Raw genomic sequence first — 69,903 nt, forward strand, 5'->3', positions numbered from 1 at the left:
GAATCAAGGAAGGCACAAGAGGAGATTAAGGCGCAGATGGAGGCGCAGATGGAGGAAATGCGGCGGAGGATGGAGGAGGAAAACCGGATTAGGATGGAGCAGATGTTCCAATACATGCAGAACTTTGCTTCGAGCATGGGACAGTCTTTGCCTCCGCCACCGCCGATGATGTTCCCTCCGCCTCAGCCACCAGCGACTACTCCTGTGAGTCACTTGACACATTGTGCTTAAGATTCAATAGTTTAAATTTGACAACTTTAGATGTTACCTCAGAATGTCCTATCCTATGTGCAGAATCAATCGGCGGCTTCGAATAATGAAGATCAAGATTTGTCGCAGTGGTCTCCTTGGCCTCCACGGAAGTAGACTTGGTTGTGAACAATGTGGAAACTAAATTGTGAGAAGAACTTGGATTTATGGATTATTTCGTGCTTATGTTAAACTATGCCTGTGGTGTTTATGAATTATGCCTGTGGTTGTGAATTATCCATGTGGTTGTTTATTACAAATGCCTGTGATATGTGTATTGTGAATTGAGAGGGGTCCGTTATACGTGGCAAAATGTCGAAAAAGGGGGGGTTCTGGTCACTTTGCCGAGTGTTACACTCGGCAAAGAGGGGCCTTTGCCGAGTGCCTTGACCATAGCACTCGGCAAAGGGGCATTTCCCAGGTGTAGGAAAGGTCCTTTGCCGAGTGCTATGGTCAAGGCACTCGACAAAGGGGGCCGGTTTGCCGACTGCCCGGGTGCCGGCACACGGCAAACAGAGCCGGCTTTGCCGAGTGCCCGGGAGCCGGCACTCGGCAAAGGGACCGTGTTTGCCGAGTGCCAGGCGCGTGGCACTCGGCAAACTCCCTGTCTTTGCCGAGTGTTGGCACTCGGCAAAGATCAGGTGTTTGCCGAGTGCCTCCCGTTTGGCACTCGGCAAACGTGCCGTCACCCGACGCCGTCAGTCCGCAATTCGCGAGTACATCTGTTCGCCGAGTGTTTTTCGGCCGTCGGCAACATGTTTGCCGAGTGTCCGAGTTTTGACACTCGGCAAACTAGGCTTTGCCGACACAACATTTGCCGTGTGCTCTTTGCCGAGTGTTACACTCGGCAAAGGCTTTGCCGAGTGTTTTCAGGCCTTTGCCGAGTGCCCCAGGCACTCGGCAAAAGTTCTGTCTCCCGTAGTGATAGTTTTACTTTATTATTATTATCGAGAGGAGGTTTATGATCTTACAGTCTCATAATTAAAGAAGATTGCCTGAAATGTAAACAAGGTTGATTTGATTATTATATCTCACACATGCATGACACATAAGATTACATCATGGATAGCTAGGAAAACTAGCTAGCGTGCTAGAGTACCCAGTTTATGATCCATATGCATGCATGTTTGGTTCTATAATAATGGAATTGTGTTCATAGACCTTTGATAATCCAATGTATACATGCAGCCTGTACCAATGAATTCAGAATTTATACATCACCTGTGATTGTCTAACAATAAAAAACATGTTGTTATCTAGTCACCTGGAGCTTTGCAATAAAATCAATCGAACTGACTTGTTAAACAACCTGTCTAAAAAATTGCATGGCTATATGTTATTCTACACACAACTGTGGTACCTTAATGAAGTTATGAAAGCCTGCGCTATGCACTGCACTATATATAGTAGCTGAATAGAGTAACAAACTAATGATGTACAGTTTAGGAACCAATCCTTATGTCCTATATGCATTTTGCAGAGATCATTAGAAACACAATTGAAAAAAAATGCAGGACAAGACAATATTAGTAGCATGAGGTAATTAAACTAAGCCTGAAGCAAGGCTCACATTGAACAGAAGAAATTAATGACAAAAATCGAACAAGAAATGCAACAATCACTACCGGAAACACAACGTTCGCCGAGTGCCACTCGTCGGAGGCTCAAAAACACTCGGCGACGTTTGCCGAGTGTAACACTCGGCAAATGGCACATGGTAAATTTTGACTCGGCAAAGTTAAGTTTGCCGAGTGTTTTCTGTCGTACGCTCGGCGAAGCTTTCGCCGAGTGAAAAAAAAACACTCGGCAGACATATTTTTCAAAAAAAATAAAAAAAATACAAAAATGCCAGCCGGCACCACTGCCGGCCACCACCACCGGCCTCCACCACCGCCGCCTCGCCACAGTCGCCGCCCACCAGCCTCCACCACCGCCACAACTGCCACCCGCCACCACGCCGCCTCGCCACGGCCGCCGCCCGCCACGCCGCCACATCCGCTGGGGAGGGGCGGGCCACCCGGAGCTTCCGGCGGCCGACCTTGTCAACGAGGACGATGGAGACGACGGTGGCGGGGGAGAGCCGGATCTGGCTCGTCCGCCCGGATCTAGCCCGTCCGCCGCCCGGATCTAGCCCCTGCTGCCCGCCGGACACCGCATCCCCTTCTCCCCTCCTCCTCCCCTCCTCCGCCGCCCGGATTTGGCTCGTCCGCCGGGGGAGAGCCGGATCTGGGGGGAGAAGGGGAGAAGGGGAGGCGGCGTCCAGCAGGAGGGAGGCGGCGTCCGGCGGGAGGGGAGGAGGAGGGGGGCGGCGCAGGAGGGGGGCGGCGGCGTGAGGGGAGGAGGAGGGGGCCGGCGTGAGGAGGAGGGGGGCGGCGGCGTGAGGGGAGGAGGAGGGGGGCGGCGTGAGGGAAGGGGCGGGGCGGCGGCGTGAAGAGCTGAGGGGAGGCGCGGGCCCGGGGGGGCGGGGGGTGTTTTGAGGGGGGGCGGTCTGGTTTGCCGAGTGTCCTATGTGGACACTCGGTAAAGGGTATCTTCACCGAGTGTCCAACGTAGGACACTCGGCAAACGTTTTTTGAAAAAAAAATTTAAAAATATCCAACAGTTTCAAAAAAATACCAAATTTTCACACGAACCAATATATGTTCTCTATTGACTATACAAAAAGTTTTGTAGTCAAACCAAACTCGACCGTCACTTCGACTCTAAATCTTATCGAATCCTCTCAAAGTTCTTATTCTTGTTCTGAGATGCTTCGGTTTGTAATCATTGTACATGATGAAATGTGCAAAACCTTCTCAATTTTTTTCCACAGCCTCCACGTATTATATCATCACATCATGACAAATCTCATGATTTTCAGACTTTGCTTGTTTTTTACAATTTAAAAATACTACTGCCACACGTTCATGGTCGTGTTTCTTGAACAAGATGTTCGAAATTTCTTTTAATTTCATGGGTCAGGTCTCAAATTGGGCCAAATAACATGAATATCATTTTTCTACTCATTTTGTTCCATAATTTGAATCACTTGCAGTTCAAATTTGACTTATACCAAAAATTTTCTTGAAATGCAATTAATTAAATAAATATAGCAAAAAAATCCAAAAATGTACCAAATTTTAACATGGAGTACCACATTTTGTATGTGGGGAGTAGAAAAAATTTCATGGTGAAAAGAGGAAATTTTTTTTTTTTTTGCCGAGTGTCAAAAAAAACACTCGGCAAACCCCCCTCTTTGCCGAGTGTTTTTTTTGACACTCGGCAAAGAGGGGGGTTGGCCGAGTGTTTTTTATTTGACACTCGGCAAAGCACCGATTGGCCGAGTGTTTTTTATTTGCCGAGTGTTTTTGGCTTGGCACTCGGCGAAGAGCTTGTTTGCCGAGTGCTCGAAAAAAAACACTTGGCAAAAAATATACACACGGCAATTTTTAGCTTTCCCGTAGTGAATTCATATATAGCCGAAGAATTGCTGGAGCAGAGTATCAAATAATGCAAAATAGGAAAATACAGTTCACAGATCACAATCTAAAAGCAGCATCATGCACTTTATACCACTCTAGGTTTCGATACTCATTGGAGTGTTGTGATATAGCATACTCTCGGTTCATATGATCAAGACTGTCATGACATGACAGAACCTAATTAATAGGTTGCTAAATTTCAGAATGTATTCTGCAGTACACTATTTTTTCCCATTTTGTGGTAAACCAGAAAACAAAATGTGTGGGCACTGATTTGAGACAATGAACAAAAACAGAGTTGAATCCGATGAAGAGAAGCATGGCAAAAAAAAGGATCAAGTTGGTGTCGGTGTTTTAGACCGGCAACCCGCCTAGCGGGAAATCAGAGATGACTGTGATGTTGTGCTCTTGGAAGTAATGGCGCAGCTTCCGGGAGGTGAGCAGAATAGCATATAGGAGTTTTTGTATCGGTGGATACCGAGTTTTGGAGTCCGAGAGTACTTCGCTGACGAAGTAGACAGGTCGTTGGACCTTGTAAGCGTGGCCCGGTTCAGACCGTTCGACTACTATTGCCGTGCTGACGACGTGAGTAGTAGCGGAGATGTATAGGAGCAAGTCTTCGTTCGGCGAGGGAGCGGTGAGTACAGGAGGCTTTGACAAAAAGTCTTTGAGTTGTGTAAACGCCCTCTCTGCCTCTTCCGTCCATTTGAACTTGTCCTGGCGTTTGAGAAGCCTGAAGAAGGGTAGTCCCCGTTCTCCAAGTCTCGAGATGAACCGATTGAGAGCAGCCATGCAGCCGATGAGTTTCTGCACATCCTTAATGCTGGCTGGTGCCTGCATGTTTGTGATGGCAGATATCTTCTCAGGGTTGGCCTCAATGCCACGATGGCTAGTGATGAACCCGAGTAGTTTGCCGGAGGGTACTCCGAAGACGCACTTAGTAGGATTGAGTTTCCATCAAAAAGCGCGGAGACTGGAGAAAGTTTCCTCCAAGTCAGCAATGAGTTCCTCTCGGTTTCTTGTTTTGACGATGACGTCGTCGACATAAGCTTCGACATTGCGATGAAGTTGTTTTTCAAAGCACATCTGTATGGCCCTTTGATAAGTCGCTCCTGCGTTCTTTAGTCCGAAGGACATTGTTTTGTAGCAAAAAGCTCCAAAGGGCGTGATGAACGTTGTTTTGGCTTGATCTTCCTCTTTGAGGCTTATCTGATGATAGCCGGAGTAGCAATCGAGGAAGCATAGCAAGGCGCATCCGGCGGTCGAGTCAACCACTTGATCAATCCTGGGTAGCCCAAAAGGATCTTTCGGGCAGTGTTTGTTGAGGTCGGTGTAGTCGACACACATTCTCCATTCATTGTTTTTCTTACGAACAAGCACTGGATTGGCGAGCCAGTCAGGATGGAAGACTTCCTTGATGAATCCTGCCGCGAGTAGCTTGGCTAACTCTTTTTTGATTGCTTCTCGCCTGTCCTGAGCGAACCGGCGTAGTTGTTGCCGTTTTGGAGTAACTTTGGGATCAACGTTGAGAGAATGCTCGATCAGTTCCTTGGGCACACCTGACATGTCAGCCGGCTTCCAAGCGAAGATATCATGGTTAGCCCAAAGGAAACTGACGAGCGCGAATTCCTATTTAGGATCCAGCCCTGTTCCAATCAGGGCTGTCTTGGAAGGATCACCGGTCTGGAGGTCGATCGATTTGAAGTCTTGCTCATTGGCGGGTTTCACCTTTGTGGAGCCCGACTTGTTTTTCGGGATCTCTAGTTCGGTGGGATGGAGTTTCTTTGAAGCTGTGAAAACTTGCTGCATGGGACTAGGAGATTGAGTAGTCACAGCAATTTCCACGGCTTCGGTGTCGCACTCGTAGGATCTCCGGAGATCTCCTCGTAGCGTGATCTCTCCTTTGGGACCTGGCATTTTGAGTACCAGGTAGACGTAATGTGGTATGGCCATAAACTTGGCTAGTGCTGGCCGTCCGAGTATGGCGTGATAAGATGTCTCGAAGTCGGCGACCTCGAATCTGATGTACTCGGTGCGGTAATGTTCCTTAGTTCCGAAGGTGACTGGAAGGACAACTTGTCCCAGTGGTATGGTCGCGTTTCCGGGCACAATGCTGTAGAAAGGTGAATCCGTTGGAGTAAGCATTTCAGTGATGTCGAGGCACATTTTCCTTAATGTTTTGGCGAAGATAACGTTGAGGCCGCTCCCGCCGTCGATGAGTACTTTGGTTAACTTCGAACCTGCCACGACTGGATCCAGCCACGACTGGATCCAGGACTAGTGGAAAACGGCCTGGTTCTAAAAATTTTGTCCATGGATCTTTTCTGCTGAAAGAAATTGGAACTTCCGACCACTTTAGCGGTGTGGGGTCCGTCGGCTCGATGGACATGATCTCCCTGAGTACGAGTTTGTTAGCTCGCTTGGATGCAGTGCCGGGAATGCCGCCAAAAATGACGTTGACGGTTTTTGAGGCTGGTTGGAAATCGCCGTCCTCATCTTCGTCGTTGCGGACTTTGTTTTTACCCTTGTCTCTATTTTTGGCGTACTCTTCAGGAGTTGGTGGTGCGGGCAAGTCTTGCATGACTCGGCGCATGCTGTAACAGTCCAGTGCGGAGTGCTTGCTAGTCAGGTGCCATGGGCATTGCTTTTTGAGTAGCTCCGTGAAGGTTGGTCCGTCGTCGTTTCTGCGATGTCCCTTTTTCCCGGAGCTGGTCATGGCAGCAATAGTGTTGTCGGGCTTCCTTTTGCGATTATGGTTACCTGGATAGGAATTCCGAGTATTGTTATGCCGAGTTTTATCTGTGTCATTGTTGTGGATGTTGTCGCGTCCACGGTTACGGTGGGAACCGAACCGTTCTCGTTCTTTGTCTTCTTCATCGGCCCACTGTTGCACCATAAGTTTGAGTTCTTTGACATCGGCTGGTCGTCGGCGACCGAAGTCTTGGTATGTTCGTCGATCATAGAGTTCATTTTGGAAGCACTCAATGACGTCTGCTTTGGAGATGTCCACTATGGTAGCCTTCTTTTCGAAGAACCGCCGCAGATAGTCGCGCAGGGTCTCGCCCTCTTTCTGCTTAATTTGTCTTAAACCGATCTTGTTGCCTGGTCTAGCCATGGAGCCGGCGAAGTTGTTGGTAAAAGCCTTTGTCAAGTCTGCCCAAGAGTCAATGGACTTGGGTTTGAGTGACTCGAGCCAAGTCAGTGGTGCGGGTTCCATGCATATGGGGAAATGAATGACTTTGGTGTCGTTGTTACCCCCGGCTGCTTGGACGGCTAGCGAGTAACAGCGTAGCCATTGAACTGGGTCTTGCTTGCCGTCGTACTTGGTAATGCCGGTTGGTTTGAACTTTTCGGGTAATTTTGTTTTCATTACCCGGTTTGTGAAAGCAGGAAAGTGGTTGTAGCTGTCGACTTCTCGTTCGCGCCGATTGTTGAGGATTTCTCGTAGATCGCTGAAGTTGGACATCTCGCGGATCTTCCGGGTAGGACGAATACTTTTAACCAAGTTGGTGCAGCTGCCTTCACCCACATCCTTCTGTTGAGTAGGAGCTTTATGCTTGCTTGGACCTTGGCTGTGTTGCCGGGGTTGGTTGACTGCATCATCGTTTCGCGGGGCGATATTTTTATCTGCAGCTCCCCTGCTTCCGTCTTGATGCGATGTAACGTGAGGAACGGACGGGATTGGTGATTCTTTGTCAAACAGCTTGTAAGCTTGCTCCGCGAGTTGTGCGATTAGTCTGTTGCCACGCTGCACGAGTTGAGTTGTGGCTGCATTATCCTTATCTTGAGGCATCAGTGTCGTCAAAAGGTTGATTGAAGCGATAGCCGCGAGTGGAGTATTGTGCTCCTGAGCCTGGACCGCGTTGAAAGCCCGTTCAAGATTTGTAGTAGGAATATTTGTAGCCATCGACTGTCGTCGCTCAGCTCGAGTGGCATTGCGCGCCCTTCGTTGGTTGCGCTGTTCGGGAGTTTCATTCTCGGCTGTACACTCATCTTCAGAGATGTTGTCGACTTGTGCTAGTCGCCTGGGGGTTCTATTCTGGCTAGTACCCGGGTTGTTATTTTGAGTAATAACAAGTATCTCCCTGTCCGGATAGTAGCTTCCGGAACTTGATGTAGCAATCTCTGTATAGCTTTCTTCGTGGTTGGATGTAAGTGGAACGCCTTCTTGATACGGCAGGTTGTCTATATGGGCGACGAGGCGCGAGTCGTAGTCATGGTCGAGAAAAGATGGTCACAATCCCGGCCAGTGGACGAATCTGCCTTGTGGTGTCGAAGTTATTACCAACCCTTGGGCTGGACCAGATAATGGTATCTCTGGTGAGTAGGATGAGTCGGAGTCAACGTCCTCGTCCTGCCCGAGTTCAACTCGGGTTCGAGCAAGAAAACCTTGGTAGACTTTTGTCGCGTTGCGAAGTCCGTGCGGGAACCGCTTTGAAGTCGAGACTGATTTGGATGCTGACTGGGGCCGCCGAATCCGAAGCGAGTCTGACCCTAAGCCCAGGGGTCGGCTGAGCCCGACCCTTTGAGGGAGTAGCTCCGCCTCGCCCGACCCTGAGTGGAAATCCGCCTCGCCCGACCCCGAGTCCTGGGATCGGGAGCGCCGGACCCTTCGGAGGAGTAGTTCCGCCTCGCCCGACCCCGAGTCCTGGGGTCGGGAGAGCCTGACCCCTGAGCGAGACTCCGCCTCGCCCGACCCCGGGGCCTGGGGTCGGGAGAGCCTGACCCCTGAGCGGGACTCCGCCTCGCCCGTTCCCGAGGCCTGGGGTCGGCGGAGCCCGACCCTTTGGAAGGGTAGCTCCGCCTCGCCCGACCCCGAGTGAGGCTCCGCCTCGCCCGAATCTGAGTCCTGGGGTCGGCGGAGCCCGACCCTTGAGCGAGACATTGGAGTAGTCCGAGGCGAAGTCGAATCCGACGCGTAGTCGAACTCGAGCTTGTTGACTTCGAAATCTTGATTTTTTCTAGTCAATTCTTCTGGTTTCTTCTCCTGAGTGTCGACGATCTGGCGCCGGAACAAACCCGAGCCTTCGGCGATGCAGAGCTAGGATCCAAAAACGAAGGTGGCGCCGGCTTCGATGAAGAAGACGGGCCTGATGATGACTTTCGCCATTGAGTTCGCGCTGAGAAACTCGACGAGTACCCCTACCTGGCACGCCACCTGTCGGTGTTTTAGACCGGCAACCCGCCTAGGGGTACCCTAGGTGGTCTTTTATGCGGTAAGGGTCGTCGAGAATCAAGGAATCAATGGTGACGCAAGGAACACGATTTAGACAGGTTCAGGCTGCTAGATCATGTAATACCCTACGTCCTATGTGTTGGTTTGTATTGATGTATGTTCTGGTCCTGAGGATTCTGTTTGAGGGGGGTCCCTGCCCGGCCTTATATACCCGGGAGGGCAGGGTTACAAGTCTGAGTCCTAGTCGGGTATTATTACAGAGTTCTACTCGGTATCGGCCCGAGTAGTTTTCCATAAACATACAAGACTAGACCAAGAAGGATACGCCTATCCTTGTTCTGATCATGTCCGAGTACGTCCCTTAGTGGGCCGTCCAAGGCCTACTCGTGGGTCTGGGGAGTATGCCCGACAGTGGGGTAGAGGATACAGGTGACAGCTGCAACATATCAAGGTTGTATTGGCTATTCTCAATGGGGTTTTATAACCTGTCATGTAGGCAATTTTGATAGCATGACATACTATTTAGGAAGATAGTTTCATGGGATGAAACCATATATACATTGTTTCCAGCATATCTTGTGTCTTAATCATGGAAACAACAAATTATGAAACAATGCCTTGTGTGACGTATTTCATCCATGAGCTAAATACTCTCTTTCTTATGTGGCATTTTTGAAAACATAAATATAAATATGCAACCTTACATTGAGAATGGAGAGAGGAGTTCCATCCCCATAACATCCAGCAGCCACAGTTACCAAATTTTCAGATGTAGTTTGGTGTCAAAACGTCCGGAGTTTCAGCAGGAATGCATTGTTGGATCATGGCATGTCCTTGGTTGCTAGCAGTACGATCCATGGTCCTGCAAGATGGCAATTGTTAGCTGCCGTGTTCTTTGTTGATAGCACGCTGTGAATGAAACTTTGACGTAATCATGTCCGTCTAACTAATGGAATCTTTCGCAAAAAAAAATAATGGAAGTAGAAATACTGAGAAGAAAATGTGTTATGGCAACTCTATTAGTGCATATGAAAATATGAATTAGAATTCCAAATTAATGGCGTGTACAGTGTTTGTATGCTTAATTAGCGACCAGACTTGTCTTAAATTATCACTCAACAATCCGTCATTGTATTTTGGACAACCGTAGGTAAAAACTTACACACACGTGGCCACGTTGCACACCGTCTAACTAATGGATTGAATGGATTGTTTGTAGATATACAGGAAGGGATGCGAGCGGGCCTAGACCAGCGGTGGCAATCCTACGGATGGATATACGGGTGGGTGAGGGAGAATAAATAGACCCTAGCGAAATGCGGCAAATCTATATAACTTTCGGAAGCCGCTACCGTAAGATCTAGGATACCGACTAGAGGGAGTGTGAATCTAGAGGGAGGATGTATAGACGGTTTCAACTAAAATCACACCACTAAAGAAATTTAATTAGTAACACAAGAGGAAAACTATTTCTAACTATTCAATAACTAGGTGAGGGTTTGCAACCTAGGGTGGCAAGGTTCAATTTAATCTCTAGAAATGTACTTGCTCAAGATAAATTGCAATAATGAAACTGAGCAAAGAGAAGACCGAACACAAGAGACGAATTTTTTCCCTAGTGTCGATGACTTGCCGGTCACCCCTAATCTATGTTGAGGTGGATTCAATGCTTCAACCGCTCCTCTATCAAGACATCGCTTGAAGTTTGAGTCGGCTTGAATCAAAAAACCTCTCCAAACCTCAATTCCACTAATGTTGCTCTTCACCACTCAGGCGAGGTGAGCACAAACCCCTCACAAGAATAGACGAGACTCCTTCACAATCTTCCTTGAAGGGCTCAACAGCTCCACAGCCTCCAAGCCATCTAGGAGGCGACAACCTCCAAGAGTAACAAGCCAATGACACTTGCTTGAAGACTCCCTAGTGCCACAAAGCTCAAACTCTTGATGCAATGCACTAGGATGCTCTCAATCTCACAAGAAAGTAATCTCTAAGCAAAGTGAGTGAGTGAGAGGTGGAGGAAGGCTCAAGAATGTCAACAAGGCTTTCCAAAGTGCTAAGAGAGCTCACCATGCCCAGGGGTGAAGTATATATAGTCCTTCTTCCAAAAGCTAGCCATTGGGTTCAAAACTCGTGAAAATAGGGGACTGACGGACCGTCCGCCTCACAGGGGCCGGACCGTTCGCCGTTCACATCCAACGACTATTTCAGCATTTAATGCGTGTCAGACTATACCGTTACAGAGGTGGCGGACCTTCCGCCCTTATAGGGCCAGACCATCCACGGTATACTTTTCAGCACAGTCAGTTCGAACTTCTAAACTACGGACAGTCCGCTCAAACACATGCGGACAGTCCGCCTTTAAGCAAAAACCCTTAAGCCCGAAAACATGCCTCTGTCTAAGTTAGGCTGACCGTTCGCCTCTAAGTCGCGGACCGTCCGCCTTTATGCAGTCAGCACTCTTCTACAACATCTTTTTCACTTTCTCAAACTATGTTAGTCCATATGCATGCAATGCAATTGTTTGAGCAAAGTTGCACTATTGAACCGTCAGGCAAATGAAATTGACCCCTCTTGATAGTATAGCTATCTAGCCTATTAATCCGGTCAATTTACATCCGCTAAGCACCTCTTGACCGGTAAAAATAGAAAACCCTATCATATACCTTTGCCTTGAACTTTCCAAAGTACAAACCATCCAAGCTATCACCATAGCATCCTTTGAAGCTCAATTCAATTCCGGAACTAACCTATACTCATATTCTCAATGGAATTGTTAGTTCACCAAGGTCATCATTAATTACCAAAACACAAGTTAGGAGCCTAGATGCTTTCAGCTAGCTATTGGGCTTCCGGTGTTGGAGATTCGTGCAGGCGGTTATGTCCCTTGGGTACATCTCATAATATATATATTTTGCAAGTTGTGTTGATTTAAATACATTTTTAAATTTTTTAATAAAATATATGTTCCACGGGTCACCACATATTTCAAGAGATGTCATGGAAACTTTAAACTTTAGTGATAAGGAAGTCGTTGGTCGGTTGTTTTCATCGGAAAATTAATAATCGATCACACTATAGTTGCACTAGCCAAATTAAAAAGTAACTAGTAATTTCATAATATCATATTTAAAACATGTTCACTTTCATTTTATGTAGCAACGACGATATTTTTGTAAAATAAATATCTTATCTAGAATCATCATCAGAAAAAAAAATCTTTATACTATTTTTATATTATCTTGAAAGAAGTATATATCTATTTGGTTTTAATGATATTCTAAAAGTATTCTTTACAAGTTAAAATTTTTAGAGGTGAAAATCGGCATTTTATGCTAACGTAATACTTTAGAAAGAATAAAAAGACTAAATATTCCTATCAGATTTGGACTGTTCTGCTCGCTACACGCCCTGCCCTCGCTGCCGTCCATTGGTGCCGCCTCCACCATGCACCGCCCATGCTTGTTGCGGCGCCCCGTGCATCCCGTCCCGCTATGGTCACCATCGTTCCCATGCTCATTACGAGCGCTCGTCGCTGACGCGTCCACCACTGTAGTCTATCGATGTCATCTCCATCTCCAACGTGCACTGCCATGCTTGCCACAATGGCCCTCCAGCTACCGACTTTAGGGAAGAAAAAGAAAAAAACTAGCATTTTAAAAATATTGATCTTTGCTTTGAAAAATATTAAGTCCGTTCAATTCATGTGTTGAAATAGACTATAAAAAATGTTGAATGTAGTAACTTTTACAAAATATTAATACATGTTTTGAAAAACGTTAAATATGTTATTTTCGAATGTTGTTCTGATTTTTAAAAGGTGTTGGATTTGTTATGTTGAAATATTAATTCAGAGTTCTAATTTTGCCTAATGGACTTTAAAATTATAGAGCTTCCTCCTCTCTCAAAGGTAGCGTTTGGTTGGAGGGATAAGCTAGGATGAAACTATTCCATCCTAGTTGTGGTGATGTTTGGTTAGAGAACACAGTAATGGAACTAGGGCTGGACGCCAAGCCGGCTCAGCTCGGTCTGGCTCGTTAGGCTCAGCTCGTTGACAAAATGAGCAAAAATATCGGCTCGGCTTGGCTCATTAATATGGCTTCAAGCCAGCTCCTTAGGCTCGCAAGGTAGATGTAAATTTAGAATTGACACTTTAGCGTATATGAAACACAACAATTATATAGCAACTTAAAGTTTTTAACATCCAAAATTCACCGCACATGAAGCATCCACAACTCACAAGATACATGGTGAATAGTTTACTTATTACATCAGTTCTAACTTTCTGATTTTGAGGATACAATGACAAAATCACAAAATATGGAGTCTTATCTAGGCCATACGTACAGTAGCAGCACACATATGACTTGCAACTTGCAAAATAGATTCCATATCCCAACTTAGACCTTTAGCCTTCTAAATCGGTTGGTTCGTGAGCAACTCTGCTAGGTCAGGCCAAGTTTGCCTCCTTTAATAGCCCACGGACAAAGTTATGTCCAGTTAACAATGAGTGGTTTTAAGCCGTTTTTTTGGACATAAGTATGGGCCTCTACCAAAATTTAACTGGAAAAGGTTGCAGCAACAATCAGAAAAATGGTTGAAAAACTGACTGCAAAAGAGAGAAGAACAATAAAGAAATGAGAGACTCAACCAAACTTCGGGGGTGTTTGGATCCTTAGGACCTCCTAAAATTTATATCACACCGAATATTCGGAGGCTAATTAGGAGGACTAAATATGAGCTAATTATAAAACTAATTACACAGATGGAGGCTAATTCACGAGATGAATCTATTAAGCCTAATTAATCCATCATTAGCACATGTTTACTGTAGCATCACATTGTCAAATCATGGACTAATTAGGCTTAATAGATTCGTCTCGCCGTTTGGCCTCCATCTGTGCAATTGGTTTTGTAATTAGTCTATATTTAATACTTCTAATTAGTATCTAAACATTCGATGTGACAGAAATTTTAGGAGAGATTAAAGAAACAAACACCCCCGAAACAAAGAAGAAGAAGATGACCATCTCCTTGTTCGTTCGCGTGCTAATGTGGTATTCCTATGCTTGTCTCGATTTCCCTGCACCTGAAACGCGCGCCTCTGCTTGTCTCTGGGAGCTCTGGTTTGTCCGCTCCCAAAGAAGTTTCTGCAGTTGGACACGCACTGGGATGCCGTCAGCAACACGTACTGGGGTGTTTGGGAGATAGGAGCTAAACTTTAGCTCTATCATATCAGATGTTCGGATGCTAATTAGAAGAACTAAATATGAGCTAATTACAAAACTAATAGCAGAACCCCTAGGCTAAATCACGAGACGAATCTATTAAACCTAATTAATCCATCATTAGCGAATGGTACTGTAGCACCACATTGTCAAATCATGGATTAATTAGGATTAATAGATTCATCTCGCGATTTAGCCTAAGAGTTGTGCAATTAATTTTATAATTAATCTATGTTTACTACTCTTAATTAGTGTCCAAACATCCGATACGACTGGAGCTGAAATTTAGCCCCTGACTCCTAAACACGCCTAACCTTTTCGATTCCATCATGCCGGGCAGCGAGGCCTTCAGCCCGGACCATTGGAGGATACGGACTTGAGCTGGTTCGTCATGTCGCGCGGCGCCATATGCGAAGCGAGGCCGGCGTGGTCCGACGACGCGTTCTGGGACAGCGTGCTCCGGTTGACGACGCACGCAGCAGCTGCGTTCTGGGACAGTGGATGCCGCCGTCGCGACGCCGTCCTGCGAGTCCGAGCGCGCGGAGCAGCGACGCCGTTGGTGGCATCGGAGTTTGCCGAGGAGAGGGCGCGGAGCGCGACGCCGTTGGTGACACCGTTAATTTGTTGTCAAATTTTAACCAACAATATTTGTTTAATTAATTAATTATTTTAAAATGGAAAGCATTTGGATTAAGTAAGGAACAAGTCCCGCCCGAAAAAAACTTTGACCAACACTGTTTGTTTAATGAATCAAGCACTCACAAAGGAAAATATAATGAAGAACTACCCGCAGGAGACCGCAAGCCTGACAGGATTCTGTAGAGGAGCTGCTACTGGTATGTAGATGAATGCATTTTCCTTGTGCAACAGTCATGTTTGTTCTTGATACTACACTCGGTAATGATGCAAAACCATACATGCCAACCTCACCATTTGCAGTCGTTAGCAAGGGAAAACTGCTTATTCCTCATCCAGAGACACGTCTAAACTAAGGTTCAACACGAATAAATGGTAAAACAGGCGTTCTTTTACATCATGAACTCTCTGGTTTCAAGGTCGTTACATGAGGAAGTCCCTGGGGTCTGTGACATACCCCGTCAGGGCCGAGGCGGCCGCAGTGTAGGGGGATGCCAGGTAGATCTGCCCCTCCTTGTGCCCCATCCTGCCCGGGAAGTTCCTGTTCGTCGTGGACACACAGACCTGCATCCAGATTATAAGTGGTTGAAATCATTAATTACTTCATCATAACTGTAAATGTCAACAAAATAAAATTCAGAGCATGAGCTTTTGCCTTCACAGACTAAGGACTTTGATGGCTTCAAAAAAGACTAAAGATTTTGATCAATGACAAAAGGTCCTATTGTTTAGTGTTTCCAGACATAATTATTCAGTAGAATTAGACTATGGTAGCAATTCTGTAGCCAAGTAAGCATGAGTGGGGACAGCAGGTAGCCAGTCAATCGTGTGAAATTTGTATGGGCACAAGGGAAACTGTTTAAGATATCGTCCTAATTTGTGTATATAGAACCATAGTAGCCTCAACCCCTATGTAGCACGGATAATATCTTACTGATTTGTGTACATAGAACCATAGTAGCGTCAACAGGTCACCTCAGGTATATAGTAAGTACCAACCCTATTTTACAAAAATGCTTCAAGATCTGCATAAGATTCTTACCATTGGTTCATTCATGCGTGCATATGTATCGCGAGGGCCACCTAAACAAGCACCACAACTAGGACTAGCTGGTGTGTCGCATCCAGCCTCTTCAAATATCTGGGAGCAAGTTTTGCCACCAGATCCTGGTACAGGGAGGCTATATAGGTCCATCCACACCTGCAGATATTTCACATTTTTTTCAGTGAATATGAACAAGTCTATAGGATGTTAAAGTGTTGCTTCAGGATATCTTTACTCTAGATAAGTAAATTTACCTTTTGTGTCGCGGGGACAAGGAATGTGGGAACTTTGACCTTCTTGCCCTGGATGAAGAAAACATTTTGCAGTTAGTCAAGTAGTCATGGGATAAAATGGCTTAAAATATAGCAAGGGGCATACATAAAGTACCAAGTTTCAAAGTACACAATGAATATTAACCTATCATCCAGGATGCATATACAGTTATACACCATGGTTGGGTTCAAGATTCTTACCGAAGCTAAGAACACCTTTGCAGCAGCAAGGAAGTCCTCTGTCTTACCACCAGTGCAAGAACCAATATAGACTCGGTCAATCTTGACATCTTTGCATTCTCTTGCTAGAGCACGATTGTCAGGTGAATGTGGCTGCAGTTCATGAAGATTATCATTTGTTTTTTTATTGGAAAATCAAAAAAAGCAAAGATAAAGATTTGCAATAGACTACATTAACAAACCTTGGCGACTACTGGCTCCAGTTTGGATACATCAAACCGATAGTCACTAAAAAATCTGAGGAAGAAAAAAAGAAGTCGATCAAATAAAAGAAGCAAGAAATCAAAAGCTTATGCACGTGGCATATCAAATAATCACACAGAATACAAGCTCGAAAGTTGCAAAGGAAAAACTGTATAGCTGACTGTTTAGCGCTGCTACTGTTAGGCAGTGGTTTAGCTGAATGTTTGAGATAGGAAATTCAATGGCTTTTAAAGTTAGGCAGTGGTTTAGCTGAATGTTTGGTGCTGCTATCCTCAGCTGGTGTCCCCAGCAAAAATGGTCAGTGCAAAAAGTTACATGCTTCCTTTTAAAGTGGGGTATCCTATCTTTGAAAACAAATGTGAAGGAAAACACTAGGCAACACTCTCAATTTCTTGTCGAACAAGTACCATTCATCCCTTTGTTCAATGCATAACATAATCAAATTTTCAGAACAAGACATCAGAAAGCAACTTGTTGAACAAGTACCATTCATCAATTTATTCTTGAATTACAATGCTTTCTAACAACAAGTCATGTCTCTGTAAGAGAAATATCTTTAAAACTCTAATATGCAAATCAATGCATAACATGAGCTAATGGACAAGAAAAGCAAGGGCAGACTATAATCACCTGGCCTGAGCATCGCTGTAGACAGGTTCATAATCAACTGATGTCTTGCCCTGCAGTATACCAGTATGACAGCTATGATGTGAGAACTAGCATGAAAAATCTTTTGCAAATTGTTCTGAGCACTCACTATCTCAAAGGTTATTGGAATATATGAAAGAGAAAAGCACATTTCCTCAGTTTTATCAATAGCATTTCAGAGGCTACTTCTGTACCTCAAGGTATTTAAATGTAGTCTCATCAGCAGGCACAACACCATTCTTTCCACCAGCTTCAACAACCATGTTGCACAATGTCATTCTCTCTTCCATCTAGCAAGTGCGTGAAAAGAATTAGTTCAATGCTAGATAGTGTGGCAGTTAATTAAGCAAATCTTGAGCAGGTAACGCACATTTAGACTTTCGATGGTTGATCCAACAAACTCCATGGATTTGTAGGTTGCACCAGATACAGAAATCTCACCAATAATCTGTAAGGAGCAATTATAAAGAATAAGAAGTCCCGGATACAATTAGATCCGAAGAGATGAACAAATTTAACATAGCTTGTAGGCTTACTTGCAAAATCAGATCCTTTGCGAGTAAATAAGGTGGCATTTCTCCATCCAGTACAAATCTTATAGTTGGTGGCACCTGAAAATAAGATTAACATATCAAAACACTGTGTTCTTTTTTCTGTAAGTGGCTGCAGCATATTGACTATATATGACAAAGCAATAAGAGGGTGTACAAAACCAAAAAGGAATGCGTAGCTGATATATAAATAGGGCTAACTGGATACTGCACTCGATGTTTCTATTATTGTTATGTTTGGAGGAAATGCAAGTCAGTGCAAATGACAATAACATTTTACTTATTCTCTAAGAAATATATCTTTAGTTTTGATTTGGGTGATCAAAGGCTCACTATCATGAAGATGAATTTATGCAAATATCCTGAAACATCAATGAAATATAGAACCGCATTTCAGTGTGCAACTGCACCTATACCCCACAAATAAATGTCTTTTATTTTGTTCTGCAAGACTTTTGCTCAAATTTATCTGGAAGTAATGAAAACATTTGGCATACCTTGAGAAGAGCCTTTCCAGTGCCCAACACAAAACCTGCATCAGTGTTTCCAATTCCAGTTGCAAATTGACCAAAGGCTCCAGCATTGCATGTATGAGAATCAGTACCAAGGAGAACCTAGATAACAATTGGAGTTAGTCCTTCCTGTATGGTAAAATCACAGATAACCTGAGCTTGGTACAGCCAGTAATGTACCTCGCCTGGTCGGCAGTGGCCTTCTTGAGCAAGTGCAACGTGACAGACGCCTTTGTAGTCTGGATTAGCCTGCAAACAACTTGAAAATGTAACTTCTGCTGGAAGAAAAACTTTAATAGGAAGATAAATTGTATGAGGCAGACAAGCTAAGATATGAATTGAACCAAACGGCAATCAAATGAGCAGCCATACCTTGAAATTGCTGAGGTCCTTAATGTCATAGAAGTACTTGATGTTCTGCTCCATACAGAAGTCCCTGAGGATATCGACATTGCGGTTGGCCCTCTCGTCGTTGGTGAAGATGTAGTGGTCCGGGATGATGACGACCTTCTCGCGGTCCCAGACCTTGGCGTCCTCCCCGAACTCCTTCTTGAAGATGCCGATGGTGCCCGGGCCGCAGACGTCGTGCGTCATGAGCACGTCGACGTCCACCCACACGTTCTCCCCGGGCTCCAGCCCCGCGCGCTCCGAGGCGCGCGCCAGGATCTTCTCCGTCATCGTCATCGCGGTCTTCACCTGAGGTGAGATTCAGACGAGGAGGCGCGTGCGTAAATCAAGCGCGGCATCGGCAGCAGCAACATTCAGAAGAGGCGCGTTAACAGCTGGGGGATTCAGGGGGCGCGTACCGAGCCGGTGGACGCCGGGGCGCGGGGGGCGCGCGCGGGCGAGGCGACGGCGCGCACGCGGCATGGATTGCTCCGGCGGCCCGAGCCCGCGCGGTGCTGCGTCGGCGCCGGCGCCGCCGCGGCGAGCTCCTTCTGCGACAGGGTATTGGAGCCGGTCAGTAACGGGATGCGAGTTGGGGGATAGGGAAGGAGCGGAAGGGGGAGGAGAGGACGTACCTTGTGGGCGAAGGCGGCGGAGGCCTTGGCGGCGGCGGAGACGGAGGAGGACATGGCGTGGCGGCGCGCGGGCGGGGCGAAGCGTCGAACACGCTGCGGGGGGCTCTTCAGGTCAAGGAGGTGGGGATCGGGTTTGGGGGTGGTGCCTGGTGCGGCGCGTGTTTGGGGAGTGTCGTGTACTCGTGTGGTGTGGCCGCCGTGGCGTGTGGGCCCGTGGGGTGACCGGGGTGAGGTAGGCGAGCACACGAAGGCGAGGCGGTGGTAGCTGCGAATGGGGACAAACTTTATAGTGGGCGCCAGAGAGGTGAGGAGTGTGACGTGAAGCCTTGGATCGAGATCGGGCGGCGGTGGATGGGTTTGCAGAAACAGCCCGGCTTTATTGTCGGTACGAGCCAGTAGTAGTATCCATGTTTAAGCTTAGCGTTGAGCCGTTGACTGAGGGAACAACTAAACACATTCACGAAGGATTTTTCCCCATTTAACAGCGTACTCCCTCCATTCCAAATTATAGGTCGTTTTGATTTTTTAGACTCATAGATTTTATTATACACTTAGATATACTCTATATCTAGATACATAATAACATCTATAATCTTAGAAAACCCAACATAACGAGTATTATTTTATAAGAATGGCTTTAAAAATGTATTTAATATTTTATCTTTCTTACAATTTATTGTCAACAGCACCGTAGAAGAACTTTAGATACACATGTATTGATTTTTGTACACTGGCATGTGTATAATTGGATAATTGTTGGTCAAGATTACAAAGTTTGATCATTTTAAATCAGCAAACATTTTACGCTGATGGACATAGTGCATACTTCATACTAGTTAATACTATTTATATTCTTAGAACTAAACTTTGTCAATTACGGTTTGTATACCAATTTGTTTGTGGTTCCAAATTTTGCTAAAAGTGCCTTAAGAAAGAAAACAAGATCTACTCAACTATTCCTAAGAATGTTACTCCATGCTAACTGCCTGGCTCATTTTGGGAGTGAGTGGTTGCTTGGCGCCTTGACCGCTACTCTCTCTAATTGTTTATGTGCCCAAGCAATGAATAAGATCAGAGGACACGTGCTACCAGACACACATGTTGATTTTCTTACTAGGCCTCAGAGAACGAGACAAGCATCAATGAAAATATTTCGAGCTGTGCGATAGTCACTTGCAAACTTGGCCCCTACGTTGCGATACAGCATTTGCAAACTTGGCCCCTACGTTGCTCATGCACTTGTGACTTGTCAGCCCGTGAATACGCTCACCCGGCTCACGTGGTCCATCCAAAAATCTTTGCTTGGCACGCATGCGTAGCTATTTGCCCAGCCCATGCAAGACCGGCCCAAAGAAGTTATAATGACCCAGGGGTGCACGGTTTTGGTAGGCCCGCTTTATTAGAACAGAAGCCCAAGGTGAAGCCATTTTCTGTTTGCTTCTGAGGCCCTTCTTATATACCCAACGCAAGAAAAGTACGATTTATTTTAATTTGTGTAATTTCCATGTTCTAAAAAGATTTCAAAACCGTAATATATATTAGATATGAACTTTGGAATTCCCACCGGCCATTATCTTGTGCTAGCTGGCTCGATCATATTTGTGAGCTCAAGAGACATAGTCCATCGAAATGTATACAAAAAAATATATATATGAAATTGCATCATTCCATCACGACAACCAAATGTATAAAATATCTACATTTTTCAATAAAGTAGAGAAAACCAGCTATCGTGTGTGGACATTTTTTTTAAAAAACTTTGGAAAAGATAAGGCAGTTGGCTAGGGCTTATCTGGTACATGGGTGTGTAAACTAATGGACAAACAGGAACGCGTCATGTGGTCGTGATTTTAAAAACCTTTTTGGCAGTGAGAGGGGGGAACAATAACACGCCAATCGGCATCATTTCCTTTGGAAATAATACTATTACCACGTCACACTGACTAAAGTTGTATCGTATAATAATATAATTTACACCACCTAGATCACCCAAATCCATAATTCGCGTAAAATAAGATACTATAATCTTGTCCTATTGATCACATCAAATCGGTCAAAATTTGTCCCCCCACTATAATATAATTCAGTCAAATTAAGCCTCTATAGCTTAGCATTTTTTTATGATGCGCTAGTATATATAATTTGGCGGCAAGAAATTGGGCCCAGATGCATGTGAATTCTTTGGAAATCGTAATTAACTAAGTGCTTCTACACCCTTCCCGAATATACAGAAGGAATTAATAATACATGATAAATATATATATATATATATTCTTAACTTTGGAAAGTTTTTAAAAAAAGATCATAACATGGTAAGGAAGATGATACAGCATACTGTATGTTGTGGTTGAAAATAAAGTGCTTTGCGTTTTGCCCTGATTGCTGACTGCTGGTGCTGCATTCTTTTTCCTTAGCTGAGAGTAGAGATGTATCCTGGCATGCACAGATGTACTACACTGCAATGAAATTTAACCTGGGATCTAACTACACATTGACTTTGGAGTGGGATTGACTAGTTTACACTGGTCAAAATTTGTTTTTCTAGGAAAGCACCTAACATATCGGTGGAAAGTAACTAGCTAGTTAGTGTGCCGTTTTTTATTTCAAAAAAAGTTAGTGTGCAGTTTTGGTTGAAGGAGTAGAGCTTAATCGGTCTCTCCTTTATTTTTCTGTTAACCAAAAGATTCAACTTTTCTTCGTGGGAATGAACCAAACTACTTAACTATTGTAAAAACACTTTGAAATCGATGTGCTATTGAAATATGGCCATCGAATAGGATAATCTAATCCTTGCCACTTGCGCTAAAGCTAGTTTGGCATGTACTGACTTTTCTTGTGCAAAGTTGATTTCTATATTTATTGGAAGGTGTTATCATCGATCCAAGCTTAACATAACAATAATATAGTCATATCCAACTGCCTCAATGATATATTCTATAGTCATAACCAAATAATTATTTACCCCATTTGGTCAATAATACGTGGATATTGGATAGGGAAATGAAATGATATTTTACCATATGAGTATTGTCATGCAAAGCAATGATGATTTGTGACTAAACATCGATGTTATCTTTTACATAGATAATCTAGAGTGTGAACCTCTTAAGAATTAAAAAAGAGTAAACGATCACAGTGAGCCAAGACGACTCGAGGGTTTATGATAATTAAGTTGGAGAATTATTTAATCCTAACCTCATTGACCACCATGATTTTTCATAATTAAGCATGTGTGATGGCAGCAAAAAGTTACCTAAATTACCATCATTATTTTTTAAAGGATAAACCTAATAGCTACCAAGTCAGATAAGTAGTTCAGTGGTGGGCAAGAGGCTCTTTTCCACCAAAGAAACTTCACATAAATAATTTGTGTAAATTTATTTGGTTAATAAAAGTCGTACTTTTGCTTTCCACATATATGCCCTTTACATACATATCTTATTGTTTCCGTCACTAGCTAGGCTATAAAATAGAGCTTTAACAAAAGAAACCTCGAATATAAAAGGCTATTTTGCGGAAACACACTTTGTCTTTGTTAAATTTAGGTCGCGATGGCAATAGCATTACTTTAAAAGGCTGGAATCGGTAGCGATAGATTTGTGATCCATGTATCTGTTCAGACCAACATGGTTGAAGGATAACATCATGCCCACTTCACTGACTAATACTTTTAATGAATATTCTTCAAAACATGGAACACAAATTCATTATGAATTAGAATATAAATTTATGCGCATCATACCTGAAATCTTTTGTAAAATGTTTATACAAATAAAAGAAGTGAAAAACATGCTAACAAGACTATTGTCTTGTTCATACACACCATGCAGCCTACATGAATGTGAAAGTCTGAAGGATTCAAAACACCACAAAGTCCTCCTGCCATCTGCAATTTATTAAATAATTAAGGGCCTAGCCAGCAAAACACCCAAAACATAAATTAATTCCGCGTCACACCGCATATTTCGAAATTAGCACCACCTCAGATTAAAAATTCGCCCTCTAGACGATACAAAACAAGGAAACAATTAAACAATAAAGCCCACCATTATTTTTCTCCATTAAAGAACCCACTAATTTAACGCCAATCACCAAACCGAACAAACTTAAAAATTTTAAAAATGCCGTCCATTTGCAAAATATTTTTAAATACTTTCTGTCCTTGTTTAAATTAAAACCAATCGATCCCTTTTATTTCCTCGCTGTATTTCCCATCTCCTCGTCTCCTTCCTTACCTCTCCCCCCTTGTCCTTGTGTTCTTGAATTTCTCACCGGAACACGGCCGGCGCGGCGAAGCTCACCGGAAGGCTGCACCGGCTGCGCATCGGCTTCTGGCTTGCAGAGGCTGTGCTCTGAGTTTGGGTTCTGAATTCAGGATTGGGAGTCTGAATTCGAGGTGAGTTCAGGCCTTCAGCTTCGTGATCGCGCTTGTGAGGAGAGGAGAAGCAGTGCGGCAGACTCTGATGGTCACCGCCCGACCAGGCGCGAGGTAGTGTTTAGCGAAGAGCCCACGATGTCGAAAACGGAGGCTTCGCCGGCTGCGGCTGATGATGCGCAGCCGGCGCCGGAGACGACGACGATGCCGGCGAGCTCTCAGCCTGCGCCGGCTGCTCCTACGGCCGCGTCAGCGGCGCCGGCGGCTGTTGCTGGGAGAGGAGAGGGGAAGAGGAAGAGGGGGAGGCCGCGGAAATACGGGCCGGACGGGAGCCTGCTGCGGCCGCTGAATGCGACGCCGATCTCGGCGTCGGTGCCGGACGACGCCGGCGGGGCGCAGTACACGCCGGCTGCTGCCGTCGGGGCCGTCATGAAGCGGGGCAGGGGGCGCCCGGTGGGGTTCGTCAGCCGCGCGACGCCGATATCCGTGGCAGTGACGGCCGCCGCGCCCACGGCGGCGGTGGTCGTGTCAGCGCCGGCGCCGCAGACACTGTTCGGGCCACTCGGTGAGTCCTCCCCTCCTCGCATCACTTGGACGCCTTATTGCTCGTTTAATTTTGAGAATTTTTCCCGTGATTTCGTTCAATTTCGATCTGAGATTGAAATTTGGGGGCAAAATGGAATGGTCATGACTTTTTTTAGTCAAAGAAACTGCACTTTGTCGGAGCATAGTTGGTGAGAGTTCTGCTATTCTAGGTAGGTGAACTGAAACTCTGAAAGAGACATGCAGCCTAGTTTCAGTTCAGGTTGTTCTGCTTGGACTAGCACTAGATGTACTTGGGTAGTACTCCTGTCTCTGAAGACGTGGCCCTGGTTGGGTTATCCATGTCGTGTTGTTTGTGGTTTGCAAGTGGTTTCAGACTTGCAGGCTTTCATTCTTCATGCTGTGACACGTTGGTAACCTACTTATTCAACATCTATTAAATTGATCATCAAGGGATGACTGCTATTATCAAGCCTTAGTTCTTGTACTAACATCTTATTCTAGAAAGAGAGAAATACAAGAGAAACTGGAACTGCCAGGCCTGTTCAGGGATCCTGCCTGATTGATGCGGAATTGCAAATGCAGTTGGAACCTCACTAGCGTATACGCTAATATTAATATGTGATTGATGTGTTGTCATAGATGATGCCATTGGATGGCTTGGAAGCCTATTTATTTACTTGTGGTTGGACAGAAAATATGTCTGATAGCGATGCTAAATAAGTTGATGTCTCTTGGAAGCATATTCTGTTGGAGGAATAACAGATACATTGTTTGGTTGCTTGGGTGGATGGACATGGGTTACGTGTGATATATAGATATCCGCATTCGGGAAGTGATTTTCAATGTTGCCTTTTTGCATGACACTCTTAGGTTTTAATTGTTTGCCATGGGTAGCCAGATAATTTGATAGGATAACTAATACAGTTCACTACAGAGAGGCAGGGAGATTACAGCAACATGGTCAGTTGCACAATGTTGTCGGTTCTGCTACAGTAACTGTTTCTGATTGTTCCTCCTTGTTCTTTCCTTTGGTATTTTCCCACCACAGTTGCAACTATAAAACTTTACGCACTCCTCCAACAATAAATTAGGCAGAATTCTTGTCTGACAGCCCAAAGCCCTTTTGAAAGAGAAAGAACAGAAAGTGTGAAAATATTCAAAGTGAACATTCTCCTGATAATTCTGTCTCCATTTCTGAAACATGATATTCTTTGATTGATGGGCAGGTGAATTGGTAGCTTGTGCTTCTGGTGCGAATTTTACACCTCATATCATTAATGTTGCTGCTGGTGAGGTAAGTATCATGTGTTCCATCTACTTGATAAAATAGAAAGAACTTCCACCTTAATAGCTTGACGAGCTATATATATTTGCTTCTAGATTGGTGCCCTTTGGTCTTGACTTCTTCTTTATGGAGACATTTCGTTTTAATTTTCATCAGTATACTTACCAACCTCGTTTATTTATTTACTAGGATGTCAATATGAAGGTCATATCTTTCTCCCAACAAGGTCCAAGGGCAATTTGCATTCTATCTGCCAATGGTGTGATTGCAAATGTTACACTGCGTCAACAGGACTCCTTAGGCGGTACAGTAACTTATGAGGTCTGTCCATATTGACTTCTGAGGTTTTCTACATTTTAAGAAGTGAAACTAATGGATGGAATTTAATTCTCACTTCCATGTTAGCTATCGTATTTGTTTGTGCTTTTTTTTTTAGTTTGCATTTGTTCGTTGAAGAGAGTTCTTGTAGATTATTTCATTCAAGTAGGGATCTGAGGCCATCAATTGTTCATTCTACATTACTAAAGACCCTCCAAAACTAAATCCATACTCCTCATAGCCTTACATGATCAGTTTATTAATTGTTTGCCTGTGTTGCCATGAAAATGGTTAGAGAAAAACATTGATAGGTATCCAACAGATCAAGTGCTGCTTATAAATTGATGTTTGCAAGTTGAAGTTATTGTGCTACTAATTGTAAGCTAAATGAGCTTGTGAGATAGATAGATGCATTATGCATGACCTGCATAACTGAACAAGCAAACTTATGTGGCTTTCCCTTCTTTAATTTTTTTTATCATAGTCCCTCTGTAGTTAACATGTGCAGAAATGTCTTTGCATATTTTGATTATTTAATTTGTCATCTGTAGTATCACTTGAGAAAGTTTAATAGTGGCTTTGCTAGTAGGAGAAATGCTCATCGCAGAAGAATTGTACAAGGTTCTGGTTTACTCTGCTGTAACTTGTAACCCACAAAATTCAATTGCATATCAAAAAACTAGTTTATTAAGCATCCTCTGAATTTCTAGCAACTGATGTTTGAATAAGTGCATCCAATGTCTAGTGGCCATAGCAGCCCAGTCAAAATGCTACGTGAAGTAAAACTCAAGGTGGTCAAATTGATAATCACACCATGTATTTGTCATTGTAGAATATTCATATGCTTTGACTTTGAGTGGCTAGGGGGCAAAAAAACATGATCAAGGCCTTTAATTTCCACTCTTTGCGATAAAAGGTAGATGCATGACAAGTCGATGGAAGCTAGTAGCATCGAAGAAGCTGCAGAGAAACTATATACATATAAAATCATATATATGCTTTAGTCATGTGTTGTTTCTTGTTAGTGCATATATATAGTCGCAGGAAAAGTTGTGCCTAGCTGGCCCATTGTTTGATAGTGCTTGTATATGTGGTATATGCTATTCAAATAGTGATAATATGCTGGAGTTGGACCATCATGTGACCATCCTCTTTTCTACTAGAAAATCGGTGTTGTTTAGACAAAAACTTGTGAATGCCCGGTCTCTAAAAACAATTACTTTATATTCCGTAATGATTTTTTTTGCTGACACGTCATGCTAATCCAGGGCCGGTTTGAGCTGCTCTCCCTGTCTGGATCTTTCACTCCGACCGATAGCGGCGGCACCAGAAACCGCTCCGGCGGGATGAGCGTCTCTTTGGCGGCCGCCGACGGCCGCGTCATCGGCGGCGGAGTAGCCGGTCTCCTTGTGGCTGCTAGCCCTGTCCAGGTAACGTGAACCCATCGAATTATAAATAGACGTGAAATGAATTATATTCTGGTTAATTACATGATTAACTATACTAGTCAGTAGGCACTAGTCCATGATGACTCGGCGATGGATGATTGTTAATTGCAAGCTGATGATGGGCGTTGTGCCAGCAGGTCGTGGTAGGAAGCTTCCTCCCGAGCTACCAGCTGGACCAGAACGCCAGCAAGAAGCCGGTCATCGAGATCACGGCAGCGCCGCCGCAGCAGCCGCCGCCGGTGACCGTCGGGTTCACGATCTCCAGCGGGGACATGGAGGACTCGTACAGCGGCAGCCAGCACCCGCGGTCGGGGGCGGCGAAAGGGAGCTCGACGACGGCGGTGTTCAAGGTGGAGAACTGGACGGCGCCTGCGCAGCAGCAGCAGCAGCAGGCTTCGCCGGAACAGGCGAGGAAGACGCCGCCGCCGCCCCCGGCGTCGGAGGCCAAAGTCCCCGTGCCCGGTGGGTGAGGCTTACGGATCCTGCTCGCCGATCGATCGGCTTGGCTGCTCAACAAAATCTCCATCACTTTGCAGGCCGGCTGAATAGCTTTGCGTGCCTTCAGGGCTAGCTCGCCCTCTGATGGCAATCAGGCCCTGAATTAAGTTTATAGGGAACATAATTCAGTGATGCAGCAAACCTTAGTGATGATGTTTAAGTACAAAAGTGGATTGGTTTACTTGCACATTGTCAGGCGGGAACACTAGCTCTTAGTAGTCTTAATTAGGTGTTGGCATTTTCCATTTTTATTTACATGACGCTTCAATATATATATATGCATCGTTCCATTGGTGTACCTACTATTTTATTACCTGGCTAGCTCCCTTGTGAGTATCCTAGTAGTAGCAATTTTTGTGTGCTATCATGATCTGCGACAAATACACGTCACGGAAAGCTGAACGAGTTTCCATGGCCTACGTGGCTGGGGAAGCACCGTTGGATCCGGCACGGGGTGCATCCAACGGACCCGAACATAACGGTGCCCCGTGCTTCACCTCTTGTCACACACAAAGTGACGAGGGCAGCCACGACAGCGTACGTTGGCCGGATCAATCGAGATGCACGCATGAGCCGCGCTCACTTGCTGAAAAAATTGAGGAAAAAAGAGGCTGTACATCAGCGGAGTAATAATTTGTTGTGACTTTCAATATGCAATCCAACGGTTTTCTCCCAATCCGCAGCAACACGTAACGGAAAAATTAAAAGAAAAAAAAAGAAAAATCAAAGAGCTAGCCAGAGTCGATCGTTGAGAATTCAAAGGAGTAGGAGATATGGCCCTCGAAAAAAAAAAGAGTAGGAGATATGATTATATGAAACTGGGCCCCTATATGCGGATGGGCCTTTAGCCCAGTGGTAAGACGGACATTGCGGAATCAAGTCCAATACTTTCCTACCGTCCCTTCATTCAGGTCAGGCCGCCTTCACTTTTGTTCCTATGCATGGTCAACGCATCACCTTCACGGCTCCACACATGCAGCAGGCGAGTAGTACGTTGACCTTGGATGTCGATCGATGATAATATTCCGAGAAGTTGCAACGGCACAATAACTTCATAAACCGTGTGTACACACATCTACGAATACGAAGAAGAAAATTCTGAAGACTCGTTGCATGTGCTGCATGGTATATACACGTATGCACGAGGTTTGGCCTTGATTAATTAACAACAAGTCGACGCCCTCTGGACCAATGCAACTCGTGGAAAAAAACTAGAAGTTGCCGATGCCATCATCATCATTAGATGTTAAGAATAGACAGGGCAACAATATTGCAGCCAGTCTAAGGATACAGCGATCTATATATAGATAATGTTCAGAGAAGTTCCCAGCAGCTAGCAGCTAGGGCAGGAAAGTCTCTGAATAATGCATCAATATTATTAATTACTGAAATTTCCAGGGAAAGTTTTTTTCCCTGGAAATTTCTTGTACATCAGAGATGAGAGTCGTTGTTTTTTCTTTTAGCAAAAAGGTAGATGAGTCTCTCTCTAGGTACCATATGCATTGCAGTTTCCGATTGCAAAGATGAGCCTGCCAGCGGAAAGGCGGAACGGAGTGGAAGAATATGCACATATATATACAAACAAAAATAAGAAAGTAGAGGAAGCAACAGGCCAACAGTGATGGTGTGTGCGGGGTGGGGGGTTTAAAGCCGCCCATACTTGCCATGCAGGGTGATTCCTGATCTGGACGGGATGCAAGGGGATGTTGGGATTTATGGATTAAATTTTTAATTCAGGTATATTTGGATACCAATTATAAGGAATAAACGTAAATTAATTATAAAACTAATTGCATAAGCCGTGACTAATTCGTGAGACGAATCTATTAAGTCTAATTAATCTATAATTAGCACATATTTACTGTAGCATCACATGGGCTCATGAACTAATTAGACTTAATAGATTCGCATCGTGAATTAGTTTTCATTTATGCCATTAATTTTATAATTAATATATATTTACTACTTCTAACGAGTAGAATGCGACAGGAACGGTACTATGTATAAACACGCACATACAGACAAAAATAAGAAAGGAGCCAGAGGAAGCTGGCTCTGCATATTCGCTACTAGCTGGATAGCTACATGCCCATGCACGCATGGCATATACCTGCCATGCAGACGTGTAAAAATAAGGCTCTGGAAGACTAGCCGGGGACTTAGATGTGTGGGCCGAAATGACCATTCACCGTGCAGCTTTGCGTCCTCGGTGAAAGTACGGATCGGAGGCTTCCTGGAAAGTACCAGCAGCGGCTAGCTTGAAAACGAAAGCTAGAATATCACTCTTGTCCTGCGTGCTGCATTATTTTTCTACCGTCCCATCGACGTCCGACGACCTGTCGGATTATCATTTATGTATATCAGCACAGCAGGTGCGCGTTTATTTTCCGGCACCCGTGACCAGCTAGGTAGTAATGGTCAGATTTGTTCTTCAGAATAAGATTTAAGGGACTAAATTAGCTAATTTAAAAGTTGAGGCATCAAGTTGACATATGCAAAGTTCAGGACTAAAGCTGCTGGCCGGCTGCGATATAAAGCTGGGTGGACTAGCCGGAGACCATCCAGGAAGATACGATAGCTACGGCCTACGGGAATGCATGGTCAGCCCTCAGCGTACTCACCAGCCAGCGCCTTAACTACCAGGCCGGTAAATTCCCTTGCCACTTCGCGGCAGATCGATGCATACAGAGATGCAGATGCCAAGCCAGATCGAGCCAGCCAGCTAGCTTTTTCTGCTCATGCAAAAATACAAGCCGCCTCCGTGCATGTCCAACCCCATGCATATGGGTGCCTCCCCAGATGAGTTGCAAGGTTCTCACACACATATAGCAAGAAAATGTAAGTTTTTCTTGGATAAAAGAAGCTTCATTAACCTTTAAGATCGTCGCATCGAAGTAAGACAACGCCTTTTAAAATACTCCCGATCTCTGCTAATTAGCAAGATATGCACAGTATACATGCTATCAATTAACGGTCAAAGAGATGGACCAAGCACGCATGCCCTTGGTCAAAAGACTCCTTGGTTACTTATTGCCATTTGCTGCAAGAAATGTAAGTAGAACTTGATACATATACCTTCCGGGGTGATATGTAGCGCGCCTGAAGCTAGTCAAATCTTTATTCTAGGCCCGTGCTGGCAGTAAGTGTAGAATTCTTCGTCCTAGGTAAAGAAAGAGATCGATTATGTTCGTTCCGAGAAGTTCCTAGGGTTCTATGCAAACTATTTTCTCGCTCAACTACTATATACACGCACGATGCAGGTGCCTTTCGTACAATAACATCGACGACGCTGGAGTCAATTACCAAGAAGTTGTAGAGAAGGAGAAGGAACTCAAAGGCTTGAAACTATGAGGAAAGTGAAGCACCTCTTCTGCACTGCATGATATGCAGTTCGCTAGTCCGATCCAGAGACAAGACAGGGATAGGAGGACACTATCACCAAAATAGCTGGCTTGGCATCGACGGCACTCTTTCTTCGATCGCGTTGCCGGAATATTTCCACTCCCAAGGAGGGAAAAAAAAAGCCAATGCAAGTCGCTGCATGCATCTTTCTCGCGTGCAATTGTGGAAAACTTTCGCGCCCGTCTGCTAGATTCGCAGGGAAGAAGCAGGTTCCTGATAGTTTCTGGTGCTGACCCAGACAAGCATATATCTGGGGAGCCATGTCTCACCAGACGGCCATGTCCTGACAAAATCCCCAAACAGATCTTAATTATGTGTGCTCGTCATCACCAAAAAAAATCTAGGCTGTTGTATTATTATTTAGCGGCTAGTACTCGCACTTCTTTAGTGTAGCCAAAGTGTCCGTCGATATATATGTCTAACCTTGACATTGTGCACGCATAACTTATGTGTGAACATCTTACATCTGTATTCTGGTTTTGAAAAAAGAAAAGTGCACACGACTGCTCCCTTGAGCTCTGCTTCATCAAGGTGAAAAGATTTGACGATGCGACCTGTTTCTGTATTCCCAAAAAGAATGCAACTCTCGCTTCTCGAGAAGCCAAACAGTTTCAAATTTGATCAAATTTATAAAACATACTAACATCATGTCTCCAAATAGATTTTCTATAAAAATATATTACATGATTAATCTATTGGTATTTATTTTGTACCATAAATGTTAGTACTATTTTGTATAAATTTAATTAAATTTAAAATTGATTTTCCGAGGAAGTGAGAGTTGCTTTTTTTTTTTAGGGAGTGAGTAAGACGGAGGACTAACGACTGTCGGTTGGTACGCTAGCTATTTAATTACCGTTGTCCGGGCCAGTAGGGTACGGTAGAATGATTGATTAACTGGTTGGCTTCCGATCAATAAGTGGGTTGGATCACACGTTCAAGGATATATATAGATGCATATATATTTTTTTTCCATTTTCAAACAAAAAGATCCCGTTTGGTAGGGCTTCTCAGAGTGCTTCTCCACCGACTTTTGGTAAAGCCCTACCAAAGGGTCAATTTCAAAACGGCTTCACCACCAAAGCCGGGGAGAAGCCGCAAAACGGCTTACACTAGAGAGGAGAAGCCGAAAAAAGTGGCTTCACCGGCTTCTCCTCTCTCTCCAAGCATTAAGTGATCATAAAATTACATATATTGCCATTGAGAAGCCGTTTTACCAAACGTTTTGCAAAATGGCTTCAACTTCACTAAAAAGCCACTCCACCGAAGAAGCCGAAGCCAAAACCGTTTTACGAGAAGCCGAAGTTGTACCAAACGGAGGCAAAATATAGATGCATATATACACGTTACGTTACCCTGCATGCAATAATGCAAGCGGCTGTCATCGACGGCCGGCCGGCCGTGGTATAAAAAGGTAGTAGGTGGACTAACCGGAGACGAAGCAGGCAGCCACAGGACAGGAATGCCGAGCTACTGCTAGCGTACCATCACCACCGGCTCGAGGTAAATTCCTCGCCAATCGGCGCGCGGCTGTTGAACAGGGATCCAGCTCGTCCTAGCTTCTTTCCCTTGCTGATACGATGTCACTGCTACTTGTATCTATATATATGAAGAAAGGTCAGACTACGAAAAATGATAGTTACGTTCTTAATTCCCAGGGCCGGGCAGCTGGGATGACCGGAATTCAAATGCTGATGCTTATTGCTGCATCGACGAGACGATTGTTCAACGCTTAATAATTTCCTTTTTCCGCAAGCTCCATATATAAGCTCTAGTACAAATACAAGAAATTCGGGCTGCGATCAGCTCGTGTAGGAGTACGTAGTGGAAAAGGGGAGGAAATTTAAGCTTTCCAATTAGTACTCTTGTTTGGACTAGCTTAGCTAGCATGCACGAAGTCCAATTAGTAGTCCCGTTAATATTGGACCTGTGACTAAAATGACTTTAGTCCCGGGTCAAAAATGTGCCACCGAAGGCCACCGCGGGGGGAGGGGGGGCGAGTTTTAGTTCCGGTTGCAAATAACAGCCGAGACTAAAGCCCCCCTTAGTCCCAGTTGTAATGGCTCCAAAAAATCCCACCGACGCTCCCCTTTTATCCCGGACGCTCCCCCTCTTGTCCCAGTTAGAATTTCCAACCGGGACAAGGGGGTCTTTTGTCCCGGTTGGTAATTCCAACTGGGACTAGGGAGCCTTTAGTCCCAGTTGGAAACACCAATGGGACAAAATGGCGCTCGTCCCGCAGGCGCCTCTCTCCTCTCCACCCGAAGCAGAGCTGCCACCTTATCCTCTCGACTCTCCTCTCCACCATCCAAAGCTTCCTCTCCTCCTCTCTCCTCTCCATCCGAAGAGAGCTGCCCCTTCCCTTCCCCCTCTACTCGCCCATTACTGGCAGTGAGGAGCGGCAGCGGGGCAAGGGCAGGACGAGCGGTGGCCGGCGGGCGCGGCGCGGGTGGAAGCAGGGTAGCGGCGGGCGGAGCCAAGGCGGGTGGCGGCATGCGGGCGAGTGGCGCGCGAGTGGAGGCGGAGCGGCGGCAGGTGGCAGGCGGCTAGCCGGCCGGCGCGCCCAGCGTGGGGCCCAATTTTTTTTAATTTTTCAACCTTTTTAGTCCCGGGTTTAACAACCGGGACTAAAGGAGATCTTTAGTCCTGGATGATTCACCCGGGACTAAAGAACCTCCTTTCATCTCTAAAATTTTATCCCGGATGGATTTTCGATATCTTTCAGACCTACCAACTGGGACTAATACCCTGTTTTCCACCAGTGACGTACTGGTATCCTAGCTAATCTCCTACTACGTACTCGCTGCGAAAATTTCCATTCCCTCTCCAAGCTGAGAATTTCCACTCGGGAAAGCCAAGGCGGCGTCGTTGCACGAATCTTTCTCAGGCGCGCTCGCATATACATTTCTAGGAAAGCTTTCGCTCGCAAGTTACACAACATTTCCATCGACGCCCATGCATCCATGATCGTCGTGCATGTCTACCGTATACGTCGTGAATTAGACATAAGCGCAACAACGCCCCGCTGCACGACTTTTGTTTACCTTTGCGGCTTTGCCAAATTTCCCCCCAAAAAAAAACTAAACAAAAGGCCTCTTTTTTTTTCCCTTATCGTTACAGCCCCTCTGGATCACGAAACGAAGAATTGTTGGAAGCATGAGATTGTCAAAGAAGAAACAAAGATGGGAGGAAGGAGAAATTACCAACGGGGCTTTCTTTCCTTACACATCTGGATTGATACATAATCCTGGGCCTGATCATACTTCGTGCTCTCTTAACTAAAAAAGAAAATTCAAGGCTTGACAACGTTAACATCTCCTCTCATCATGGTAAAGGAAAAAAAATATAAAGAGGTTACCACTAATAAACTTCTGCTACTCAAAATTCTATATCTGTTGCTTCGTTTCAAGTTCCAATCTGGCCCGATCCACGCACGCTACTCGACCTCCTGAATTATGCTTGAAGGAAAAGTTCAAATTAAAGTATTTCACACGCGCACACGTTTAGCGGAAAAATTCAGCGGGTCCAGATAAATTCGCGCCGGGCCGAATACGGGAAAATTCCCCCAACGGTCGACGGCGACAGTCGTGGAAACGTCGTGGACCGTCGTCGCCCGAAAAGCGCACGCAAATGGATAAACCACGGGCCGGTGGGACCTGTCCGTTTCTGGAAGGCGAAAGTTCGTGGGCCCCGCCTGCCAGCAGCCGCCGGGAGGCTCGCGAAGCTTCTGCAGCTGCTGCTGCTGCCGCGCCCTCCGTGCCCGCGTCGGCTCCGCCACGTGGAGGCGCGTCACTGGTGGAGACCTGGGCAGTTCGCGTCATCGGCTCGCGCGATGCCAGGCCTGAGGCGCGTTGCGACGAGGCGTGTGCCACGCTTTGGTCCTTTTCTTAACGCCAAAGAAATTAATTAACAAGCCGATGGGCGATTATTGTCTATATCCAATTGCTTAGCACGTTCAATTTGGTCATTAGCACGACAAAAGCCGGCTGCAGCGGCTCATCTACGGGCGTAGCTGCAGCGTGAGGGCTTACGTACGTGCATGTCTTTATGTACGTAGGCTGATACGAGATAAAATATTTTGACTCCAGCTCCAGCTAAATACAGTATCTTTTTAAACATAGCACATCCCAAAGCTCATCGTTGACGTAACCAACGCGTTAAAATCAGTCGCAAGGAAATTGATCGTCACAATCTTTGAACCTCTTCGATAAACTAGCAGGCACGCGAAAAATAACGGTGCGCTCAAACGACTAACCAGAAACCGAAAATGTTGGTATCATGCATGCTTAACCGACTGCAATTGAGAATGATGCGACCAAACGGAAGCCTACCCGTACAACTCTAGATAACGATGCACGCGAGATAAGCGTGGCCGACTGGAAAACACGCCGGCGCCAATGGTAAAACTTCTAACGCAGCAGAGGCGGCAGCGGTGGTACGGTGCGGCGCGGTGCGGCGCCGCGCCCATCAACCGCGAACGAACGGAAGCCCAACCAACCAGCGTGGCGGCTGTACGTGACGAAACTTCTGGGACGGTCGCGACGCACGAGGCGCGCCCGTGAGCCTTCCCGAAAACTACTCGCGCGGTGCCGCGGCGTTTCCTCCGCCACGAACCCACCGTCCCCACTTGCTACTGTACTATATAAACACGCCGCCTCCCCCTCGTCCGACGCATTCCGGAACCCACGAACACCTTGCGTTGCGACCCGACACGACTCGAACAACCGATCCTCCTCACGAGGCCTTGCGTGCGAGGCGACCCGATTCGTTTCCCGTGAAGACAGAGAAGCATCGGCGGAGCAAGCCAGGGGAGGGAGATGGACGCCTTCTACTCGTCCTCGTCGGCGGCATACGGCGCGGCGCCCGGCGGCGGATGGGGCTACGACTCGCTCAAGAACTTCCGCCAGATCACCCCCGCCGTCCAGACCCACCTCAAGCTCGTACGTCTCCCGGGGCCATTGCCCTCCCTCCCTCTCCCTCTCTTCCGACCCTCTGATTTTCTTTCCTCCCGGATTTTTTGTCCTTTGTCCGTGGGCTGCGTGCTGGGATGGTGCCACCGGGTGATCCCTAGGGCTTCGCGGGGTGGAATGCGGCAACGGATTCGGGAGTCCGTGTGGTTTTGGGGTGTTGATCTGACGGTTTGGCGGTTGTTTTGGGGAAATTTGGGGGGATTTGGTTCTGATGGGGCTCGATTCTTCGTGGGTGTCTAGTCCGCTTGCTCTTCCGTTCCAGGCTGGCTTGGCGCCCCCTGGTTTGATTTCCGCGCCCGATGGTTTAGACGGTCCAGTCTACGCCTCCCGGTTCGATTTGTCCAGATGGATGAATTTGTCGGAATGTGAATGCGATGAGCGCCGCAGTTAAACGTTTCAGATCGAATTGTTGGACTGGAATGTGTGCGATTCACGCAATCGGCCTTCATTTTCCGTTGTTGGTTTCGTGGGGATCCCTAATGGAACTCATTTGTGAACCTTTTTTTTTAATCGGAACTTGCAGTTTGCGTCTTGTTATTCTTCTTCGCATAAGCTATTGACAATTTGGGATGCGCACTGATTCATGCGTTTACTCGTTGGGTTTATAACTGCAGAATAGCACCGCTTGATCTGTCATTAATTAAGAAAATATATAATTCGATTAGTTGCATTTCGGTTACTTGTTTATGCGCCTTCATGTTTCGTGCGATTGTGTGATGTCAGACAGACTGTTCTAACTTCTAACGGTGGTTAGCTGCTCGAGTATCTTAATTCTGAATTTCTGACGGTGGCTGGTTGGTTGCCTGCAGGTTTACCTCACCCTATGCGTGGCGCTGGCCTCGTCGGCGGTGGGCGCTTACCTGCACGTCGTCTGGAACATTGGCGGGATGCTGACCATGCTCGGCTGCGTTGGCAGCATCGCCTGGCTCTTCTCGGTGCCCGTCTATGAGGAGGTTCGTCTCTCCTTCGTCAGTTGACCTTGATAACCTGATTGCTCCATCCATTTGAAGTTTTTGAGAAATTTGACAACAGAAAATGTCAATCGCGCTGACTTTTGTGATGTTTTGCCCTGTGTGCGCGTGTGTGCAGAGGAAGAGGTATGGACTGCTGATGGCGGCTGCCCTCCTGGAAGGGGCGTCAGTTGGACCTCTGATCAAGCTCGCTGTAGACTTTGACCCAAGGTAATAAGGAACTTACCTAGCAGTTGTCTTGGAAATTGCCTGCGCTGTGGGTTACCACTTAATCAAATACGTACAAGTCCACCTTGTTTGATCATGCATGAGTGGATTAGTAGGAGCTACTAGTTCGGCGTAGCTGTAGTAATAAATGATGTAATGCTTGAGCAATTAGGTGATGGTGATTGGCAATATGTCAGTAGTGAGTAGGACATATTGGATGCCTATGGTTTTCGTGTCTCTTGTCATGTTCTTGCCTTCTTGAGGGCATTTATTCATTTAACTGATGTTGACGTCATAGTAGCAGAATTTTGCATGGCAATTGGACTACCAGTATTTCCTCATGATAATATTTTTTGCTGACAGTTGCAGTTTCGAGTGCGTCATGCATGATGTTATGACTAGTTAATTACTGTTCACAGTTTTTGCTATGAGGGTGCAAAATTTCTGCACCTTGATGCAGAATTGATTTTGCCCTTGATTATGCTTTTTCCCATGTATGTTTCACCCTGAAAGATGCTCAAGAAAAGCAAAGCTACTTCTGAATTACTTGATGGGGGACCTGGCATGGGATTGAATAACATGGTTTGCAAGAGATAAATTTAAGAATTGAACAGTTTTCAGATGATATGTTGGTCCTGACCATTTAGGGGAAGTGCTACTGCATACTTCTGTTTGTTTGACTTCCATTTGGACCATTAGCATTTGTGCATGCTCTCTTTAACTGCCTTAGCTAGCAACATGTAATCTGCTCAGGTGTCTTAGAACTCTGATTTGTGTATGATGGTGTCCTGCGTTGGGCTTGGGCCTTTTTGTTGATTCTGTTAGGTGAAGGGCTGAGCTGCTGCTTTATTTAATTATCTTGGCATGATGAGCTGAATTTTCTTGTGCTGTATTCTGAACTAAATTCATACACCAGAGTACTCTGAGCCATGAATTTGTAGTTAAATTGCTCGAAAACCTCAATCTTAGATCTGTTGTTGATCACCGTCATAAACATACTAATTGTTTTCTGTTAACTGATGTAGCTTACCTGTTGCTTCTGTTGTATTTGACAGCATCCTGGTGACAGCATTTGTTGGGACTGCCATTGCCTTCGCATGCTTCTCTTGCGCTGCCATCGTGGCCAAGCGCAGGGAGTACCTCTACCTTGGTGGGCTGCTCTCTTCTGGCCTCTCCATCCTGCTCTGGCTGCAGTTCGCCGCCTCCATCTTTGGCCACTCCACTAGCAGCTTCATGTTTGAGGTCAGTGAGATTGTATATGAGTGCAGTGTGCTTGTGCTGTACTGCTGTTCGAGTGGTGTCATTAGGCATGTGTGTTTATCAGGCTTGAAGAAAAGTAATTGACCTGTGATGGATTTTATCAACTTGCAGGTCTACTTTGGGTTGCTGATCTTCCTGGGGTACATGGTGTACGACACACAGGAGATCATCGAGAGGGCGCACCGTGGCGACATGGACTACATCAAGCACGCCCTCACCCTCTTCACCGACTTCGTGGCTGTCCTTGTCCGCATCCTCGTCATCATGGTGAGCCTTTGGGGATTGCCTGATTACCTTGATCGTTACTTGTCGGAATTGCTGCAGTCTATGATAACCGATAACTCTGCTGACGATGGATTGCTTCAATTTGGTCGTGCAGCTCAAGAACGCAGCTGACAAGTCGGAGGACAAGAAGAGGAAGAATAGGAGGTCGTGAGCACTAGCTAAGCTGTCCCACCCGCCCTGTGCACATAGAAGCCACCGCTACTTACTACTTGTACTACTACTACTGCTACTGCTACTACAAGTGCGTTGAGGATGGGAACGAAGCTGCCATACAAGTGGGTGCTGTGGTGGAAACGAATTGTTCTTTGGTTTCTCTTAGTTTGTTAGTTCTTTTGTGAATCTCGTGTGGAGTCTGCTGGAGCTTTGCATATACCTTGCGCGCTACAAACAACTCGGATCTGTCTGCCTGTGTTTACTGAATGTTGGTTGGCATTGGTCTGAGCCTGATAACAAGCTGTGAAGAAATCGCAATGAATTGCTGAATTCCCCGATCTGTGCGGCCTAATCCCTTGTTTTATTCAGTACTTTGTACATCCACGTGCATGCACAGAATCAAATTTTGTACCAAATGCATTTAAACTTTGGTGTGTTTCTGGAATTCTGGTGGCTGAAACGACGTGGCACCTGTCATCACGTACAAGAGAGCGCTTGCCGCCGTAACGATGGGGGGAGCAATAGAACGGACGCCGCCGCACTGATGAAGCGTCCTTTCGTCAAAAGAATGGGGCGCGATGTGAAGCGGCCTGGACTCGCCCGCTGCTCTGCTGTCCTCTGCTACTTGTCTATGTTACGGCCACGGGACACGGGTGGTTCATCACACGCTGATGTTGACCGCAAACTTGCTCCCAGGATCGTATTGTCTGTTCTTAATCCTGACTACGCCCGCCGAAACTTTATTACAGTAATCCGGATCGGATCGGCGGTTTCTATACAAAAGGCCCAGGGAGGGAGCCAAGAAAGACCACCGCCTGCTTCTTATTTTTCTCGATGTGGCTCGAGTTGGACCGACACAGGCTCGCATCGCGTCTCGCCCTTTCGGATCGTTTTCCGAGGCATCACGTTTGCAGGCGCTTTGTATTCAAAAGGCCCCGCCAATCCATCCTTCAGCAGTAGCCTCTCTCTTCACCTCGTCGGTGACGGCCGGTCCTCCTCCCACACGGCCACACCGAACCGAAGGCGCCCTCCTTCAGTTTACGCCTCCGCGCGCACACAAGCGGGAAACCAAGAGCGGCGCGTCGCCTCTGCCCGTCCGGTGTCTGCCAGCGCCCCACCACACCACCCACCAACCCGCACCCGCCTCTTTTATTTCCCGACCGTCACGGCCTCCCGTCCTCACCTTGCCACCAGCTCGCCCACCACCACGCGCCCGCGCCACGCCGGCGGCATGGAGCCGAGGAAGTGCGGCGCGCGCGTGCCCCGGGCGGTGGCCGTCCTGGCTGGGCTGCTGGAGCGCGCCGCCGAGCGCGGGGACGCCGAGGGCGCTCCGCCCGCGTCGTTGTCGGCGTTCCGTGGGAAGGCCCTGCCGGCGATCCCCGTGCGCCGGTACGCGGAGCGGATATACCGGTACGCCGGGTGCAGCCCCGCGTGCTTCGTCGTCTCCTACGTCTACCTCGACCGCCTCGCGCAGCAGCGCACGCTGGTGGACGGGGAAGGCGAGGAGGAGGAGGAGGAGATGGCGGCCGCCGCGGTGGTCGGCGTTGTCGACTCGTACAGCGTGCACCGCCTCCTCATCACCGCCGTCTTGGTCGCCGCCAAGTTCATGGACGACATGTGAGTAGCCCATTCAACCATCCGCACCCCTCCGACCAGTTGGTCTCGCTCCACCGACGAGTAGCGCTCTGCTCTCTTCTTCGCCGCTAATCAGCTTCCATTTATCGGCGGTAAACTACTCATATCCCGCTGCTAATTCGCCAAGGCAGAAAAAAATTACCAATCTACATCAGCATCAGCAATTGGGTTGTGCCCTATGGCACTAAGCCAGTAACTAGTACCAACTTGACATGCAGGATAGTTAAGTAACTAATTCCTGCTAGGCACGGGAGGAGTTGACACTCAACATACCTGCACATGCCAGGGCTGACTAATGACTAATTAACCCTGCTGATCAGTGTCAGTAACCTGCATTAACCAGGATAACCATTAATTTCCGGCCACGATAAACAACCGATGCGTGCTGCTCTGCCCGCCCGTGGCAAGTTCGATCGAGCCCTGTCGGCGTGGATGCCGTAGAATGCAGAGAAGCAGAAGCCGTATCCCTTTGCCTTCACCGTAGTACGTGTGTGTGCCGGGAACGGCAAGTCAAATGTGTACTGCCACCGCCGCTGGTGGCTTAGCTGCTGCCGAATCGTACGCACAGAGACCACACAGCAATGAGCAGTGCGAGCCATGGAGTCTGACACAGTGACACGGCGTGGCATTTATCCGCTGCTATCCAATAGCTCCGGTCAGCTGCACGTCTTGGTTGCCAACCGAGCTGGAGCACACAACCAACCTTCAACAAACCAACCAACATGCCCCTCTCTTTGTGCATGCTGATGCTGCTCCAACGAACTCCTGAATTCCAGCCTTGTTTATCTGAACTATGGCCTAGAATCACATGCAGAGGTATGGATGGTGTGCTACCTGCTGCACGCTACAATCGGAAAGAGCCGTATGCAGCAGCAGCCGGTAGGTGAGTGCATTGGTCTGTTGGGACGTCCAGCTCGTCGCTCGCTAGGCTGTTCCTCTCCCACCCCAACTCTGAACCCGATTGCTCAACAACCGGAAAAAAAGAAAAGAAATGCTACACACAGACACTGCACCATTCCAAAACAAAAACACCAGACACTGCACCATTCCAAGCAATGATTAGCTGTTTCATCATGATTGCGACCCCCTGATGAATCTTAAGCTGGACTGTACTGAGCACTTTGCTAAATTTTTTTTTGAAATAACACTTTGCCCTCCCTGCAGGCACTACAACAACGCCTACTTCGCGCGCGTGGGGGGCGTGGAGGTGGCGGAGATGAACGGCCTCGAGCTGGAGCTCCTCTTCGCGCTGCGATTCCGCCTCAACGTCACGCCCGACACCTTCGCCCGATACTGCGCCGCGCTCGAGGCCCACATGCTCGTGCCGCCGCCGCCGCCGCCAGCGGCGGCGGCGGCAGCTCCCGTCGCCGACTCCGGCGAGGACCAGGAGGCCGAGCGCTGCCGACGCGACCACCGGGCCGCGCTGCTGCTGGTTACGAAGACGAAGGATGCTGCGGTCACCGCCGCCGTTCATGGTGGTCAGGTCGGGATCGGGATCAGTAGGGCCGCCGCCGGCTCATCAGTGCCGCCCATCGCCGTCCCTAGAGCGGCAGTGGAGATGGTCGCCCGATGACGGCACGATTCTTTCATTTGTTAATTTGTTGGTTCATATTCTAGGAGCGCAATTCGTTCCCGGTTAATTCTTGGTGAGCCTTTTGCGTTCGCTGCTGATTAAGCGAGGTTCGTATCGTGTTCTACAGTTGTACTCGTGTCCCGCCGGTGTGTGTAGTACTTGTGTGTGCAAAGCGATTGCACGAGATAGTTGGGTGTACAGCATTTCCTTTTTTTTAAGGATTCGGAGTCGAACGAACGATGAATGTGTACCCTCCAGCCCTGGTTAGACAATGCAAAGGCGGTTGACTGAAAATAGCGGTGTTTCTTTTCTAAAAAAAAAGAAAAATCAGTCCATGCATGCCACTTGAGTAGTTCATTAATCTCCACTTACAAAATCGGAAGCCGAAGCTGAAATAAATCCTCCCAATCATAAATAAAAAAGCAATCTACGAAGACATGTGGAGTAACCAAACTGAACGGCTAAGTAATTTGTATCTAGAAAAAAAGGTTGTATGGCATGAAAGAATTATTTCATTTAGGAATGTCTAACTTTTTTTAAACGCAATACGCCATATATTATTATAAAAAATACTCTTGATCTGCAAAAAAAAACCCAGATGAGCTAACCACCTGTCGACACGTGTCCTAGTCACGACTCATCGACTTCTTGTCCTTCTTCGACTCAACCAAACCAGCCCGAAAACACCAGAAGCGATTGCTCCCACTCGCTCCGCTCCGCCGCGTCCCGAAAACCCTCTGCCATGGCGTCGCCGCCGCAGGAGGAGGAGGCTGCGATCGACGGCATTCCGGAAGCTGGCGTCGAGGAGGAGGAGGATCCGGAGGTGGTGGAGCCGTGGGTCCCATCCTCCGACTCGGAGCCGGAGCCGGACGCGGACCGCCCGGCGCTCGAGCCGCTGGACCCTTTCCCCGCCTCATCCAAAACGGAGCTGCTGCCGGCGCAGACGGCGGTGGCGGAGAGGAAGGACGAGGGGGAGGAGGCGAGGCAGCGGTGGCCCGGGTGGCCCGGCGCGAGCGTGTTCCGGCTGGTGGTGCCCGCGGACCAGGTCGGCGGCGTCATCGGGCGCCGCGGTAGCACCATTAAGCGCCTCTGCGACGAGACCCGCGCCCGCGTCCGCGTACTCGACGCGGCGCACGGCGCCGCCAACCGGATTGTAAGGCTCCGGTTCCTTCCCCCGCAGAATGTGGTTCGTTGTCGAGCTGTGTTTTTATGGCTCGTGATTTGTGGGCGATCGGAACTTTTTTTTTGGGGCAATGGGCGATTGGAACTTGGAACTTGCCAATGATGTCGATGTTGTAGCGTACTATCTCGTCTGCTGTGCGAAGCAAGCAAGCGAAGTGTTGTTCGATCGGGCTGTTTCATTTGCTTAATATGGAATTGGATTGCTCTGGTAATCGTGCTTGTTGATTTTAGACACTAGAGATATAAACCATACCTGGTGTGTTCAGTAATCTGTGTAGCACTGGTTTTGGTTGGATGAATTTCAAAGTTATTCCTCAACTTCAGAATTTGACACTTCAATTTTGAGATACACTAAAAAAAGGGTGTTATGCTGCAATGTGCTGCTACGTTTTGTGTCTAATGAATATGATGAGATGGTGATAAGTTTTGAACCTTGGCTCGGTTATGGATATCTAAATGGTAACAATTTGCGCACACATGTTTGCCAGATATGCCACAATCACGTAATTAATCAGGTTACTGTTGCATCTTGGTTTATTTATCAGTCATTATGTGGTTTCACCAACTGTGGATACATTATCTTATATTAATGTTTGGTAGAGTTGTGAGTTGTCTTGATCTAGTTGCTCTAAATAGATATGTTCTGTCAGTAGAAATGTCGGTTCATGCTAGAAATCTTGGTCCAAAATTCTGGTTTCATTCTCATTCTTTGTTTCAAGCATTGGAGTAAAGATCTTAACCGTGCATTAAATGGTAGAAAATTAATGTAACATGTACAGGTGGTATGGTACATATCAGGATTTGAAAATGACGTCAGTAGACCAGTTATTTGTGTCTTCCCGAAAAAAAAAACAGAGTTGCAGTGACACCCCTCTATTTGTTTCCTTCCCTTTCTTTAGGTTTTGGTATCTGCAACAGAAGAAGTTGAAGCAGAATTATCACCTGTGATGAATGCTGCAATTAAGATCTTCAAGCATATAAACGGGATAGAAGAGATCAATTCTGATGGAACTTTATATGCTTCTGCACCGGAAATTTGTTCTGTTAGATTATTAGTTCCAGCTGCACAAGCGGTCCACTTAATTGGCAAGCAAGGAGTCACAATTAAGTCAATCCAAGAAAGTACTGGTGCTACCATAAGGATTATAGATGAAGGTATGCTGTTAATTATCTTCATCAAGATCGTTCAGTTAAAGGTTGTATTCATTAGTGGTAGGCTAGATGGGATATGTGCAGTTCAATAAGTATTAGCTTGCTGTTTTCTTTTTGTCACCTATGGCATGATAATGTTGCTTCACTCTTGGAATATAGACAATGAATGTGACTTGCAGCCCAACATATTTCACTTAGTTCTTTTTTCTAAAATACTTCGCCATTTCCCTTTTCAGCTTCTAATTCAAGACGTCCATGGTGTATTTATTTTTTGGTCTCACTTTCTATAGTACATGCACCCACAATTTACGGTTTTGTTATGCGTTGTTAAGGCCTCATACAATTTGCTGTACTTTTTTTTTCTCAGGGAAAGTAGTGCTAACCTTGTCTTAAAACTTGAACTAGATCTATTCACCTGAATACCTCCTGTTTCAAGAATGAAAATTGGAAAGAGCCTTACTCGTCTCTTAATTGATTTGGTTGTACAAAATACTAAATTCCATTGGTATCTACTTCTGCTAATCAGCAAATCAAAAAATTTCAAGCCCTAGTTTAAGTGCTGGTTTTCTATCCATTTAAGTCCTGTCATAAAGGGCTGAGTTTGAATTCCATGCCCGTGGACATCTTCTATTTTCCATTGCAATCAAGTTTTAGTTAATACAGATTTCCAGAGTCCAGATTTAACATTTCCTGCTCCATCTGTTCTTCTAGATGAGCTATTGAGTTGTGAGACACCAGATGAAAGAATTGTGGAGATACATGGTGCTTCTTTCAAGGTTCACAATGCCCTAAAATCAGTGCTTGGACTTCTCAGGAAGTTCCTAGTTGACCATGGTGTGCTTCATCTATTTGATATGAAGGTAATCTTGGTATATTCTGCCTTCTCTCTTTTGCATAACATTTTAGCATCTTGTAGCAATTGATATTTGTTTTGCGCATTGCAGAACCAAGAAGTAGCTCAGCCACAGGATACTTCTAAGGAAAATCAATTTATTGATGATTATCCTCTTGCAGTAAATCATGATTTCTGGTTATATGATCAGCGAAGTCATGGTAACCCAATAGGCAGTGGACTGTTGTACGGACAAGATCCATTTTTCTGCGATCCTTACTGCTCATCAGATATCAGCCACGCAACTGATTCCTTGATGACACAGGTCTTATGCTAAACCAGTATACTCAGTTTATGCTAAACCTAAATGTTTTGTCTGCTTGATTGCGTGATTGCATTCAAGTTTTAACTGTTATACCCAGTCTTCTTTGCGTTGATTTTTCCATGTTTTTCTGTTGTATGATCAGCTGGATCATGCTAATCCAAAAGGCGGTAGATTCTTATATGGATGCAATCCATCATCTCATGACCTGTACTCTCTGGATCTCAGCCAACCAACTGATCCGTTAATAACACAGGTTTTCTGCTGTACCCTGTAGCTACAGCTGAAATATTTTGTCATCTTGTTTGTCTGTTTCAGTTAGAACTTCAGCTATTATACCCAATTCCTTTTGAATTTAATCTTTTCCATTCATTTTCCTTTTCAGTAAATTTAAGCTGTAGGAATCATCTTTCCAACAGTCGCACTTTTACGTAGACCTTGCTCTTACATACCATTTTGGCTTTCAGATTACACAGACAATGAAGATCCCACTGCCATATGCTGAAGAGATAATTGGCGTGAGAGGAGAGAACATTGAGTTTATTCGTTCTGTTAGTGGAGCGGTTGTGGTTCTTGAAGAAATTGGAGATTATCCAGATGAGGTTCTAGTTATGATCAAAGGCAGTTCTTCACAAGTTCAAACTGCACATCAACTTTTACTGGTTATCTCCATTCCATAGCTCCTCTTGCATTCTAGTCTTGTATGTGGTTGCTGAGTTAAACTAGGATGCTATAAGGATACAGTAGCACTGTTGAAGTCCAGCTTATGTAGCCTGTGTTAAGCTTAGATGCTTAGTAATCATAAGTTTTGAGATTGCAGGTGTTTTTTGCATCTTTCTATTTTTTTAAAATGTAGGTCTTGCATTTAGTTCTATTGGAACGAAACAATGTGCCTAAGGTAGTTGATTTCCTTCTGAAAGCATGGAAGTGATTGGAGAAATCTATCGTGTTCCTGTCTAAAGTCTTATCTAACCACTTGTGGTGATTATTGTAACCAGTTTGCAATTAGGGAAACCTCAGAATTCCTGCCTCCTATATGGTATCTGGCACGCAGCACCTGATAGGTTGCCATGGAACTGGAAAACACTCTACTTAAGCACAATTGAACTGTTTCCAGAGTTCAAAGTGAGGCTTATGACAAAGTGTCTTCTAATATACGAGTATAATACATGTGCCATCAAATTTAAAATTATCTTATACAGATGTATAGTCCAGTCATGTGCCATCAAATTTGTCCGAATGATGTTGTAACGGTGTGCTGATCAATGCACTGCTCACTGTAATTGCTGCAGGAGGTTCTTTCAGGCAACAGAGAACCGCCACCGCCACCACGCAGGAGCTGTTACCGTGACGCTGAAGCTGGCCCACGGCTGCCGAGCTCCCCTCCTCATGCTGGCTCAAGGATGCTGAACTCCCCGCATGCGGGCCCGAGGTGGCTGCACTCCCCACCACATGGCATTGCAACTAGCCGGGAGTACCTGCCATGGCACTACGAAGATGAACCGCCTGGTGATCACCGGAGATACCCTGCTCACCATGATCACAGAGGTTACTACTGGCCCTAGCAAGGCAAAATCACGGCTGTATGTGCTCCTGACGCTAGAAGTAGACATGCTGACCCGACCAAGCTAGCTAGTTAATTTGTATGTTAATATGTTATATAAGTCTGGAGAAGTATAGCCCTTGCATATTATGCACTTGCAAGACTCAATCTCAGCACTATGACAGTATGATTATAACTGGGAGTAAAAAACCTAGCCTCCGTATGGTTTTCATGGTTGCTTCAGATAGACGGGTGCGGCATGCGGCCGGGGCGCCTGGATGGCGACTCGGCGAGGTCGAGTTGTGCGAGCAGAGCACACGGCCTCATCCAGCAGTAGTACTGTAGCTCGGACGGAGTTCCCGCCGCGGGACCGGCGCGAGGCTCAAGTAGCTCGTGTTCCAGGCGTGCTGGGCATGGCCGCCTGGACGGCGGCGCTGAAGCCTTCTACGCAGCTGACCCCAACCCCAAGTCGTCCGGGCCGGAGCGCTCTCGCTTCGGCCCTGGGTCTGCGACGCATCCGATGCCACGCTCTCCGACCTGGGCGCCCGGCCGCCGCGCACGGGGAAAGGGGGAACCGCAACCCCGATAGGGTCTTGATTATCACATCAATGTGCACTTAACCAGACCCCAAACTATCACATCAACCAACTAAAAGTTGAATTGATGACTACCACAGCATCAACGAATTAAAACGATGATTGGCTTTGTTAGCATCTCAAGAGGAGAACACGCACCGGGAAACACCAAACACGATGGGAAGGTGGACTGGGTGCAGCAAGGGCAACCCGTCGCGGCGTTGCGCAAGCGCTGGCGGCCACCAGGCACCGGCGAGGCGGGCCAGAGGCCACGGAGTAGAGGAGAGGCCGCCAGCGCCAGCTGGGAGAGGAGGTGAGGCGGCACCGGATCGGAGGAGACGATCAGACGAGGATCGTCGACGAGGGTGAGAGGATCTGCACGCATCTGCACCGCCGGCAACGACGCGCGTGGATCGGCCTAGGTGGCTGGGTCCCGGTGTGGCGTGGTGGTCTCACGATGGAAGGCCCGGGCCGGACTTCAGGAAGATGACGGCCACGCCAAGGGTGAGAAGCATGCAAGCAGTAGCTTGTAGCTGTTCGATCCATGTCTCGCTCCAACAGTCACACTCGTGCAGACCTTGCTCCCCTGGAATGGAACCTCGATCACCTTCCCCATCCTACCCCTTTTTCTTCGCTCTCAGACTACACTAGATGCTGTAGCAGATCAAGATCAAATTCTGCCGCGCGAGGTGGCCGTTTTCTGCTACCACTGTCAGTTTCTGCAGATGATCGGTGTGGAACTGAAGCAGGAAATGGCTCCACTGGGGCTGCGCTGCTAATGCTAGACGACGCTCACACTTGCCTAGCTAACGTTAGGTTTGTATTCAATTATTCATACAGGTGGCAAAACTTTTGTCATCCAAATTGTTTTAAAACTAGCAACTATGCGCGCGTAGAATATGAGGTGGACTAGCAAATATATTATCATCTCATTTTTGTCGTGGACTGATAAAATCCTTTTTTTTAAAAAAAGGTTTCCCTAGTTTTACTCCAAAGGAATAAAATATCATGATGTTCTGACATAAAAGTTTTTATCTGACATAAATATTTTTTATAGGTGGTTAAAGATGACATCAGGTAGAAAATACCCGCAAACCAGCTGATATGAAACTGAATGGGCACGGATATGGATCTAAGTATGTGCCCGCGGGCACGGGCACGGGCGTGACCCTAAACCCAACGGATATTTTCTCACGGGCGTGAAAGAATGATATCCACACCCGCAAACCTGCCAGTCCCGCTCCAATATCTGACATGTGGCCCCAACCCAATACCATGTATATATACTCAGAGTGTAGGGTTTCATTTCTCCCTTTCAGTCTCCCTCTGCCTGTCGCACACTCGCGTCTCCCAGCCTCCCCCCATCCCCCATCTCCCCCGTCCGACTCCCGAGTGGCCGAGTCCCGATCCAGTGCCGTCGCCGGCCGACCGCTGCCCCTTCCCGCAGCCGGCCATCTCCCCCATTGCCGCAAGCCTGCCAGTGCCGCCCCATCTCCACCTAGTGCCAGCGCCGTCCCTTCCTGCCGCCAGCCACCGCTGAAGGACCGGATACGTCGTCCGCAAGACCGCAACTCCGCCTGTCACCCCATCCACCCCCCTGCTGGTATTGCTCCGTTCTTGTGCATTTGCTTGAAGGCTCACGGGTCATGGCTACAGAAGAGAAACATGGTCAAATATGTAATTTAGCTGCACAAATTTCTACAGAATAGACCAAGAATCACAATACATACCGGGCTAGGAAAAAGGAGTTCAGCTTTACCAGTAGAATTCACGTAGTATGGATCAATTTTTGACTTGGAGAACGAAGCATACTGTCTGTTGTATAAATGCTATGCGGGTACACGGGCATGCGCTATCCGCGGATAGCGGGCACGAGTGCAGAGCAGGCACGGGCGTGGTTTTTTCTCGCGGATATGGATATCTGAACCTTGTATCCGCGTGGATTTTACCCGTTGCCATCTTTAAAGGTGGCTCCCGCAGCAGGGGTTGCATAGTCATTTAGCCTCTTTATTAATTTGTCATAGAATTCCTAAAACGACAAGTTTTTTGATGGAGTTATTAATATCGGCTTAAAATGGCTTCCACTTAGGACCGGACCGCGGACAGCGGACAGGTGCTAGACTAACTAAATTTATCCTAAATCAAACTTGTCGAATTTAACCACGTTTACAGAAAAATATATTAACATCTAAAAAAATTCAAAACATTGTACTATTAGAAACAAGATTTTAGAACTCAAAATTATAGCATAGTATATTTGTTTGAGGTAGGGGAACTATTTGTGCTAATGTACAGTTTGGCTGTTATAGCCCTATTTTAGCTTGGTTATTTAACTGTTTTAGAGTCCTGCTACTAAATCCCTATAGATGGAGATTTAAAACATGGATCAATTTATTATTTCTCCTATCCCGTGACACTAATTTGGTTTTGTTTCGACCGAAACCAATAGGAAAGCCTCAACTTATTTTTTGTATAATTTTTTATTTCAAATTCATTTAATTCGTTCCCATAAGGAGTTGAACCTAAAGCCTGCTGAATACTACTCCCTCCATTTCAAATTGCAGGCCGTTTTAGTTTTTTTAGTTTCAGTGTACGTCTAGGTGCATAATAATATTTATGAATCTAGAAAAGTCAAAACGATCTACAATTTGGAACGGAGGGAGTACTGAGGTGCTGTAACTGTTGTTGATATTTGCACATCTTTTTTATAAATTTAGTCAAAACAAGAGAAGTTTGAGATTTAAATTAAAACGATTTATAGTTAAAATCAATGGAGTTTCGAAGTGCGTCTTCCATGACTGCTCTCATTCTACCGGACACCGGTGCCCTCTTCTCTACCGCACCGACTTGCACAGATTTCAGGAGGCAGAAAAGGGAGAGGATATTCGGGGATTCATGGACACATCTGGGGTTCAGGGCCCAAAGCCCATCCCGTCGGAAACCAGTCCGCCGTCCAGGCCATCGCTTGAGCACCGGGGCGGGCGGACACTGGACCACGACGAGAGGGGAGAGAGCACGAAAGAGGGAGGGCGGCGCCCGCCTGCTATAAATACACAGCCCGGCCGCCCCGCGCCGCGCCGCACCGCCTTTTTCCCGCTCGCTCCGCCTCCCCCTCCCTCTCCCTCCTCCTCCCTCCGTACCTCCCTCGACCATCTCTGGAGGTCTCTGGACTTCCAGAGGAAGCAGCTCAAGCCCCAAGGTGAGAGGCTCTCGTCTCCCCGCACGATCTCCCTGCTCTCTCGCCCCAATTAGACCTGGATATTTTTTTGGGTGGTTTTGCGGGGGGTTTTGCTGGGGTTTTGCGGTGGTTTATGGGAACCGCACCTGCGCCTCTCTGCTCCAAATCTGTGGCTACTAGCGATTCGGTGGGAAACTGGGAAACCCTTTTTTCATGATTTTTTTTGCTATTCGTTTTGTTACTTTTCATTTTGCGGTGGATTTCCGGGAATGTGGGTGGGAATTGGCGGTAGAAGCTTCTAGATGCTCGACCGAGCTTCCTTCTCGAAGCGAGCGGGCTGTAGGAGGTGCGCGGTTCTCTTCTCCCAAATCAGCGGCGTCTGTCGATTCGTTAGGATTTTTGTATGAGAATTTTTTACCTGTTTTGACGGTACGGTTTGAATCTCCTTCAAACGTGGTGCCGTTGTTTTTTCGAGCAGCATCCCAATTTTGGGGGTGTTTATTTATGATTTTCGAGTGCTGTTTTGATCAGATTCCCCGGGGGATATCCGGTGTTGTTGGGTTATCAGTCGTGCTACAGAGATGCAATCGCGCTATTGTTGCGTAGTTGGAACTTGGAAGGGCTTGGTTCCGACAGAAATTCAGTTGCCTACCTGTTCGGGTTTTACCCAAATTTTGTCGGTCCATCTGCTGCTTTGAAATTCCACGCATAAGTTTGTGGTTACTTTTGGATTATGACAGGATGAGATTACAGGGAGGTCTAGTGGTTGTTCTGCTGCAACATTTTTGTTTGTCATTTCCCAGTTTAGGACTTCATGTAAAAGGTCAGGCGTCACTATTTCTATTTGGTGGGGGTGAAGGTGTATTGGCTTGATTTGTAGTGGCTTGTCATTCTTTATGGAATAGAAATAGTCTATAGTTACTCTGCTATTAAAATTTTTGAGTGTATGAACAAGAGTTAAGAGTTAGCAGTATTGCAGTAGCATGTTATCTTGGCTTCAATGTTTGGTACGAGAATAGGGATGACAGCGGTTCAATTTCGGGTCAGATATTCGCAGGTTTCGGGTCTACGAGTTTTGATTTCAATTCCTGGTTTTCGCTCACATTTTTTCGCATTCGGATACCCAAAATACCACGAGTTTAGGGTGGATCTTAAAATCCACCCGCCGAACTCCATCGGATCCCGAAACTCCATCGGATCCCGAAACAATTCGGCCCACTAAACCCCTGGTTATATGACGGCAACAAACACAGACACCACCCAGGCACGGCCGCACCCGGCACCCCCCGGCCCCCGCACGCGGACGCAGCACGCCGCACCCGGCACCCCCAGGCCCCAGTCCCCCACCCCGCGTGGCCCGCCGCCGTGCCGCCGGATCCACTCCATTGCCGGCCGCGCCCCGCCGCCGTGCGCCCAAGGAGCGAGCACCCAAGGAGCGAGCGAGAGAGGATGGCCTCCCTGGCGAAGCACGTCGCGGGCCTCCCGTGCCCGCCACTCTCCGGCGCGTCGCGTTCGCACCGCCGCCCCGCGGCGCCGAGGCGGCCGCCGTCGGCGCTGGTGTGCGGGACGTATGCGCTGACCAAGGAGGAGCGGGAGCGGGAGCGGATGCGCCAGCAGTTCGACGAAGCCTCCGAGCGGTGCGCACCGCGCCCATGGAGGGCGTCGCCTTCTCCCCCGAGGACCTCGACACTGCCGTGGAGTCCACCGACATCGACACCGAGATCGGCTCCCTTGTAATCCCTCGCCCCATCCCCTGCTCTGTTGTCCCTGCCTGCTCATTGGTGTGAAGAAGTAGATAGTAGCAACTGGTCCGGATAAAAAAAGCTGTTCGTTCTTTGAACTTGTCTATAGCGGTATGAAAAATTAAGTCACAAGAGCCTTGCCTGGAGTTGAATTGGATAGCTCTAGCGTGAGGGTATGCCGCGCTGCCACATTTTAGTTTCGAGTCTCCCAGAATGTGACCTGGTGCGAAAATGGAGTGAATGTTAGTCTGTCGCTTGTCTTCAGAGTTCAATTTTCAACTTACTTGGACAGTGCTATATTTCTCACTTCTCCTGTAATGAATGTTAGTCTGTTGCTTGTCTTCAGAGTTCAATTTTCAACTTACTTGGACAGTGCTATTACTTGGTGTCACTTTTTCCCCCTACCGGTAACTGATTGGAGCATACTGGAATAACATAGTACTAATCAGCAATCGCTCTTTCTGTTGTTAGTCAATTTGTTTAGAAAAGAAATTAATTAGTATCGTTCATGTTCAGATTTCGGTTAATCCGTCGGGTTTCGGGTATCCGCGGGTTTCGGTTTCGGGGATGGATTTTCACCCGAAACGGTTTTCGGTTCGGTTTTGGATTTTAGGTTCGGGATTCGGTTTTGGGTGCCCAGGCATTTCACCCCATCCGAACCCGCCCCATTGCCATCCCTACATGAGAATCATACTACGAGAATATACACAGTTTCCTTGCAGTACTTAGATTATATGCGCACTTCCTTTCTTTCAGGCATACATGGCTAGATGCGTTCCCATTATACTTTACTTATATGGTCTAGTAAAGAAGAAAGCTAGTGCATGGTGGATTGTTAAAAATTGATCACAAAGTTATCAGTAGTCCCTATTTTATTTCGCCTAAACGCTTTGTGCATGTTGTGCTTTCTAATTGTTTGCAGTAGAAATGTTCACCATGTAGGCATATCTTTACTAGTGCCAAGAGCTAGCAACATAACAGACACCTCTTTCTTTTCTATGTTTCGGGACAACATTAGAACATAGTGCAGTCGTCTGTAGTGCTTTGATTTTCGAAATCTTTAAACAAGCTATGCATTTGCTAACCCCTATGTTTTCCATTTCCAGGGACCAGAGCTTCATCTTTCATAAACTTGTGACAAGAAAGATGGTAGTTTGTGCTGAACCTCCTCCCAAGTTAAAGATCCCAGAGAGTATCACAGAACTGACAGATGATGATAACCATGAATCCTCAAAGCCCGAGAGAAGGACAAGGATGCACCACATTGAGCGGCACAGATCATGTGTTGTCACCTTATCTGACATGGAACTCAATGATTTGCAACCTCGTCGTCTACTCCAGACTCTTGAGGTCTCCAAGAGCCCAGAAGGAGGATTACAGTGCTCACTCCATGAAGAAAACCCCTACAGATGCTAATGCATCACACGGGCATGCAATTGCAGATGCTGCTTGGGAAGCCCTTAAAAGGTCAATAGTTTACTTCAGAGGCCAGCCAATTGGGACTGTTGCTGCAATAGACAAGTCTCAGGGAGCGGCACTAAATTATGACCAGGTGACCTTTTCTGTTCCAGTTCTAACATTGATACTGTTGTCAAGTCATGCATATTCTGTTTCCTAAATCTGCATCTCCCTGATAGTTTTGATCTATTACTGCTTATTTTGCATCCAGCATTATTGTAATGGTTGTCCCAAAATCTCTAATGGAGAGTATATTTATGTGGACAACTGTTGGGTCCTGCAAAAAAAGTGTCCATGATATCTCATGCATGAATTAATTCATCTCTTTGTATCCAGGCATACAATACGATCAGCATTAATTTAGATTTTTCTTGACATATCCTGGGACAGGTTTTCATGAGGGATTTCATTCCTAGTGCATTGGCTTTTCTGATGAAAGGAGAACACTTGATAGTGAAGAATTTTCTGGTAGAAACTGCCCGCCTTCAGTCAAGAGAGAAGATGGTTGACCTCTTTAAGCTTGGTCAGGGTGTGATGCCTGCAAGCTTTAAGGCACAACGTAGCAACCCTAGTACCCTACCCAGAAGACAGAAAATTTGGTGGCTGACATAGGGAGGGTTGCTCCTGACAGTTCATATTGGAGTAAGTGGATTCGGAACTGTTCTCTGGCTGACAATATGATCTTCCAATGGGGAACACGTGGATTATTTTTTCTTATTCTGAAGCTGTGTAATTGGACTATCTTACCGCTTCAGTCTTACTTTCTTTTGATGGTTGCTCCATGATAGAAGTTAACAACATTCCAGCTTGGCTTTGTGCCGAAAGATTCCCAATGATTGGTCAAATGGTAAGCTACTCTCTTGAGATGCAACCTAGTACTTTAATTGTTTCGTTATTATGGTTGACAGTATTATCAGTACAAGAGGTCAACATTTGAGGCTAAATAGTGCATTGGTTTTTAAAGTTGGATTTGCTGTATGTTGCTTTGAACATAGTATACCTGTGGTTAGTCAATGTACATCACACTCTTAGGCTATTCTGTAGAGATGCTGGTTTCCTTTTTTATTGAACCCTTCATTTTTTTATACAGGAAAAAGATTCCATCATGGAAAGTGGCCGTGACAACAAGGCAGTAATTTCTCTGGATAGCTTAACCAAGTTAATTCCAAGTTATTTGATGGGAATTGGACGCCTCAGGTGGTGGTGCGAAAAATATGGACTACGAGCTGACATGTCCAATGTCTTCAAAACTAACTTGGTAATTTTCACAACACCCCCAGGAGGTACCTTTTATTTCACCATCGAGTATGGAAGCCGAGCTATTACCCTATCTTTGTATGGGAGAAACCTTTATATTATGGGTCTCCGGGGGCCTCATGAAACTTTTGAGATCAAGGAGCGAAATGAGAAGAGAAAAAGTTATATGTCAGGAGAAAAGATCAAGATACTTCCTTTTAAAAAGAACTACAGATTTCTTGCCCCTAAAGGTGACGTTATTAATGTTAGATTGGGCTTATTTGCTATGTTGGAGGCATTTGAAGTTCTCCACAAGTGTTGTGGTGAAACTTAGGGGGTCAAGCAAGCAGTGTCAGCATTTGCTGTGCATCTGTGTGAGGCTGGACGCCTCCAAAGTGTGTTGAAGGATGTCTGCGAAATCTCTCTGGAGCGCACCATGGAAACTCTTGACAGTAGAACCCCAAACTCATTCTGGATTAATAAATATGGCAATTATGGGGGGCAATAGATGAAGCGAGTAAGTTACATGAAAGAGGGGAAAACACCTCCTGTGCTAAAACATTATGGCAATGATAAAGTGATAGCGGCACAGATTCTGAATCAAATTCGTATCTTTCCTCGGGATGGGTATGATGAAGGGTTTTTTGAGCATGAACCAATGCCATTGGAAGCAACAGAAAATGATTCAGTTCTTGCTGCTTACCAGGATTGACTGAGGAATTCTAAAGGTGTGAAATCTTCAGGCAGTCACTCAAGGTCTAATAAACAAGGCAAAGTGAGAGCTTTTCAACTGGAAGAAGTTCCTAGTTGAGATCAAGAATCTTCTGGATGTTAGGATCTGAACTGTAACTCTCATCGAGAGGATGGCACTAGGAAGAGTTGGGACAATTTTCTAGGTTTTCTTTCCACAGTACCATATCCAACCAAGGGTTGGGGATACATATTTATAGCTGGTCAAGCAGCCAACCAGCCAAGCATCAAGGCATATGCTAGTCTAAGATGCCTTTTTGATGCTGTCCTGTTTAGTCTAAGATGCCTAGGACTGTCCTACCCTAAAAGTAGTCAACAAAGGTGGTGCTGCAGCAAGCATATGCTGCAGCCCCACCGTCCTCTAGTCAACAAAGCAGCTACAACCCCTCAAGGACAGCAGCACAAGGGCTAGTCAAGCAGCTGCAGCCCCACAAGGACTGCAGCCCCACAAAGACCACAAGGACCAGTTGCAGCCCCACAAGGACTGCAACCCCACAAGGACCACAAGGACCAGCAACAAGACTTTATCCAGCATCATTCTCCCCCTAAGTCTTGGGCGTCGTCTTGTGGGAAGGTTGGACCATCCCGGTCCTGGAACAGAGCTCAAGGAACTTGATCCTCCCAAGGGGCTTGGTGAGTAGGTCCGCAAGCTGATCCTTGGTATTGATGTAGCTCGCCTTGATGCTTCCTTCTTCCAAGCAGCCTTGGATGAAGTGGTTCTTCACCCGGATGTGCTTGCTCCGCTCATGGAAAACGGGGTTCTTTGCCAGGGCCAGAGCGGACTTGCTGTCCACCTTGAGCTCCACCGCTCTAGTGTCTCTGCCAAGGAGATCACCGAGCAGTCGGGCAAGCCAAAGCGCCTGAGTCGAAGCAATGGAGGCCGCTATGTACTCGGCCTCGCAGCTGGATAGCACCACCACCTGCTGCTTGACCGACTGCCAGCTAACGAGGCACTTGCCGAGGAAGAAGAGAATCCCGCTCGTGCTCTTGCTGGTGTCGATGTCGCCGGCGTGGTCGCTGTCGCCGGCGTGGTCGCTGTCGCTGTACCCGACGAAGTGTGCCGCCCCGGGACACCTCGGGTAGAAGAGACCGTGGTCAAGGGTCCCCGCCACGTAGCGGACGATCCTCTTCACGGCCTGCTGGTGCTCCATCGTCGGTCGCTGCATGAACCGACTAACGTAGCCGACGGAGAATGCCAAGTCCGGCCGTGTGTGGGCGAGAATGCGAAGGCTCCCCACATGACGCCGGTACTGCATAGCGTCTACCTCCTCCGTCATGCTGTCGCAGCTCAGCTTCAGCCTCTCCTCCATCAGAGTGAGAGATGGGTTGCAGTCGGTGAGCCCGGCTAGCTCCACGACGCGCTTGGCGTAGGCGGTCTGTCGAAGCGTGATCCCGGAATCATCCTGGTGCACCTCGATCCCCAGGTAGAAGGAGAGAGGCCCCAGGTCACTCATCTGGAAGGTGGCCTTCATTTCTTCCTTGAATGCCGCCACCTCCGCATCCTTGGTGCCGGTGATCACCAAGTTGTCGACGTAGACATCCACCAGCAGGGCATTTTCTCCATTGCCCCACCGGTAGATGGCCGCCTCGTGCAGGCTTTGCTCGAAGCCCATCCCTTTGAGCGTGGAATCCAACTTGGCATTCCATGCCCTCGGAGCCTGCCGCAAGCCATAGACGGCCTTGCACAAGCGCAACACCTTGCCCTCCTTGCCGGGGATCGCAAAACCCGTCGGCTGGTGTACGTAGACCTTCTCCTTCAAGTCGTCGTTAAGAAACGCCGACTTGACGTCCATGTGATGAACGCGCCAGCCTTCCTGGGCGGCCAGCGCAAGGAGGAGTCGCACGGACTCCATCCGTACCACGGGGGCGAAAGCATTGTCGAAGTCAATCCCCTCTTGTTGCACGAACCCGCGTGCCACCAAGCGAGCCTTGTGCTTGATGATGGTACCGGCTTCATCCCTCTTTAGCTTGAACACCCACTTAAGGGTGATCGCGCGGTGACCACGAGGGAGGTCAGCAAGCTCCCAAGTGCGGTTCTTCTCAACCGCGTCCATCTCCGACTGCATCGTAGCACGCCACGCCGCGTGTCTCTCGGCCTCCGCGAAAGACCGAGGTTCGCCGTCGTCGCATGCAAGGTGCAACTGTGCCTCCAGGTCACGAGGCACCAGTCCCGGCATCGGCTGGTCGCCGAGGAGGTCTTCCATCGTACGGTACCGCAACTGCTCGCCGTCGTGGTACGCGTCGATGCACTCCTCGTCGTGAGAGAGCGGAGTAGCGAACTCCACCGGGCTGTGCTCGACATGAGCTGGTGTCGGAGTAGACGTGCCCGGAGGAGTGGCCGTCGGTGCTGAAGTATGTGGCGTCGCCGACTGTGGTGGTGTCGGCGAGAAGCTCGTCGCAGCCGAAGTCGCGGTTGGAGAGCGTGGCACTGCCGGAGTAGCATGCGTCGGAGTCGGTGGAGGTTCGGGGACCGGGGTACGCACGCTCGACAAAGAAGAGCTACCTACTCCCCCAGCTCCCTCGAAGTGGACGTACTCGACAATGAAGTCGTCGTACGTCGGAGTCGACCCGTCGTCCACCGCCTTGTCCCACGCCCATCCTCGCCCTTCGTCGAACACAACATCGCGTGCTGTGCGCACACGCTGTGTCTCCGCGTCGAGAATGCGGTAGGCCTTCGAGCCCTCCGCGTAGCCGATGAACACTCCTGGAGTGCTCCTGTTGTCAAGCTTGTCGATGTGGCCAAGCTCCTTAGCAAACGCGAGGCAGCCGAAGACCCGCATGTGGGACACCGCCGGCTTGCGCCCATGCCAAGTCTCGTATGGCGTCTTGCCGTCGAGCGCCTTGGTGGGCGAGCGGTTGAGGATATAGACAACCGTCACCACCGCCTCTCCCCAGAGAACAGCCGGCATCCCCCTCTGCTTGAGGAGGGCTCGAGTCATCCCCACAACCGTCTGGTTGCGCCGCTCAACGACGCCGTTTTGCTGCGGGCTGTACGGCGCGGAGTAGTGGCGCTGAATGCCCTCATCAGCGCAGTACGACGCGAACTCAGCCGCCGTGAATTCGCCGCCGTTGTCGATGCGCAGCACGCGCAGCTTGCGGCCAGACTCCGTCTCCGCAGCAGCCTGCGTGCGCCTGATGGCGTTCGCAGCCTCCCCCTTGCTGCCGAGGACCATCACCCACATGTAGCGGGAGAGGTCGTCGACGAGCAGCAAGAAGTAGCGTCGTCCTCCGGGTATGGCCGGTGTCACCGGGCCACACAAGTCCCCGTGCACGAGCTCGAGCCGCTCCTTGGCTCGGAAGCTCGCCTGCTGGGGAAAGGGGAGCCGCCTCTACTTTGTCAACACACAGACATCGCAGAACTGCTCCACGTGATCAAGACATGGTAAGCCTCGCACCATCTCCTTGGCACTGAGCCGCTTCAGGGCCTCGAAATGAAGGTGCCCGAAGCGCTCGTGCCACTGCCGCGCCTTGTCGTCTCGACGAGCAGCGAGGCAGAAGGGTTGTGCCACCTGCACATTAAGGATGTAGAGGCGATTTGCGCCTCTGGTTACCTTGGCAAGAAGGCGACGGCGGCGGTCCCAAATCCTCATGACTCCGTCGTCGATCACCACACGCGAACCGTTCTCTTCTAGTTGTCCCAGGCTGATGATAGAGTTCCTCAGCGCGGGGATGTAGTACACTCCGGTGAGCAGCCTGTGCTCTCCAGACTCGGCGGTGAAGATGACGGAGCCGATGCCCTTGATCTCTACGCCGGAGGCATCCCCAAACTTGATGGTGCCTCGGACGCTAGAGTCAAGCTCGGTGAAGAACTCTCGCCGACCGGTCATGTGCTGGGTAGCGTTGGTGTTGAGGCACCACCCCTCAGTCCTATCATTGCTGGAGCCGTCGCCGAGGAAGGCGTGTGCCCTCGGCTCGTCAAGGTGGAGGAGAACCGCTGCGGCCGATGCCGCTGGAGTTAGCTCGATGCTTGCATGTGCCAGGAGTAGAGCCGGCTCCTCCTCCTCCGCTAGTGCAACGTGAGCCTGACCGCGTCTTGGCTGTCGACAGTCCTTGGCCCAATGGCCAAGCCTGCCACAGTTGCGGCACGTGTCGTCTCGTGGCAGCCTGTGCTCGCCGGCGGCACCACCCTGGGCACCTCCTCGCGCGCCGCCCTCGGCACCTCGTCGAGCCTTGGGCGCCTTGCGTGGCTTGCGCGCGTCTGCGGCTGCATGTCGAGGAAGAAGGCTCCCCTTCTTCCGATCACCCTGGCGGGCCTCCCACTGCTCCTGAGTGAAATGGAGCTTCCCGCCAATGATCCTGAGGGAGGCTGTGACTCGTCGCTGTCGACGACCTTGAGGCGACCTATCGCCTCCTCGATCGACATCCTGGAGAGGTCCAGTAGAGACTCGATCGAGTGAGCGATCTGCTTGTACTTCTCGGGTACGCAGCGGAGGAGCTTCTCGACAGCTCTCTCCTCGCCGTAGGTGTCGTCGCCGTACTGCACCATCTTCTGCAACAGAGTGTTGAGACGGAGAGCAAAGTCATCAACGTCCTCACCTGGCTTGAAGGCCAGGTTCTCCCACTCCTTGCGAAGTCCCTGCAGTGTGGATTTGCGGGCGCGATCGCTGCCGATGCGTGCCGCAGTGACGGCGTCCCAAGCCTCCTTGGCGTCCGCTTCTGGGAAAGTGAGAACTGTGGGCGGGACTGCAGCGATGAGGGCGTCTAGCGCCCGTCGATCCTCATCGTAGTCGATGTCGCCGTACCGGACTGCCTCCCACATGTGCCGCACCCGGAGCCTCACCATCATCACCGCGGCCCACTCGACGTAGTTGGTCTTGGTGAGGGTAGGCCACCCACCACCGAGGCCGACTTCCCTGACAACAGCATGGGCCCTGTGGCGACCATGACGGCAGTCCGGGGAGGGAGAGCCATGCTTCCTGTAAGGGTCACGCTCTCCGTCGACCCGGCCGCCATGCTGCCGATCGAACTCCATCTCCGCCTCCAGCTGGGCAGCCCTCTCCTGCAATCTCTGGACCTCCAGTGCGATGTCAATGTGCGGGTCGCCCTGGAAGTCGCGGTGACCATGTCCGCCAGGAACACGGTCGTCGCGCGCCCCCCCGCCTGGAGCGCCGTCGGCGCGTGCACGCCCGTCTGGGCTGCCGCCGCCGCGCCCGCGGGGGTGCTCGGCTGCCCACTGCGCCGCCCGTTCCTGCGCCGCCTCCCTTGCTTGCACGAGCTCTACGTCGGTACCGCCATCGACAGAGGTAGCGCTGCTGATGCTACCGCCACGTAGAGTCTCAAGCTCCGCTGCCGCCGCACGTGCGGCATCTGCCGCCGCCGCCGCTTCCGCTTCCGCCCTTGCTGCAGCCAGCTCCGCCGCCGCCAGCCTCGACGCCCTTGCCGCCGCCGCAGCGGTCTCCGCCGCCACTCGGGTACGCTTCTCTGCTGCAGCGAGCTCGGCCTCCTGCCGACGCCACGCACTCGAGGCGACCGAGTGCTGAGACTGTCTTGCGGACATAGCGCGCCACTGGGGGGCTGCGTGGGGAAGAGGCTGCTTCCGACGAGCTGCCGCTCGTCTGCGTAGAGGGAGAGGAGTGAGCAGGGACAGCCGGTGCTTCTGCTATTGGCTGGGGACGAAAGGTGGCTGCGGAGGGTTGTGAGCAGGAGATGTTCAAGCTACAGGATAGTACGGCTCTGATACCAGTTGTTAGGATCTGAACTGTAACTCTCATCGAGAGGATGACACTAGGAAGAGTTGGGGCAATTTTCTGGGTTTTCTTTCCACAATACCATATCCAACCAAGGGTTGGGGATACATATTTATAGCTGGCCAAGTAGCCAACCAGCCAAGCATCAAGGCATATGCTAGTCTAAGATGCCTTTTTGATGCTGTCCTATTTAGTCTAAGATGCCTAGGACTGTCCTATCCTAAAAGTAGTCAACAAAGGTGGTGCTGCAGCAAGCATATGCTGCAGTCCCATCGTCCTCTAGTCAATAAAGGAGCTACAGCCCCTCAAGGACCGCAGCACAAGGGCTAGTCAAGCAGCTGCAGCCCCACAAGGACTGCAGCCCCACAAAGACCACAAGGACCAGCTGTAGCCCCACAAGGACTGCAGCCCCACAAGGACCACAAAGACCAGCAACAAGACTTTATCCAGCATCACTGGAACCTTTCCTGCTTACCTACTAGAAGACTTATGCCTTGAGGAAGGACAAGATGGAGAAATTAAAAAAAATGATGAGCCAATGTGTAAAAGGAAAGATGAGGAACAATTATCAGAAGATGAAGAAAAAGTTGATGAAAGATAAAATTCAAAGAAAAAGGTGTAGTTCAGATGTCAACATTCAGAGACACAGAAACACCATTTTAAGAATTCCTGAACCACTTTCCTTTGGTGAGGAAACTGATGGCTCTTAACACAAAAGAGCAGAATCAGCTAAAGGTTCCTTCAACCGAGAGGATGCCATATACTTCTATGAATCGTACCGTCTTTCCGACCATTCAAGAGCAGCTTGGTACAAAAGAATCTATTTTCAAATTTCCAAGGATGAAAATGGAATTGGGTAAGACAAATGTTCTACTTTATGCACAATTCTAGTGCTCAATTCAGCACAGTCTGATCTTCTAATGTTTTTTTCCAAGGTGCAATTGGGAGAAACCTGGTCAAAATGCCGACCCACGCCATCCAACCTAATCTTCTTCTTAGGGCGGTTCGTGTTATTAGCAGATCAGCCCGCTTCGCTTTTTGAATATGGTAATGGAATAAGTTGACACATTTCAGTTGCTTGTACCATATACCCCCTATGTTAAATAGATTAGCTTTTTTAAAGCACTGGCAACCTTAAAGTCACCCTGTCTAGTTTCTTTTTTCTCTGCAATTGTTTGAAAATGGTTGTTGTTACTACTTTATTTACACTTTAAGACTTTTGTGGGTTAATGAGACCTTTTGTAATCAGAGGAAGATGCCAGCGTAAATTTTCTATAATAAAGGAGCCCTATGTTAAACTTTTGCTTCTGTGATTATTTATGCTTTTTTAATTGTAGGGTATGCTATTTTATTTTTGTAACTACTAAGTTTATATGACTTGAAGAGACTAGAAATGAAACATTTGCAGTTTTCGTTTTCCTTTCTGGCATTGTTTGTACTTTTGTAACATCATGTATTTTGATGTGATCTAAAATAGCTCCTGAGCTTTAACAATAGTTATGGCACTATTAAGAATCACTAGTCTCACTAGTCAAAGTTTTCTGACTGCCAAGTGCTAACACAGTTAGCGACAAATTTTTTTACTCGTCGCCTTAATTTATCTTTACACCTGTTAGTTCTAAATTAAAACTGGCCTCGCTCATTGTTGAGAAATCGGCTAGGAGGGAGGGGAGCACCTTTATTTATAGGTGCTCATGATCATTGTGCCATGTGGCGATTTTCACACTCTTCAATACAAAATATCCTAACTCTAGAACCCTCCTCATCCTTATCTAGTTTCTTATATTTCTACCATGCTAAAATATCTTGTTATAGAGCATTCTACACTTCACCTTAAAGCATGACAATTATGGCTTATGCATTCATTCCAATTTTCTAGAACCTTCTGACCTTGCCATGATCTTATCCTTATATATGGCAAAGTTAGTCTCTTGAGATCTCCACAATCTTTTAGAATATTCCAAATATGCATTGCATATTTCAATACTCACCCCTTGCACGCACTGCATTGAACTAGCTGCATGCAACAAAAGACTTGTTGGATCATATATTTATTTGTGTCTGACTCTACAACAGATCCCGGTACGTGAACAGAAACTGGACGTCGTGCCCTCCAACTTCAGGAGGAGGCCTCAGCAGGACGACGAAGAAGCCGCTGTCAGGAGTGAGCAGAAGACAGTGATGTCCATGTACCCACACCTTCACGTTGCCGTCCGCGTCCTCCATCGCTTATTGGCGTGCGGTTCCGTTCTGAATCTCACGAATGAGACGGCTCCATTCCCAGGCCATCCTTTTGTTGTTGTAGGTGAGCTGAATCCTGGGAATGAATCCTGGGAATGGAGCCGTCCTCATCCCACCGCGGCAGGATCACAAGGAACCCCGAAACAAGAGCACGGTTTTAAAATTTCTTCTTGAAAAGGAAAAAAACGCATATCTTTCAGCAACTACTACGAGGCCCCAAAAAAGGAAAGAAAAATCCGGGCCTTCGCGAGTATCTCGGCAAAGGAAACGCACATGTTCTTAAGGAAAACGCAGGTGCAACTGATTCCCAAAACTATTTATTACTAGGGATCATAATTAACTACGTACGGGCAGGGTGAGGAGGAGGAGAGCGCGCGTGAGGGAGTACGTACCCCCGCGAACAAGTGGTCCACCGGTCCCTGGTCTGCCATGGAGATGGGGCGGACGGGCGGCGGAGGGATCGACGCGGACAGCCAAAACCCTCGTCTCTGGCTAGCCGCCGCCGCTCGAGAGGTAGGGATGGGGAAGTGAGTGGGAGGCCAGTGAACAGTGTGAAAGTGAGTGGGTGGTAAATAATGGAGGGCTCCCAGCCGGAACTCACTGTGCGTCAAGATTCGTGCGACCTATAGGGCACGTACAGGTACTGAGCATAGTACGTACTGACTATATTATAATATACTATTACTGCTACTAGGTCCCATTCCATCTCGTCAGTGCAAGATCGATGCGCTTGCTCGTGCATATCCCATATGTGCCATGCATAATGCCCATCCATGTATTCCTCCGATCGGGGGCTCGTCTCCGGTGGGTGCTCCCGCCGCAGGCAACTAACAGCTGGAAACTACTGGAAACTAGGTAAGGTCAGCCGTCACATCAGCCCGTCACCCGTCAACGTCCAACACGAGCTCGCTGACCAAAATACACGTGCGTGCATGCATGCTTCGGTGCGAGTACTTTACTCGTACTCTTGCCGTTTTGGAAGAAAATTGGGTGCAGGATGCAAAACGCATCCGGTGCATACCAGTTCGCTCGGTCGATGCGTGGCTTCAATCCGTCGGTTGGCGTCGCTTCGCGTTTCCAGAGTTTTCGCGGCTCCTGAATTCGGCTCCAGGACTGCATGTGTACTCAACTTCGTCGGTTGGCTTTTCACGGCAGCATGGCAATACCATCGGACCGGACTCGGCTCGAACGCACAACGCCATTGGGAACGCACCCTCATTTTTGCTCGGCTCATTATTAGTAGCTCGAGCCACCTCGTTTTGGCTCGCGAGCTGGAGACCTCTCCGCGACTGGACAGTGTCAGCGACGGTGAGGGCGTGACACTACCTTAATGACGGCACGGCGGTGCGAGACGATAGGAAGGAGCTAGGCGCGTCGGATTTGGGCCCGAGCTCATCGGATTTGTGGGCGTTGAAATTGGATCACCTCATCATCCACGGCTCCTCCTGCAATCCTGCATGACCCGGCGGCGTGTCAGTCCGTGAGCTATGAGATCTCTTTGCAGAAAACTGAACAGAGCATCTCAAATCAAAATATAGCAAATTTACAAAAGAAATTTATTTTAACAAAAATGATTCAGGCTCCCTCACCTATTACTATTATTAGGTGCTCTCTCAGCCGAGATAACGAAGCTGCACAAAAGAAAACGAATCAAATCAAAGCTAGAGCATATAAACTCCTGCAGCCTTACCTACGTGGCTGTTGATGCCCCTCCATGAACCCTTGCTGTGGCTGTTTTGGTTTGGGTGGGGCTACTGAATGTGTAATAGTTTCAGTTACAGCTAATCATGGTTAATGCAGCATTTTACAGTATTTGGTTATGCCCGTAGCAAGATGAGCGATGAAGAGCTCAGGAACATGATTAGCATGACACTGACATGTCGAAATGACAAAAGGTATGTCCTTGCTCTATCATTAGTATGTATTGGTATGCTCGCAAAAAAAATAGTATGTATTGGTATATATCAACAGTTCAACACTATAATAGTTTTGCACCATGGATCCAGTTCTAGCTATCAAATTGGAGAGCAAAAATATAGGAAATCGTATTATGTACTTTAATACTGCAGCATTGCAATATTACATCACTAATTTCAAATCATTTACCGTTTGATTTTAAAGGGACTTCAGGAGCATTTCCATAAATTAAAGAGTGTATGAAGTTCAGAAATTCACTGTTTTTAAGTTTAGTGACTCAAACAACTACCTGCTACATATGCAATCCGTCTAAGCTTGTCAACCATCCAATCAGTATCACTTCATACCTTTTGTAGACATTCTCAATCCCCAAAGGTATATTCTAAATGTAATGAAAATTCTATTTGAGCGATCAATTGGGAGAACTGTGGCGATAGGATGGAGCAGTTTCTGCAGAGGTACTTCTACCAATCTGGGCAGTACAACTCAGAGGAGGGGTTTGCTGAATTAGACAACAAGCTTAAAGAAAAAGAGGAACGGATATCGCAAATCGAGTTTGGATTTGAAATTCAGCAAGCATCGTGCCCGCTATGCCTACTCTGTCGTGCAATTCAGAAAATATTCTCAAAATCATATGGAAGAGCGATGAATCTGCATAGAGTACCTTTCTTCTGAGTGGAGTTCAGTTTCTAAGGTTAGCTGATGCATTTGTGTGGTGAGATGTGAAATAACCACGTTTCAGAATTTTGCCTCATCAGGAAGGCAAGGTACCGAACAGGCTATTCTACTTGTCGATCCCGCCAAACATGTTCGTCGATGTGGTAACATCTGCTAGCCGCACCGCGTCTTCTTCAACCGGATGGACTACATTTATAGTGGAGAAGCCGTTCGGCCACGACTCGGAGTCCTCAGGGGAGCTCACTCGGTCCTGAAGAAGTACTTGGCCGAGGAGCAGATATTCTACCAAAAAATTTTTGACCATCCTGACAAGCGGGTCCCACTTGTCAGAGGGCTCCCGCTGCCCGCGCTGCCCTGGCCTCGGCCACGACTGCCCGCCCGCCCACCACGGCAGCCCCACCCGGCCAAGCCCGAGCCGCCTCGACCGTGCCGCGTGAGCGTGTCCGTATCCCAACCGCACGGAGACCGCACGCACAACAAACCACCGGAGCATGGTGATAAAAAAGTTACACAACACGATAAAAAATATGGTGCGCTACATGACATGATAAAAAACATCGTGCACTAAGCAACGTCGTTTCACTATAGCAATGCATGGGCATCTTGCTAGTAAATTCAGAAGCAAATATCAGATCGTCAGATCCAAGGTGTCATAGCATACACCACCATTATATTTATTTAACATCTACTAATATATATCGGCAGTTGACGGTTGCATCCATCAACGGAAGCAATACATGATCGTACCAATAAGTACAATTCCCCTCTACCTAAACAATGCTATTATCCTAAGATCAACTTAAAACTAACAAGACTGTACCCCACTACCCCTAGTGCTAACGTTGACGCAAACCATCCGTGCTCTGATCCTCTTGGTAGTTGCTACTGCTATGACATATATTACCTGGAGACAAAAAGAAAAGGATATTAGGTGGCGATTACAACACAAACTTTAACAAATCAGTCAGAATAAGGTGTGTCAAAGAAGATAAATCACCTTATTGGTGACGCTGGAGGATTGGCAGGCGCCGGCACCGCCATCGGTGGCATTATCGGCGGCACTTGTTGCGCTGTCAAAACACATCACACCATGCTGTTGTCAATCTCCTTGAAGCCATATCTGATGCACGGATCAAAATAACGTACGGACGACATATGCATGAAGAAAAAGGTTGCGAAAAACTTACTGTTGCAGGAGAAGAGCGTTTGGAGCGGCAGCATGGCGCCGCAGGCGAGCGGGAGGATGATCATGCGGACGGGGTTGATGGGTACGGGCATGAGGTCGTTCATGTCGCCGGTCATGCCGTGGCAGAGGCAGATGGGGGCGTCACGGATGATCGACTTGAGGCCGTCGCAGCACTCGGCGGGAGGTGCTAGCACGGTGAGGTTGGTTAGGTAGTTCATGCATGGCATCATGTCGATCAGCGGCGTCAGGCACTCCGTCGGCTGAGCCGGCGGCGACGGTGGTGGTGGGGACGAAAGGTGGGGTGGGACGGTGCCGCCGGATGAACTCGGCGACTGCGGCGGGGTGTTGTGGAACGTCGAGGGGTGGAGCAGTTGGTCTCCCCCGATTCTCGCTTCGGACGGCTGCACCGTCGTTGCCGCCACCATGGCAAAGGCGAAGAAGAGGGCGACGAGCTTGCGGGACGCCATTGGTCTTTTGCCTTGGGGGTGTGCTCTGGATGCTATGGCCGTGGGCTTGTGTCTGATTTCGTATTGGATGGATGGAGGCGCGGGTTGGTCTGAAATTTATAGTCCTCCTGGTGTCGATTGAGGATTTGAACGTGCTGTTGTATGAATTTTGGACTTTAGTACTGCTGCTTCTGAACTCTGCATTGGTCGTTTTTCATCAGGTAGGCAACGAGTTTGTGGAGCATGAGATTCTGTCTGTAGTTCCTTGTGCCTCTACGTGTGATGCCAATGGCCTATCGAGCTTAAGTGCATTGTATAATCAGTCCCCTATTGCAGATAACACCAACAAGATTGAGTCCGGAACCAACACTGTGCGGAACCAACACTGTGCGACGACGATCCGGCAAAACATCTTGTCGGTATATTCCTGGATCAACGAGTCCCGGACGTTCGATGCTGGGAATCAAACATCATCCGGGACGTTGTCATGCATGTACGCGTCGATTCACTCAGCCAAACACACGCTAATTGTATATTGCATCCTTTTTGCTGTTGGCCGAGCTTTAGACGCGAGATTCCGGCCGTTGCTGCATCCCGATTCGTACTTTGAACTGCTGCACCCTCGCCACGTCCCATGCGCAGATCAGTCGATCGTATGTTTTTAACGACGGAGAGATGATAGGATTCAGATGAGATTGTTGGAGGGTGTGGGCAGTAGTCACGCTCAGGTAGAACAGTAGTCACGCTCAGGTAGAACAAGTCTACTCTACCGAGTTATCATTCAGATGTCCAGGACTGTCAGATTTCAACATAGAGAAGACCAACTTTATACACGCACAAGTTCTCAATTCACAAAGTCTGAGAACATATTTGATTGTATACGAATGTCTCTCTATAGTCAAGTAAACGTTCTTTTGATTTGTTCCTCTTGGGTGTCACACCTTTTTTCTAACGCAAATGTCACCACATTTAGAGATGTTAAACTACTTCAGTACTAGCGATCATACCAATCTCATTGCCAAAAAATGACTATAGATACTCCTCGATACCTCGATTCACAATATCGGAGAACATGTGTGATTGTATTTGACTGGCTCTAACACACATTATTTTGATTTGTTCAAGTGAGACACTCAATACTCAATGGATCTTGTTCGCGATCGCTTTGAGAACTTAAAAAAAAAACTCTGCCTTACGATTATGCAACAGAATTGGACGAGTATCCAAATACTCCCTCCGTTCCATATTGTAGATCATTTTAGCTTTTTTAGGTTCATAGATATTATTTTGAATCTAGACATATACTGTATCTAGGTGCATCGCAAGATTTATACACCTAGAAAAGCCAAAACGACCTACAATTTGGAACCGAGGAAGTATTTTTAGAGCAGTAAAATCTAATCTAAGTTTCAAAAAAGAAAAAAAAAGTCTGCAATCACCTTAGGTTTACTCTAGTCTCGGTCCACTGTTCTAGGAATTTATTGCATGTAGTTTATGACCATACAAAGCAGCAATATGGTGGGAAATCTCTACCTAGCAAGTAAGGCTTCTGTAAAAAAAATCGTTCGACCTGACAAGTGGCTCCCACTTGTCGGAGGGCTCCCGCGT

The 69,903-nt window shown here is 47.5% G+C and overlaps 5 protein-coding genes across 6 annotated transcripts; 4 read left to right on the forward strand and 1 right to left on the reverse strand.

Moving 5' to 3' along the window:
* Positions 1–14,955: 14,955 nt before the first annotated feature.
* Positions 14,956–19,426, reverse strand: LOC117865183 (3-isopropylmalate dehydratase large subunit, chloroplastic). 2 transcript variants are annotated; one of them, XM_072292289.1, is made up of 14 exons: positions 19,245–19,426; positions 19,029–19,157; positions 18,595–18,918; positions 18,403–18,471; positions 18,208–18,324; positions 17,696–17,770; positions 17,530–17,607; positions 17,354–17,449; positions 17,142–17,191; positions 16,490–16,544; positions 16,269–16,400; positions 16,050–16,097; positions 15,793–15,951; positions 14,956–15,314 (listed from the first exon to the last, which is right to left on the reverse strand). In XM_072292289.1, exons 1-14 carry the CDS (start codon positions 19,296–19,298, stop codon positions 15,174–15,176), a joined length of 1,527 nt encoding a protein of 508 aa, XP_072148390.1. In that variant the 5' UTR covers positions 19,299–19,426; the 3' UTR covers positions 14,956–15,173. The 2 variants fall into 2 exon arrangements, with proteins under 2 accessions (XP_072148390.1, XP_034605216.1); XM_034749325.2 differs by having other exon boundaries at positions 19,029–19,160; positions 19,245–19,425.
* A 4,013-nt stretch (positions 19,427–23,439) lies between these two features.
* Positions 23,440–28,012, forward strand: LOC117843126 (AT-hook motif nuclear-localized protein 1). Its single transcript, XM_034723691.2, has 5 exons — positions 23,440–24,184; positions 25,392–25,459; positions 25,640–25,771; positions 27,037–27,198; positions 27,354–28,012. The coding sequence occupies exons 1-5, from the start codon at positions 23,758–23,760 to the stop codon at positions 27,684–27,686; spliced, it is 1,122 nt and encodes a 373-aa protein (XP_034579582.1). The 5' UTR covers positions 23,440–23,757; the 3' UTR covers positions 27,687–28,012.
* Positions 28,013–35,776: 7,764 nt separating this feature from the next.
* Positions 35,777–39,302, forward strand: LOC117865646 (bax inhibitor 1). The gene is made up of 6 exons (XM_034749877.2): positions 35,777–36,056; positions 36,896–37,039; positions 37,176–37,267; positions 38,320–38,506; positions 38,636–38,791; positions 38,904–39,302. The coding sequence occupies exons 1-6, from the start codon at positions 35,934–35,936 to the stop codon at positions 38,958–38,960; spliced, it is 759 nt and encodes a 252-aa protein (XP_034605768.1). The 5' UTR covers positions 35,777–35,933; the 3' UTR covers positions 38,961–39,302.
* Positions 39,303–39,815: 513 nt separating this feature from the next.
* On the forward strand, positions 39,816–42,427 carry LOC117865635 (cyclin-P4-1). The gene is made up of 2 exons (XM_034749866.2): positions 39,816–40,579; positions 41,762–42,427. The coding sequence occupies exons 1-2, from the start codon at positions 40,194–40,196 to the stop codon at positions 42,168–42,170; spliced, it is 795 nt and encodes a 264-aa protein (XP_034605757.1). The 5' UTR covers positions 39,816–40,193; the 3' UTR covers positions 42,171–42,427.
* Positions 42,428–42,615: 188 nt separating this feature from the next.
* Positions 42,616–47,422, forward strand: LOC117865628 (RNA-binding KH domain-containing protein PEPPER). The gene is made up of 7 exons (XM_034749856.2): positions 42,616–43,323; positions 44,252–44,507; positions 45,216–45,364; positions 45,449–45,661; positions 45,804–45,914; positions 46,126–46,320; positions 46,951–47,422. Exons 1-7 carry the CDS (start codon positions 42,913–42,915, stop codon positions 47,221–47,223), a joined length of 1,608 nt encoding a protein of 535 aa, XP_034605747.1. The 5' UTR covers positions 42,616–42,912; the 3' UTR covers positions 47,224–47,422.
* The last annotated feature ends 22,481 nt before the right edge of the window (positions 47,423–69,903 follow it).

Source organism: Setaria viridis, chromosome 1 (assembly GCF_005286985.2).
Source record: "Setaria viridis chromosome 1, Setaria_viridis_v4.0, whole genome shotgun sequence".
In the NCBI taxonomy this organism is placed as follows: Eukaryota; Viridiplantae; Streptophyta; class Magnoliopsida; order Poales; family Poaceae; genus Setaria; species Setaria viridis.

Coding starts and splice junctions, on each gene's coding strand:
- LOC117865183 (XM_034749325.2), bottom strand. CDS start 19,298: ATGTCCTCCTCCGTCTCCGCCGCCGCCAAGGCCTCCGCCGCCTTCGCC. Junction 19,161..19,244: donor CCGCCGCCTTCGCCCACAAG/GTACGTCCTCTC, acceptor ACCCTGTCGCAG/AAGGAGCTCGCCGCGGCGGC. Junction 15,952..16,049: donor TTGTCCCCGCGACACAAAAG/GTAAATTTACTT, acceptor AAATATCTGCAG/GTGTGGATGGACCTATATAG.
- LOC117843126 (XM_034723691.2), top strand. CDS start 23,758: ATGTCGAAAACGGAGGCTTCGCCGGCTGCGGCTGATGATGCGCAGCCG. Junction 25,460..25,639: donor TTAATGTTGCTGCTGGTGAG/GTAAGTATCATG, acceptor TTTATTTACTAG/GATGTCAATATGAAGGTCAT. Junction 25,772..27,036: donor GCGGTACAGTAACTTATGAG/GTCTGTCCATAT, acceptor ATGCTAATCCAG/GGCCGGTTTGAGCTGCTCTC.
- LOC117865646 (XM_034749877.2), top strand. CDS start 35,934: ATGGACGCCTTCTACTCGTCCTCGTCGGCGGCATACGGCGCGGCGCCC. Junction 37,268..38,319: donor GCTGTAGACTTTGACCCAAG/GTAATAAGGAAC, acceptor TGTATTTGACAG/CATCCTGGTGACAGCATTTG. Junction 38,792..38,903: donor TCCGCATCCTCGTCATCATG/GTGAGCCTTTGG, acceptor TTGGTCGTGCAG/CTCAAGAACGCAGCTGACAA.
- LOC117865635 (XM_034749866.2), top strand. CDS start 40,194: ATGGAGCCGAGGAAGTGCGGCGCGCGCGTGCCCCGGGCGGTGGCCGTC. Junction 40,580..41,761: donor GCCAAGTTCATGGACGACAT/GTGAGTAGCCCA, acceptor CCCTCCCTGCAG/GCACTACAACAACGCCTACT.
- LOC117865628 (XM_034749856.2), top strand. CDS start 42,913: ATGGCGTCGCCGCCGCAGGAGGAGGAGGCTGCGATCGACGGCATTCCG. Junction 44,508..45,215: donor CATAAGGATTATAGATGAAG/GTATGCTGTTAA, acceptor CTGTTCTTCTAG/ATGAGCTATTGAGTTGTGAG. Junction 45,915..46,125: donor CTGATCCGTTAATAACACAG/GTTTTCTGCTGT, acceptor TTTGGCTTTCAG/ATTACACAGACAATGAAGAT.